The sequence below is a fragment of the Homalodisca vitripennis genome, chromosome 1, assembly GCF_021130785.1.
Source record: "Homalodisca vitripennis isolate AUS2020 chromosome 1, UT_GWSS_2.1, whole genome shotgun sequence".
NCBI classification, from domain to species: domain Eukaryota; kingdom Metazoa; phylum Arthropoda; class Insecta; order Hemiptera; family Cicadellidae; genus Homalodisca; species Homalodisca vitripennis.
Window position 1 is genome coordinate 170,630,190 of NC_060207.1, and position 72,089 is coordinate 170,702,278.

The following is a 72,089-nucleotide window of genomic DNA, read 5'->3' on the forward strand; positions in this document are numbered from 1 at the left end:
TTCGTCTTTAGATAGGAGAAAATAAAAGTGAAATTATTTAAATGTCGAAGATATCAATAAAATGTATAAATCATCGTCTAAACATATTATGATATTGTTTTATACCTGTTATTGCGCGGTCATCCAGTGATAGTAACAATGATACTAAAATAGTGAAATACTAAAATAGTGCAGTGATACTAAAATAGTAAAACAAGCACCCGATGGTACAGATATGCCAATACAAGTTCATTGTGTCTCACTAACGAAGTTGTGTCTCACTAAAATAGTAAACATATTGTATTAATGTTATAGAATATATCTTTTTTATATTCCCTTAACGGGTTTTAACGATTCTTGAACATCCACTGGCAATATTGAGTCAAAATAGGTTTCAAACTCCATTAATTACAAATATAGCAGTTACTATTAAACAATAATGAATTGCAAATAGTATTTATATTATGCATTAACAAATAGCCAAATCACATAATTAGCACCGTGTAATGTTATGACAATAATTTTTTCACTCCACTATTGCTTTATGGAAATTTGCTGCATAAGAATGATGTAAAATCCTATTAGCTGTGTGGGGTCCAGTTACTGGGTCAATTTACTTGAATTAGGGACGGCATTTCGTAACCTTAGGGTCCTGAGCTGTCGTCTACCTTTCCCAAGCTTGTTTTTCAACGTTCTTTTAATGTACTTAATTAATTTTTCTAATTATTAAATGATCCTCTACTAAGGCGGTTATTCAATTACATATCTTCGTCAGTAATTTGATACGAAATGTTTGTTATAAGAGTAGTACCATTAGTACCAAACAACAATACATAATGGAAGAATATTGTTGTTGCTCATTGGAATCCCTATCGCACAAGAAATATCAGTGTTCACTATATTAAAATAAATTGGATTCAAAATAATTCTGTATATTCTAATTTGGTTTATACAGATTTAAAAACAGAGTTAAAATTCCAAGTATAAAACTAGATCAAGTTTTGCTTCACTGCCGAGTTTCATATCCAATCAATGGAGTACTCTATAAGCTACAAAATGTATTTATTATACGTATACGCAATATTTATAAAATTAAGTTTAGAATCTTAGTAAAACAAAGTTGTCTCTTTCTCTTCTCTTTTAATACTCCTAGCTTAAATTTCCTTGTCAACCAAACCTCCCCTTTCCTTATTGAATCAGAATGAAAACAATTTGACCACTTACTTTTTCGAACGATTCTCCGACCTTACGAAGTACCAATGACTTAAAGTTGCCATATTAAACAGTTCTTCACCCTGTCTTTGAAATTGACTACTTACATTGTATAACTATAAGTTTATTCGGAACATACCTGGACCTTGACACTTAACATTTACTCAGTGTTGTCATAACCAGAGAATACTATAACGGTAAATTACCCGATCAAGGCAAAAACACTTTCCTCCCTCACCGTCCCCTAACGAGGAAATGTCGGTTTCGGTGAAGTCTCTGGCACACATTTTTTTGGATGGAATAATATTATATTAGAGTACTTTGATCCTAAATAAATCTTTTAAGAGTATTTTTGTCTAAATACATAAATATTATCTGCAGCAAAATGGATTTTAATTTTAAAATTATAGAGCATATTTTGAAATGAAATTGATAATTTTAAATCGAATATTGGCACTGTTAATGTCTGAAAATGAAATAAAAGCACAAATTACTGATACATATATAAAAGATGGGTGATCTCATTATATTCAAATTTTTAGGAAGCCGTCATTTAAAAAATAAAACTTCTTGAAAATTTAAAATTTGTCTATAATTAGCTATTTAGGTGATAAAGCTCTATACCAAATAAACTTAATTTCTGCAATAGGTAACAATATTATGACAGTTCAACGTATGTAGTGATATAATCAGCTCATTAAAGCAGCTAAAATTAAAACAGCTGATTGTTGTGGCTCACAAACAGTGCTGTCACATAATCAGAGTGGATATTGTTTAGTACTGGGTTTTAAAAGCGTATTATCTCCCTTATGGACCGATTTTATAAAACTTGGTTTCATTGCGTTGGTAATTAAATTGTCTAACTAAAATGAAATAAATGTGAATTTTTATATTTGCTATTTTTTAGATATTTGTGGACATTCGAGTATTCGGGAAGCTATCATTTTGAATATAAAGCTTCTAAAACATTGATACGTTTTATGTTATTAAACAATTATGTGATAAAGCTATTTTTCAAATTTCAACTCATTAAAACAAGCCGTTTTCAAATAAAAGATCGTTAAGTGAAAAAACAAAATGACGGCAATTTGGGTACTTATTGTGTTTTCAACCGTTTTAATATAAAATTTTGGTTTGTCTTTGGTCAGGAACAGTACATGAAAATATTGGTAGAGCGTTCTGGGTCCCTGTATATCAAATAAAACTAAATCCACACCTGGGAATTTTAAACCTTGTATAAATTACAGACACAGTCTTGCTACAGCAAGGAATGTCTTGTAAAATACTATTTGACATAACAATAATTATATAATAATACTTTTCCTATTTGTTGATAATTCGCCTTATTATTTTAGTAGTGTATGTTAGTTAAGTATTGATTTCTTCTGTTTAGTGTTGTTTTTACAGGCAAGTAGATGCATCTTGCAGGTTTATTTGCCATCCCCAATAAGTATGTGTAAAGATAGAGTACAATATTGGTAAAGTTAATTTAGTCACAGTTTGGATTTTGAACCCGCTTCGGAACCAAAGTCTTTCTTTAGAAACTAATTTAGATGCCCGAGATCATGTCGAGTCTACTTGCTCTATCAACATGGCATTATATGAAACTTAATGTAAAGAAATTATGAACTAGGCTTCTTGAGCTACGCTCTTCACAGCAGTACTCAGCGCCTGCTACACTACTATACGGCAAACAAACGTCAGCAAGGAGTCTCGTACAAGCATTTCATGTTTTGTAGGAACCCAATAAAACAGTATTTTTCTTCAGCTTGTATAATGGTACCTACCTGGTTTTCGGAAAAAACTTTGTTCTAAAATTCCCACCGTTTGATTTTAAGATATAATATTCATACTTAACTAGTATTTGAATATAGAACTTCAGGTTGAACTACCTAGTCTCAGAAACTAAGAGCTTTCCTCACTATTGAACAGGTTGAAAGAGTTCTCAAGTAATTCTTTTAATAAGTAATAAGTTTCTTTGGATATTGGATGATCATCGATATTTTATAACTAAATAATCTTATTCTAAGGGTTAAATCAAATACACATAATACCCTCAGTTATCAGTCTGTGCTCTGCTTTTTGGGTGGATTTCATTAAGTTGTACAACCTATACAGACCTCTTTTTGACAAACTATGCCATGTTTCTTACGTAAAAAGCAATATTAAAACCACATTTTTCCTCGCGCTGTTCATAACTATACTTTTGTAACATTTTAAAGTTATATTTCTCGTCGATTTTCTCTAATGTCGATTGGATAAACTAATGGGTAAACATCGGTCAATGTTTCGGTTGACTCTTTGGATAGATTTTTAACTTATCTACTGAAATCCATGGTTGAAATGTATGAATGTAAACAATTGTTTATCTATCTGCATCATAAATTCGGCCGTAATTCTTAACACCTGATACGACACGTCGAATATTACGGTCTACAAGTGAATGGCAAAGTCAAGTTCATTGTTGGGCCCAAATGGCCTAAAGGGGCTAGGCCCCATGATTAAAAACTTTTTCTTAAGTGTACAAAAGGACTAGGATATGTAACCTCAACTTACCTTATAAAAATAAAATGATATACTTATTTAATTCCTTCAAACGTTCCTCAGGTCGGTTCATTTACCATTTCCATATTTAATGCCCATATACAAGCACAATGTCAAATTGAGGCCACCTGCAAGAGTGTCACAGGATTTTGTGATTTTTCCGCTTCCGCATTCCTGAAGGAACCATGTCTCACTATATTATACAGAATCCGCTTGTTATATGTTTCTCTATATATCCGGCATCGTGTAGCACGCACAAGCCTGCGCACGCACATCTCGTGCGATTATTCAATTTAAATCGATTCATTCAATTAAATCAATCCGTTGGATAGGAAGGGTCAGAATGCTACTCGTACATTGTAAAGTTGACATGGACTGAATTATACTGCGTTTTTCGATCAACATATTTTATTACTACCACCAACGTTTGTAATATTCCGTAATATTCAAATATTCAAAAACACTTACGCTAATTTATATAAAAACAAAAACAGTGTACCTTAAACCATTTTGGTTGAAGTCCAAAGCCGGCCATTCGGAAAAAGAATAAAAACGTTTCAATAAGTGGTATTAGGCGCTGGGACAAAGGTTAAATACTAGAGCCTGTGTATAAAAATAAACAAATTTTATAATTAATGCATATTACAACATGTTTATTACTATCGCTACTCTCTCTTCTGCTTCTGCCGAAGCTGGTGTGGGTAGAGCCGACGGCTGATGAAATTTGCGACTCGCCGAGCGAGCCAGAACACCACAAACAGTACAGAGGCTAGGCCAGCCAGCAGCACTAGCGCGACATCTAGCAGCCAAAGCTGATACCACGGCATATCCACAGCTATTAAAACACCATTCACTGATTACTATCCTTTAACCTGTTTTCAATATTAGTAGGAACAAAATAGGAACACCGAATAAAGGAGAAGATATGCATATAATAAGGAAAGGAGAAAGGTGTTTATATCAAAGAAACGATTATCACTTTCAGATAAGAGACTTGATATATATATATATATATATATATATATATATATATATATATGTGTGTTTATATATATATATATATATATATATATATATATATATAAGAAGGACAAATTTTGAATTCGGAAAACAAATTATTGAGTTGATAAGATATGTATATACGTATAGTATATGATATATAACTATAGAGAATGAATCACATGCTTTATTATTAAAAATGTAATATTTCATGAAAAATCATATTCTTACCAAGTTATATACACCATAATAAAAAAATGTTTCTTATTTTGCGCGTGGTGTGTGTGTGTGTGTGTGTGTGTGTGTGTGTGCGCGCGCGCGCGTGCGTGCGTGCGTGCGTGCGTGCGTGCGTGCGCGTGCGTGCGTCGTGCGTGCGTGCGCGTGCGTGCGTGCGTGCGTGCGTGCGCGTGCGTGCGCGTGCGTGCGTGCGTGCGTGCGTGCGTGCGTGCGTGCGTGCGTGCGTGCGTGCGTGCGTGCGTGCGTGCGTGCGTGCGTGTGTGTGTGTGTGTGTGTGTGTGTGTGTGTGTGTGTGTGTGTGTGTGTGTGTGTGTATGTGTGTGATGTTCACGTATTCACTGCGTCCGGAACTACAGTCTACTTTTGTCTACTCTCGTGATATAGATTAATTCAAAATGCTTCTATCTCAGAATGCAAATATGCAGATACATACACTTTCCTAGTATCAATGTTGAATGTATTAGATAATTCTTTTTCAATTTCCACAGGAAATTTCCCTTACTATATAAATATGACATATTTATATAATATTTCACGGTAATTTTTTTATATCCAGGCAGAGTGGTTTGCAATATCAAGACATTGGCATCTAATAAGAGATGGATACATGTTACTCTAAGTTAAAGTTTTTAAAGTGAGAAGCTAGATTTTGTCAGAAAGATAGTGAATTTTGGCTGCAAGTGGAATTAATTCGTCTACTATTCCCGGACCTGATTATATTTTAGGACCAGAATAAGATTATATTACAAACAAACCTGCAGAGCGGAGATGGCGGGCACCATTGTGTCTCAGGACATACTCTGTCCAATATACCGCCGTGTCCAGTGGAGACATTGGCCTGTCCCTGAATCGCTCTGACAGAAGCTTTGCACTTTCTTTATACCTATATAAAAATAATTTGTTACATACAAATTTAAATTCCTTAATGCGATTGTTATTATGTTCTAAAATAAATCATTGTGTTGATACACTGGTCCTTCGGGCCAACTAATCGTCAAGATATCAGCACAATTCTCAGTAGAACGTAAAGTCATCACATTCTCACTCAAATCAGTATCCAATAATAAATAGGTATTTAAATGTTCTAAATTTTACTATAATTCAACAAGTACTAATTTAAAATCTGCTACTTTTTTTTCTTCTGAAATCAGGGCGCACCGAAAAGGGGGGGGGGGGCGAAAGGGCCACTGTCCTCTACCCAAGAGCACGTGAAGATTGCCTAAAAGTCTATTTCCGACGGATATGTGAGAACTTTGAAATATATCATAATTAAATATATAAATTCAATTATATATAATTATTGTAATTTACGGAATGGACGGCACTGCATATATAATAACTCAATGTTGTTCGAAACTCCAAATAATTGAATTTGACCGTCACAACAGCAATGAAATGGATGTTGGTAAAACATCCATATTAATTCCATATTATTTTATTAATTCTTGTGGCTTGTAGCTATAGCGGTTACTCGCAGTAACAGAGAACAAAATATAATCTTACTAATTTAGAATATTACGTTACAGTATACTCCTATAATGGTACAGGTACATGTTCTAGTTACTGTTACTGCTAAGCGAGTTCTAGTAACGGCGGTGACCGTGCCGTGTAAAATAACTGTATTGTAAAAGTACCTGTAATTGTAACCTGTACCGTGTACTTCGGTTTTAATACTTTGTTCAAAGTACCTGTTGTACAGACGTAGACAGTTGTATTAGTTTGTTGTTTGCCGTTGTCACCATAAGGCAACACAACCTTTTGCAATCTGGCGGACGGTTTGCGTGATAAAACGAGCAGGGCGCGCTTGTTGAAAATTACGTGTTTTAAGTAGTAGTTGACAAAATTACAGACTAATATAATGACTTTAAGAGCTCCATAAAGAGACCAATGCTGAACTTTTTATACCACCCGGTCAAAATTAAAAATTCGTAATAGTAGTTAAACAGCGACTGTTTCATATAGTTCTAAAGTTATATACTCAATTACAGTAGATGTTTACCTTTCTTATATACAAATTTGGTTTCTGTAAAAATTTTGATCCCAAGTTTCCGAGTTATAAATGTTAAAAGTTGCAGTTTTGTTGACAAGCGTCAAAAACTGATTCCCTTTTTCATTGAAATTTATTTATAAACTGGAAGTTATTGTTAATAAATGAATTGTATTAAATGAATAAACGCAGATAAAACAGCTATACAGTAATGTATCTGGTTGTGGCTCTATTAGTTAGTTTGTTGTCAAATTCAAACTCAGGTATCTAACTCTTCGATCTGAGTGTAGACACCAACATTCAGTCTTGATTTTGATTAATGGCTTAAACTTATATATTCCGTACTAAAAGTACTAAAAAATAACGATTTTATGATCTAATATTTCAAAAATTTCGGACATCCTGTCCTACTGAGCAGGAGGCATTGCATACCGTGCTCCCCCCCCCCTGGTTCCTGACATCCCAAGGGAATATTCCTTAGTGCGCCACTGGCTGAGATGTAATACAAAATATTTTTCATCAATTTGTATGGCAATCATGTATTTCCAATACAACTGAGATCTGCGAAAGACATCGTTTCCCTCGTAGCTAGATTGGCTGATTTTCCCAAACATTTCTTTCCCGGTGGAAACAATCAATGTGTATATAATTGAAATTCCCAGTTTGCCCAAAAAGGAGAATTAATGATTTTTGTTGTCATTGTATATACACATCAGTGTGATTCCGTTGTTTGTTATACAGTCCTATTTTTAAACTCCTGATCTTAATATCAAAATGAATTTTTGAAATAGTGGCACGTTTCCATATGGAAAAATAATTGCTGCATTAAGAAATGCCAGATAATATTTTAAAAGATAGCTAATGTATAATCTAAAATATACAAATTTTTTTATATTAACGTTATATTTGGTCAGGTTTTAGTGCTATATACACTATGTTTATTGCATTTAAATAAATCGTGTAATTACTTCAAGTCACTGAAAATCAACTTTATTCCATCAAAACTATATAAAATTGTTGTGTATTGTTGAAAAAGTATTGGTGATAAATTTCAGAATACACCAAATAAGTTTGAGACCATCGTTAGGTAATCTGGATTTGCAAGAGTCTGGATTTACGAGCATGCGGTTTCTCGTGAAGACAAAGTGAACAAGAACGTATGGAAAAGTAAGCAAACCTTGAGTCATACAAAACTGCACGCAGAGCCTTCAACACTGTTTCCTTCGTAATGTCGTTATATGCCAGCTTCACGGCTGCCCCAGAGGCGGCGAGGTGGGCCACATTGTTGGGCTGGTCACCGAACATGGGGATCAGCACCATGGGGATCCCGCAGTGTACCGCTTCACTGGTGGACAGCAGGCCGCCGTGTCCCATGAATGCAACGATTTTCGGGTGAGCTGCACCAAAAGTTTTTTTAATCAACTAATGTATGTGTAAACTTCACACGTTACAATAATACCAAAACGAGGAATCTATGTAAGATGCTTCGATGCTTCAAAGATTATACCAGAAATCACAAATTAAAGCTACCTTAACTTTTCAAATCACATTTAGTTATATGTAATAACATTGACTAAATACTCTGTAATAATATACTCTGAGAATTATTTTGGTCCAAGGTTATCCTCTATCTATCTTACACATACTTCGAAAAATAGACGTGATAACTAAAACTAAAGGTCTTTAAGAACCAAAAATAAAGAGAGTTAGTGCTAATCAGGTACTGTATCAACAAAAATAGAAAATTTAATTTCAATAGGACGTTATGCTGGATGGAATCAATGCAGAGAACTCTTATTTTCATCACTCCTCGTCTTTTATTATGACCTTCAAAATGACCTGTTGTAAATTAGGGTTTGTAAATAAAGTTACATATCCGAAAAACTTTGGATGTCAGGCTAACATAATTAAAGGGCTAGTATTATGCATTATGTTATTATGATTTATCAATAGTTTCTTACCTATTAATAACAATATTCTTACTTTTTCCATATTGTGTCCCTAATTACGTTTGTTTCAGTTAAATAGCTCCTGATTAAAAAGGAACTTTAAACAGACTTTATATTGTGTAACTGATGGATTTAGCTAAATAAATTAGGAAATATGTTTAAAACTCCAGTGTATATTGTGTTTAATATTTTATATCTATATCGATATTCTTTTTTAATTTATAAAATAAGCAGTAAAAACCAAGATAAAATGAGCATAAGTCAAACTGTGTATAGGAATGAAACTCAATGTAAATTTGTGTAATTTACTTTCGCTTTAAGTGGAAAGTAAATTTAGAATATCGTTCACTCGTATCTCACAAGTACTTCAATAAAACTGTCTACTCACTGCAGATTGCATTTTAAGTGCATGTCTCTCCCATTCCTAATCACAAGTTTTCTTTAGTTCTTTAAGTTGGTTTCTTCTAGTTTATATATCGTTTATAAATCACTTGATTTTTTCCATTGTCATTAACTTGTTAAACTGCCTATTACTAATAGTCAATGAGCTGATAACCAATGTGCGTTGTAGGAGTGTTGTAGTATACAACCCAGTTATTCGTGAAATCGTCAATGGAATTTTCCTTAAGACAGAAATCGATTGTCAGCTGCAATGGTTTTGGCGGTTAAAACGGTTAAATATATGAATCGTATTTTTACTCAGATTGTTTTACCTTATACACTAAAACGGGTCGTCAGAAACCTAAACTAAAGTTAAATCAGCGTCAGCCGACCGTATAAAGACTAACATATTCGTTGAAAGTAGTGACTTTTAGTCTACCTCGGTGACTGGCGCTGATGTAACTACTACTGACGAGATTAGTAATTGGTTTAGTGATTGATTTAAACCTGCCAAGCTAGGATAAATATAAAGTTAGAAAAACATTTGAAAATATAGATTTATATCTGACTTGTATTTGACGCTGCTAGGACCCTATAAATATTTAACTATTTTTCCGGATTTCTTAAATGTGCTGGTTTAAACAGAACTAATTAATTTTTAAGATTTACAAATAGTGTCAAACCTTTATAAGATTGTCAGTGTGGTAATTAAAACTGAATAGTTGTTAAGTTATAGTTTTCTAACCACTCAAAATTTATTTTAAAAGTTATCCTTACAGAACAAAAACAAATCTGTCACTCTTGTAAACCGTAAAACTATAAAAACCTAGATTTACAGCTGAGTCATCTGATGATGTTAAGTTACCATGGCCTAGTTTCATTATTTTACTCGTTTCATTAGATGTTCTATTTGTAATCATAACAAAAAATACCAACAATTTTAAATTTAAAGATTTGAAATATTGTCCTATATTTGTTTTAGAATTTACTTACTGTTTTCATGTAAAACACTATTAAATTATCTTATACAAGTTTACTGGTCATTTTTAATGTTATTCTACCCGCGCAGAAGTTATTTTAAGTGCAATCCTTAAAGCAAAAACAAATCTGTTGACGTTCTGCAAAGTTCAGTTGTTAAGTGGATTTCTCATCAGTCGCTCTTGTAAACCCTCTCGTACACTCGCTGTGGCAACACCGCCCATTGAAGTACTTACCGTAACAACTACCAATCCCGGTTTGCGGTTGCCTTACTTGAAATGAGTTGATCCTGAACCTGTAGTTTAGAGAGTTTAGTACGCGCTGCACAGAGGTACGAGGTAACTGTGCTACCCATGATCATTGGCTTATCACCAGTTTCCCGCTGATTTGTGTTGGATATGATATCCGCAGTAATTAATTACGATTTATCATTCAGCCGTATGGCAAAGTTATAATCGTAGTAAATTATAGCTCCGGTAATGCTGCAGAAGAGCGTTGTCCGCGTACAGGTGTGTGCAGTTTTGTGGAAATGTAAATATTGAATGTTTCCGTGTTGGATTGTGACATGATTCAAAATTCTGTTAGTTAAGGTAGCACTGATGGCAAAATTATAAAAACGTTTTTATATTGATATAAAAGTCAGATTTTACATCTGATTGTTACATATTAGTTATTATTAAACTCTGTATTTGCAATACTTTTAGATCCTGATTGTAATCTAAGTTCAAACTTAATATAGAAGCACGTTTCAGAATATTGTAATTCTAATAACAAATTAAATTGTAGAAAAATTACCACATTAATTTAATATTTCACTTTTAAATATTTTGTTTCAAATTTAATTTATGTATTTATATATTTGACAGCAAAACGTTCAGGTTTTAGGTATTTTGGTGAATGTTGAAAATTTAGCCAATGTTCTATGGTAGCAATAAATAACAATTGCTCACAGCCATTTTGCGAATAAACCAATTGATCAATTATTAATCAATTTTACTTTTGTTAATTAGAAAATAGGAGGCTTTTAAATAAAAAAGATGAATTGAAAGAAAAAATAAACATATTCAATTTGCGAGATTGAAACTTTTAATTTCTCTCTTACACCTATGATACACCTCTTACACCTATTATACCTGTAAAAGTATAAGCGATACTTTTAGTGTAAAACAGAGCCACAGTATAGTCTACATCACTGTATTACATTCAAAAATAATAATCTATATTTAAACGCAATTTTAAATTAGTATAGTCTTGATACTCCACGCCTAAGAAGCCTTATTAGTCATCATACGCCACGTTTGTAGTACATGCATCAAAAGGTTAAGAAAATTATATATTATGTATAAAACACGTACAGACATATGGATTTTGGGATGCGTGGTCACAGGAACCTTTTGTCACTTTGTCTATGATACAGTCGCAATCTAGAATCCCAACCTAGTACTTTTTCACCCTGTATGTTTATTATTTAGAAGTACTTCGTTATGTTTCGCCTTACCTAGGATGTCTCGTTGGGGCAACCATTTGCTGAGCCGTACATTGTCAGGTTTCCCCGGCAGGGTGTCGTCCTCCCACTTCATGACGACACGGACTGGCAACTCTGCGAAGGCGTCCATTATAGCCTGTCTCTTGGCGGGAGGAAAGGAGGAGGACTGGAGCACCGAACCCATGGAGAACAGGATAGCGCCCTCTGTGGACTCATTCAGGTACTTGTCCAGATCCTGGAACACGAGCAGCTCAATAATGTTGTTCCTTCATGTAAAGAAAGATGCTATGCAATAGATTTGGGTGGAGACTAAAATTATTTTTTATTTGGGTAAGTTACATTTTGTATTTAATTAATAAAAGTAAATAAAAGGACGATTCAGGACGTTACGAGAGCGAAAGTACACAAAATGTGGGCACTGTTTTAAATTATGGTAAATCGTAGACTTCAAGTAATGTATACAACTTCCTAAAAATATTTTATTACTAAAACTGTTAAAAGTGGAGGAATATTATTCTCCGTGTATAACATGTACTATCTTCTTACAATACAGTTTCAGAACAATTAAATACATAAATAAAATTTTTGAATTTGTAAATCTTATTGTGTTAAACCCGTCTAGCTGCAAGCATTTTAAAGCTCGACTTGCTCGTACGCCACACGCTATTACGGGTTCTAACAATTACCCCCGAAAAACACAGCTTCTAGAATAAACGGAAAAAACTAGGGGCATAGTATTAAAACCTATCAATTTATAAATATGGGAAAAAGGCATACCGGATGATTTTAATCTTGTAAAAGTAAAATTAGTACAGATCAATTTTGGGTGTTGAAGATCCAAACTGAAACATAACAATGTGTAAACGAATAAGGTTGGCAGTATGCTTAACTGAATATTGTTTTTATTTTGAAAGTTCTACATGTGAGTATTATTCAGTATTGAGTTGTTACTTTGACATTAATATAAGAAATAATATCAAAAGTGCTCTGTTATGACGTCATCACATGAGGGTATTTTATTGGCAAACGTAAAGGAGAAGTAGTGGATTTTACAGTTATTGGGTGCACTTACTTGTTATAAGATATTTATTTGAGATGATATTTTATCTCAAGAAACGTGTTATAGCAATGAACATTATATATGAATGTTGTTTGACTTATTAATAATAAACATTTACAACTTGTACCAGTAATGTTGAAATATCTTGCATTACATTACAAACTAGTTTAGTCACTTTCTTTATTACACATGCACTTCTGTTCTATACCAATTATTATAATTAAATATGACATATGCGCGTAATTTTACTATTGAGTAATTTGGTATTTAACGAGTGTGCAGCCTTTGACAAGACAACACTTTATAATGTTCTCCAAATAAACAATATTCTAATTGTTTTAGATTTATATTTGGAGTTTAAAAAGAAATTATATTAAAAATCATTGACACACTCAGAGGACTTATTACTGAGGGTTTAAGTTTTGGAGAACTTATAAACGTACCGTAAAAAATATTTTCAGGATGAATTACTGTTATAAAAAAGTATACCTCTTTTGGACTAATATTTTACATCATATGAGAGTCTAGTTAAATATTACTATAACATGCATAAGTTAGACATCATTTAGTTCTTAATAATGATTAAAATATATGAATTTAACTAAGTCATCCATGGTCAACTTTTAAAGATCACATTTCTTGGAGATTATCCTTTCATTTTTAGTAAAATGAAAAACAATTCTTATTTATGAGATGTGTCATCTCTTGATATTTTGATGTAAACCTGTAAATAACTTAAATTGAACAGTAACTCAACATTATTACATTATTTGGTAACGGAATGGTAAGTGTTTTACGTTAAAATTCCAACCGGAAGAAGCTTGTTAAATTCGGCAAGAAACGGTGTGTGAAACGGTTAATAGGAATCTCCCAAGAATTTTTCCCATGGCATCCACACAACGAAACAGACAGATACATGCCTTCGAATAGAAACGACGTTACATTCCAATAACTACTGACAACACTGCAAATGTATAACAAAATTCATAAATATGTGATAAATCTGCATTGATTATTCTTTCTAGTGTGAAATATGGAATGGATATTGCTTGGATATCAAAATAGTACTCAATACATTTCTATCCCAAAATACTCATCACAAAATTATTATTTAAGAGATTCGTATTGCTATGAACAAAAACTAATCTGTGCTGCAAATATTTATGGTAATAATGTTAGGTATTCGTATGTCATTTTTATGATTTTTTCGTGAAACAATAATTGGAAGAACATACCATGATCTTCTTTCACTGTAGACATAATCTATACATCAGTCATTGCACGCGTGACCTTCAAATTGTGATCAAAAGTTTTTTCTACAATAATTTTAAAACACATTCCTAATAATACAACAATGAAAATCACAAAAAACTGTTTTATTACAAATAGATTCAAAAATTGAATTAAATTTTATTTTACCCATACTTTTTCAAAATCTATGTTGTAGTTGAAGTATCCAAGCTTTCGATTAAATTATTGTAAAAAATAAATACATATTATGGAATCTTTTGTGTGAATGTGTGGCTTAAGACGTTTCTTAGTCTATATAATTATCTGTAAATCTTGAAACTTTAGTCATGATTTTAACTGTTATTCTTAGTAACAATAACGTTTACAAATAAATCTCATACGTCACATTAATTTAAAAAAATATTATTTTCTAAATAATCAGGTTACTGTAAATGGTCAAAATTGGAATCAATATAAAAATCAAACTCTCACACGTATAAGTTAAAATTAAACGAGTTTATATATGTGTGTGTGTTTTTTTTTTTTTTTTTTTTTTTTTTTTTTTTTTTTTTTTTTTTTTTTTTTTTTTTTTTTTTTTTTTGAGAGAGAGAGAGAGAGAGAGAGGAAAAAAATGCTCTTTACGCACGTAGTGCCGGGCTCGATCTTGGCCTATGGATTTTGGTCCATGTGGTTACCAAGACCCATACCGACTAAAACGTAAACCTCTCTTCACCCAGCCTTTGTCCCCCCGCGGGACTGCCGCTAGGTATTACTTCGCGGGGGAAGGCATTTAAGCGATTTCGCTCTTCCTCTACTTTTGTGTGGAGAGTTCACTATTCCATAGCCTGGCGTCTCGCCCTTCTGTCTCGCTCTTCCCTCCTTTTCTTTTCTTCCTTCCTTAGCTCTTCGATGACTTCCCTGGAGAAGTCCGTTGCTGCTTTCCATTTGGTTTCAGATGCGAGCATTTCTTTTACTAAGTTTTCTGGCGTAATCACCACATCACTTAATCTTTCAAGATTTCGTCGCTGCAAGTCAAATCTCGGACATGTGAAAAACACATGCCTCGCGTCCTCCTCTATCCCTCGACACTTTGGGCACTCTGGTGAGTCCTCGTGTTTATACTTGTGTAAGTATTTACGGAAGCACCCATGTCCCGTGAGTACCTGCGTCAGGTAGTAGCTGGGATCTCCATGTTGGCGATTTATCCAATCTGCTAGACTCGGTATGAGCTGATGTGTCCATCTACCCTTTTCGGAGTTGTCCCAATGGGCTTGCCAGTGCTCCAGACTCTTCTGTCTTTCTCTTTTTCTGCAGTCATCTACATTTTCTTGCTTATGGTTTCTACACTGGTATAAGCTCCTGTATTCCTCTGCTAGAATCTCAATTGGCAGTATTCCCGAGATTACGTGTGCTGCATCCCTGGAGACGGTTCTGAACGCACTCGTAACTCTCAGTGCCATTTGTCGGCCTACAGGATATATCATCCTCTGGCACTCCTGCAGTTTTAGTGCACTTGCCCAGATGGCAATTCCATAGGTCAGTATCGATGTAACTACTGACGCTAGCAGGGCTCGTCGTCTCGGTTTTGGCCCACCTACGTTTGGCATGAGACGGGATAATGCCCCTCCGACAGCTGCTGCTTTAGTGCTTGCATGCTCAACTTGGTATTTGAAGTTGAGGCGTGCATCGATCATCACCCCGAGGTAACGGATGGATGGTTTTGACTCGATCTCGTGCTCACCAACTTGCAGCGTGATCGTTTCGAGCTCTTTCCTGCTTGTTATGAGCACTATCTCTGTCTTGTGCTTGGCCATCTTGAGTCCTTGTTCATTCATCCAGACGGCGTACTTACCAAATACCACTTTGAATAGGTTTTTGATATCCTCCAGATATTTTCCCACAATTACGAGGGCGACATCATCTGCAAAAGCGACGGACGTTACCATCCTTGGTATCCTCAATCTAAGTAGGCCGTTGTACATAATGATCCACAGAAGCGGTCCCAATACCGAGCCTTGTGGGACACCTCCAGTGATCCTGTATCTCTTGATTCCATCATCTGTCTCATACTGCAGAATTCTGTTTGTAAAGTAGCTTGCCACTAACTTTTGCAGGTACTTTGGGATGCCGAACTGGTCGAGTGTTTCCATGATTCGGTCCCACCTCGCAGAGTTAAACGCGTTCTCCATGTCCAGCGTCACTACTGCGCAGTATTTTTTCTTGCCGTTTTTCCATCTATCTCCTGAAATGGCTTCCTTCGCTGTGTTGACTACCAGGTTAATAGCATCAACAGTTGATCTTCCTTTGCGGAATCCAAACTGTCTGTCCGATAGGTGCCCCTCAGCCATCACCTCTATTCTCGCATACATGATCCGTTCGAGGACCTTGCCTGCCGAGTCAAGCATGCAGAGAGGACGGTATGCCGATGGTTCATAGGGTGGCTTTTTTCCTTTTAAGAGAAGAACCAGCCTCTGCAGCTTCCATTTGTCTGGGAAGTAGCCTTCTTCCAAGCATCTGTTGTACATGTGGAGAAACATGTTCGGTGCCAGCTTTATCGCACTTTTTAGGGCAACATTTGGGATGCCGTCAGGTCCGGGAGCCTTCTTGTTTCCCAGTCTTGCACTCGCGATGTTTAGCTCCTCTAATGATATCAGCGGTATCGGATGCTCTGAGCTGAGGTCACCGATCTCAAGCTCCGGGTGTTGTGGGAAAAGATTTGTGACAATCCTATCCAGCAAGTCCGGGCAAGTGGGTGAGGACTGTGGCTGAGTTTTCACCTTTTTCAATACCACCTTATATGGTCTACCCCATGGGTCGCAGTCTACCTCTTCAAGCAGTTCATTCCAGCAATGTGCCTTGCTGCTTTTGATCGCTTTCGTTAGTTTTAGTCGCGCTGCTCTATGAGACTCCTTCAGGTCTCTATAGTTCGGCTTTTTCCTAGCTCGCGTGGCTTTTCTTCTTGCCTGAATGGTTTCTTGGCGACTTTTGGCAGTATCACTATTCCACCAGTACATCGGCGGGTGTTCGTTTTTTGGCCGTTTCCGCGTCATCGTGGCGTCGCAGGCAAGGGCAACTCTGCGCATTACTTTTTCTGTTTCCTCATGTGCGCTGTTAGCGACAATGGGTTCACTATTGAATGCTTCTTGGAATAGTTCTGCGTCAAATTTATTGGCATTCCATCCTCGGAGGTTCGTCGTTTTGTGCAGAGATCTGTTTTTTGCTGGTTCTCTTGTTACCGTCCAGCTGATGAGCCGATGGTCGCTCTCGTTGAAAAGGTCGTGGACTGTCCAGTCATTCCCTCTTCTGACGATGTTAGAGCTGGCTATGGTCAGATCAATGATGGAGCTTCCATTGTCCGTCTCAAAAGTCGGCGTGGTCCCTCTGTTGAGGAAAACCATGTCCAAGCAGGACACCGTCCGTAGCAGCTCAGTTCCTCTGGTATTGGTTTTCTTACTGCCCCAGTCCACTGCCCAGGCATTTAAGTCCCCGGCTATCACGCAGGGGGAGTGCTCTTTAACATCCTCGACCAGTCTATCAGGTAAATCCGTGAACTCGTTGATATCTAAACTGGGAGGAGCATATACGCTGTAAAAGTGTACATTTCCAAGCTTGGCCCTGATAAACCACCTTTGCGTGCTGTCGACTTGGTCCTCAAAGGTCCGATTTCTGCATGACCAGATGGCAGCCTTACCTGTGGCGTCTGTCACCCATGCCTGCGTCTTGAGTCTAGTGTAGGGATCAGCGACAATGGCCAGGTCTATCTTCATCTCTATGACCGTTTGGGTGAGCAGATCATGCGCCAGCTCACAATGATTTAAATTGTGCTGTAATACTTTCATTCTCTTCTGGCAGTGTTGCTCTTGTTCTTCTCGTGGAAGACAACACATTTGTAACTACCCACTATGTGCTGGTGGTCTTTGTCTCTTTCGGCGCACAGTATACAGCGCGGATTTTTCGTGCAGTTGGCTATTTTGTGACCTGCCTGACCGCACTTTAGGCAGTTGTTTGACCTGTCAATTTGACTACGGCAAATACTGGCAATGTGCCCTGGGTTCCAACACTTGAAACATTTTGTCGGTCTGATGACTTCCTTAATTGGACAATTCACCAGACCGACACGTATTCTGCCCCGTTCGCCCATGACCTTTTGAGCGACTTCGTCTGGTAGTTTGACCGAGGCTACTTGGGTCCCCTTGTATGCAGTTCGTAACGATCTTATGCAATTGTCCGTTATTATGGACTCACTGCCTGCTGCTTTCTGTAGGGCCGCTTTTACTTCCTGCACCGTGGTTGTTTCCTCGAGATCTCTTATCGTGAGTTCCACCTCATGCGACTTGCCAATTACTACTGCTTCGTTGCCCAGTAAGTCCGTCACTTTCCTTTGGAGCGATTCCAATTTGTCCCCATTCTTTCTGTCAAGAACTATCAACAATTTGTCATTTTTGGTTGTCCTCCTGATCTTGTCGATGTTGTCCTCCATCCCGGCATCGTGTAGGCCAGCTTTGACTTTTCTTAGAATCTCAGCGTAAGTTGTGCTTCCCTGGGCACTAACGAGGAGTGCTTTTGGTAACGCCCTTTTCTTGCGCTGTTCGTAGGCCTTCTTTCTTCTTTCTTCATTTGTTTGCATCTTCCTCTTTTTCTTTTTCCCCGTAGTCTGGCTCCAATCCATTTCTTGTACAGGTTCCTGTTGAATGGGCTCCTTCTCTTGGTGTTGCGCATTTCTGGTGCTTTGTGTTGCACTCTGCGAGGCCTGAGCTTCGGGTTGTGTGGCTATTTCCCTTAGAGTCACCTTCTTGGTAGCTCTTTCGGGGGGTGTGCGCTCTTTCCTTTTTACTGGCATGCTTTGGAGGGGGCTCTGCCAGCATGTCATTCCTGGCGTCTGGAACAGGTCTTTTCGGACGCAATTTAGTGGTTGAGCCCTCTGCTTTGGCGGTGAAGACTCTTTATATGTATGCATTTCTTTTAACTCGCTTTTGATGCTGGCAAATGCATTTCGTACCTTGTACGCAAGTGCCCGAGTACCACCATTTACGGTCCTTTTGTTCCTATCATCCAATACTTAGATTAGATGCTCTATGGCCTCCTCCATACGTCCTATCTTTGTCAACATCCCCTTCAAAGGAGTACTTGCAGTATCCTTCGTGGCCAAGTGCACCACTACGTTGTTGTCTTCGTTGGTGTTTTCGTGATCTTGGCTCCCCCCAAAATCCATGGAGCCGGCGACGGCCACCGGGGCTTGCACCCGATCGGAACCATCGGTGGGATTCCCGGGATGTCCGGTACCCACTTGGGGTAGTGTTGTTTTAGACGCACTACTCATAATTGGTTTATTATTCGGGGTTCCTTCCCCTATCCTGTGTCCTAGGCAGGAGCCCTTTAACAAGGTGCTAGCATCCGGGCCAGATGCTCCTTGGTTTTTTAACGAGGTTGATACTCCTTCCCCTCCTCCTCCCCTGCCTCTTGAGTGACAGGGTCCCGGGCTTGGGACCGGCGTAGCGGAGTTTGTGTGTGTGTGTGTGTGTGTGTGTGTGTGTGTGTGTGTGTGTGTGTGTGTGTGTGTGTGTGTGTGTGTGTGTGTGTGTGTGTGTGTGTGTGTGTGTGTGTGTGTGTGTGTGTGTGTGTGTGTGTGTGTGTGTGTGTGTGTGTGTGTGTGTGTGTGTGTGTGTGTGTGTGTGTGTGTGTGTGTGTGTGTGGTGTGTGTGTGTGTGTGTGTGTGTGTGTGTGTGTGTGTGTGTGTGTGTGTGTGTGTGTGTGTGTGTGTGTGTGTGTGTGTGTGTGTGTGTGTGTGGTGTGTGTGTGTGTGTGTGTGTGTGTGTGTGTGTGTGTGTGTGTGTGTGTGTGTGTGTGTGTGTGTGTGTGTGTGTGTGTGTGTGTGGTGTGTGTGTGTGTGTGTGTGTGTGTGTGTGTGTGTGTGTGTGTGTGTGTGTGTGTGTGTGTGTGTGTGTGTGTGTGTGTGTGTGTGTGTGTGTGTGTGTGTGTGTGTGTGTGTGTGTGTGTGTGTGTGTGTGTGTGTGTGTGTGTGTGTGTGTGTGTGTGTGTGTGTGTGTGTGTGTGTGTGTGTGTGTGTGTGTGTGTGGTGTGTGTGTGTGTGTGTGTGTGTGTGTGTGTGTGTGTGTGTGTGTGTGTGTGTGTGTGTGTGTGTGTGTGTGTGTGTGTGTGTGTGTGTGTGTGTGTGTGTGTGTGTGTGTGTGTGTGTGTGTGTGTGTGTGTGTGTGTGTGTGTGTGTGTGTGTGTGTGTGTGTGGTGTGTGTGTGTGTGTGTGTGTGTGTGTGTGTGTGTGTGTGTGGTGTGTGTGTGTGTGTGTGTGTGTGTGTGTGTGTGTGTGTGTGTGTGTGTGTGTGTGTGTGTGTGTGTGTGTGTGTGTGTGTGTGTGTGTGTGTGTGTGTGTGTGTGTGTGTGTGTGTGTGTGTGTGTGTGTGTGTGTGTGTGTGTGTGTGTGTGTGTGTGTGTGTGTGTGTGTGTGTGTGTGTGTGTGTGTGTGTGTGTGTGTGTGTGTGTGTGTGTGTGTGTGTGTTGTGTGTGTGTGTGTGTGTGTGTGTGTGTGTGTGTGTGTGTGTGTGTGTGTGTGTGTGTGTGTGTGTGTGTGTGTGTGTGTGTGTGTGTGTGTGTGTGTGTGTGTGTGTGTGTGTGTGTGTGTGTGTGTGTGTGTGTGTGTGTGTGTGTGTGTGTGTGTGTGTGTGTTAATTTCATGAGATTCAAAACATTATTATTTAAGAACCAAACTAGCCCAATAACAACAAAAAATATATTTAAGAATTCCAGGTGCTACTTTGCTCAACATATCAAAACATAACTGAAGTTTACGATAATGCTATTTTGTGTAAAGGAGTCTGTCACAATAATACAATAATTTTAATTCACAACTGTATATTGAAATGTCAAGAACAATCTAGACACCTTGTAGATATTTTGCCATCCGATCAAGTAAAACCAAAATTTTACATAACAGTAGCAAGAAAATTATAATAAATTGTCACTCTTAGTCACGATTAACGGCTCCATGATTGTTTTAAATTGTTTAAATCGGTACTTGTTCTTATCGAACAATGCAATGTTACATTATTTTGTGCTTTAGTGTCATACAACGGTAGTTTTCATCTCAGCAGTAGTTATTGGTCTAAAGATGAAAGAATAAAACAGGAAAAACATTCGAAACAGGTCACCACAGTACAACATAATCAAAACTGATTGTTGACGAAGACAAGCACCTAATTAAGCCATTGTCCTTTTGTTTGGCTTTGTTATTTACGTTACACGTTTACCAGACGTGAGTAGCATAGCTCCTGAACGACGCGCCATGAAATTTTAAAAATGCATAATTCGTCAACAACTTACTTTACCATTTTGTAATAGATTATGCCCTCATCATTAATTTCAAATTTTGTAGATTATTAAATGGAAAAGTATTTTCTCTTGTTTTAAGATCAGGTTTATTTCCATGATTTTACGTTAAGAATGAACGAAACTTTGCATGCCCTCAAAAGATACAAAGGGTACCGTGCCCCTAAAAGGCAAAACATTTGATAAAACAATTGATTGAAAAGCTATACCAAGAAAACAGATTATTAATTCCAAGTATTATGTAGCTGAATGCATAATATATTATTTCTGACCTTACAAAATAATATGTTTTCTCAGTTTGCTCTCCACTATTGGTAAATAATGAGGTACCGAATGCGTTAACCTTACTGTGTGCTTTGTTTTACATATGTTGAAATTTTGAAGACCACACAATAGTTGTGTCATTCTATATCCTAAGATATGTTCCAATGTGGTGCATTAAAATAAATTACAAGTTTATAATTTGAACATTTTTCGAAAATATTGTCAATTATGAAATTAAAACATTATACAAAAACAATATCATACAGTGAAGACACCGCTTATCTAACTTCCATGTCACTATATCCACACTGGTTTTTAATATTTGCCTTATTCCACAATCATTATTACAAAAAAACCAAAACGAATAATGTAAATATAAATAATCAACAATGTACAGCATAGTTCATTTTGCAGTAAATTTAATTTAATAATTATAACAATTATCCTTTAAAAATAAATAACTTTCCTAAATCACATACAGCTAGATAGCGTAAGTTTATGTAAACAGAATCGTTTAAGTTCATTCTAAAATACCCATAGTGATAAAATTGTTATGTAAAACTTATAAAATCTTCTCTATACATTTTTTTTATGTCACATATTCCTTCAAAGTCTCCATGTAATTTATTACTTAAGTAAAACTTAAATTTCTCGATAATTACAGAAACAAATAAAAAATTAATGTATAAATTTGAATGTAAATATTTGTTGGTATAAATTATTTACAAGAAAAGGGTTAAAACAATATAATCTCTCCGTCACCACTAACATCTTCAGCGATAACAACAATTAATTAAATCTTCTATGTGATATTTATTTAACTACATAACATTCATTTGTTTTGAGGTGTAATATTCACGTTTTTCTAAACAAGTCAGCAAGTTATAATCTTTATGTTCCATTTCACACCTTTCGGCAATTTTGTTATTATTACTGACTTCACTCAACTACTACTTCACTGTAGCTAGTAGCTGTAGCTCTAAAACATGCCAATTACAAAAACAATTGCCAAGAAAAAAATCGTTTTAAATTTTATTTTATTTTTCAACTTGTGCAAGACAGAGCACTCCATTATTAAAACTCAAACATATGGAAATACGGCGACAAAATTTTGGAATTTTTGAGACACCAACGTAGTGGCACAGTATTGATAGACAATATACGTAATATAAACATAGAAAAAAAACCATCAAAAGACATTTCTTTTTTTTTGCTTGATTCTTAGAACGCAAGTATTCAGATCTATTATATTTAAATATTAATATATATATATATATATATATATATATATATAAAACAAATCTAGTTTAAAATGATTAAAATAATCGATAGAAACAAAATATTACCTTGGCGATGGGTTTGAGAGGGAGAATGTGTAGCCCACCAACTTCTATGTACCCGGGGACCAGGGGGCGTGCGCCCTGCAGACTGTAGTGAGTATTAATCATCACAAGGCTTACATTGTTGGCAATCTTCTCGAGATCCACCTCATGGCCAAACACCTGGCGTATGGGCTTCTGCTCTCGTACAGAATAGTAGTGCGTCCTGCCCAAGCGCATGCCGAGTGTGTAAGCCACGTTCTGCAATCTTTGAAGGAAGCTTAAGGGTGGTATTATAGGGTAGAAAATGTTATTCGAGAAGGAAAAAACTATCTGGGTTTCCTACTCTAGGGTTGTGGTGAGGTAGATCCCTGGAGGAAGAAAGACCGATGTGGGGAACACCATAGAAGTCCACCAGACTAAGAAAGCAATCACTGTTGAACAATTCGACGATCACAAGATCGAACTTTTTGCCGGAACTTATGAGAGACTTCACTTGTGAAGAGGATAATACCGACTCGCAAACACTCAGCCCGATGCCACTGACAAAAGTAAATTCAAATATTGGGGTTGAACCTTTCAGATAATCGAACTGCAGAGCATTAACGAACATGGGCAGCGTCCCAACGAGGCTTATGTCGGTGTAGTTAGTCACAGGGGTCTCCTGGGGGTAGAAGCTGAGGACGGTGACTTGATGACCTCTTGCAGCAAGAGCGAGGACCAGTGGCTCGAACACGTCAAAGTGACTCTTGCCGGTGTGCGGGAACACTGCCAGGATGTCAGCAGAGAGGACATGGCCGAGTAGACACGAGAACACTAACAACTTAAACATCTCTGAGGGTTGACACAGACAACGACTTCTGACAGGATGTTGAAAGAACGGATGTGATATTTAGGAGCGTGACCTACAGCGATGTTGGCACTACAACACACAGCTGACTCATGAGCAAGACTTACAGTACAGCACGGACGCTTGGCTAAACGACTTCTGTATCGCATACTTGAGACTGACGATTAGATAACCATTGTTTCCTACCTAACTCAATATTATTCACAAAGAACTGTTAGTTTTTATTAGTATTCAATTACGGTAAGTATAGGACAAGTAACTGTTTCTTGTCATGAACTCCCTCGATCAAATTAATTGATGGATATTTTTTCACTAACAAATAATTGTTATTAGGTTTGGTGTTAATACCACTTATCTGCTATATCGTTAATACCGTATAGTAACTAAGTTTTCAGCCATTCCTTTTTTTATAATAGTAATTGGAAAAATCTTCAGATTTGCTATATTTCTTTAAGAAATAAACAATAAATATGAAATGTTCTTATAAAATCAAATATATTTTTTATTTTATATCGCTTTGTATTATATGAATGTAGTATACTTATAATACAAGTTCACTTAATTGCGTGTATATAAAGTGTAAAAATATTGTCCTAATTAATATCATTAATCTTTTAGTATTTATTCATCACCAACAATAATTTGAGTCACTAGACAATAAGCTAATGATCTTAAAACTATGAGGTAATAAATAGTCCCTAATAAAACGGTCGACCATATTATATTTCAAGCACTAAACTTTATGTTTAGAATTGTGGATTAACACTGGCTGGAACCAAAAGTACTGAACCATTATAATCAATCTGTAATATTATACGGCTTACGGACCACTATTGGCAGTGTTTACTTCTTGAGCTGATACTAAAGTGAGTTACATTATCGACATGTTTTATCAGGATAAATTTTTAAAATATTACACCCTAAAACATTACTACTGAAATGCACTATAAGGTATCAGTGAAAACAGATTAACTTTAAAATCACACATTTCTAAGAAAGACTGTTGCAAAAGAAGCCTTGCCTTAATTAGTTCATGAGTTTATTTATAAAAACCAAAACAAAAGTTTAATTATTTTAATCAATTTTTTTAAATATGTGATACAGGAAGTCGAGGAATTTTTTAACAAGATATTTTTTTTTTCAAAATATAAACAATCTGAACAAAACAATAAACCAATGCAATGCAAATACTGAAGAACCCGACAGAATGTAAGAAAAGTCGTTACCGACATGATTAACATTTTTTCCTGGATCAATATAAATTTACTAACCTTTGACCTTTAGATTACAAAATCAATACAATCTTCCTTGAACCAAGAATGAACCAACGTTACATACCAAGCTTCTAGTTTGTAGGACTTTCTACCGGGATATCGCACAGACGCGTAAAGACTACGACGCGACCTGTCGGGTCAGTAATACAATCCTGTCAAAAAGGCACCCCAACTGACGAATTTAATTATATGTGACGTAATCAATGGTTCAAACTCCTTAAATTCTTCGCAGCAATCCACGCACACTTTACAACGAAAAAAAAATCTATATTTGAATTTTCGCACTGATTTGAGCCAAATTCCCAGCTAACACATAATTTGAGTTGCTATTTTTACGGAATGTGACTAACGATGTTTGTCAATCAGTAAGTCAGCGGTCCTGTTAACACCTAAAGAATTTGAACCATATGGACATTATTTTACCAACAGCCAACTAAAAATTTATGAATGTCTGAATATTTATTACAAAAGTTTAAAATCTGTCTACAAATGGGAAACGGAAGGGCTTTGATCATACCGTAACAAAATCATAACTCGTATCATATAATAACACTACCATAACATAACTCGTATCATATTATAGCCCGTAGCATATCATGACTCGTATTAGATCAAAGTACTATCATATCTTGACTCGTATCATAGCATATGACTCGTATCATATCGTATGACCCGTATCATATCATAACGCGTACCATATCAAAACTCGTATATCATGACTCGTATTATGTTATGACTCTTATCATATCCTAACTCGTGTCTTATCATTACTCGTATAATATTATTACTCGTACATCATTACTCGTATCATATCTTAACACGTTTCATATCATAACTCGTATAATATCACAAATTGTTTCATATCATGACTCGTATAATATCATAAATGGTATCATATGACTCGTATAATATGATAACGCGTACCATATCATAACTGGTATCCTATCATGACTCGTATCATATCATGGCTCGTATTATGTGATGACTCGTATCATATCATAACTGGTATCATATCGTAAGTTACAAAATGTTTCTATTATTTATATATAATATATATATATATATATATATAAAACCATAAATAAGCAAGTACTTTTTGCGATTCAATGTTTATTGAAATAAATTAAATTCGGCTATTGCCATTTATACAAATTTAATGAATGTAAATAGAAATCATTTGACAGGTATTTGGTCTTCCAATCATATGTTAGTTTGGTTATTTAAACACATATGTGAAAGAAACGGCCAAATACAAAATAATTGAATCGTAAAAACTGAGGGCTCTGTGGTGTAATGGTAGCACATTCACCCGGCAAGTGAGATATCCGTGTTCGAGTCCCGGCGGAGCAAGTACTTTTTGCGATTCAATGTTTATTTATATATATATCATAATATTTATATGAGAAACTTTAAAATCTTAGTAAAACAATTATTTTGTTCTCTCGTAGTATTTAATCTAGAGTTGCCTTGTTTTATTTTATAACAAGAACCTGAAAAATTTGCCCTCTTATGTATTGGAACGACTCCCCGTGCTTATTTCACAAAGCACCGATAGCATAAAGTTTCGATTTAAAAAGTATTAACGTTAAATGCTGACATTCTAATACTTATTTTTAGTGTTAGAAATTCAAATACATTCACTTATCTTTGAATTGGTTACTTACAGTACATAACTAAAAGGCTACTTTGACCTTACCCGATGGCAAGCACAAACAGAACGCCGAAACCTGACACATCAGCTCGGTGTTGTCTCATGTAGGGAAAACTATCACGGTAAATTACCCTATCAGAGCAAAAACATTTCCCTTACCGTTCCCTAACGACAAAATTTCGATTTCATTTAGTTTTCGATTTCACCGTTTACATTTGGTTTTGGTGAAATACTTCATACATTTGTTTGTGGAAGGTATATTAAGAATTTTTCTAAATAAAGTAGTATTATCTTCAGCTAAATATGTTTTTTTTTTTTTTTAATTACAGACTCTATTTTGAAATAAATTTGATATTTTTAATCAGAATGTCAGCACTTTCAATGTCTGATAATTATATAAACGCACAAATTTAATTATTAATATTAAATACTATAATTTATATTTTGAAACGAAATTCACAATTCGGATTTTTCACACCTTGTAATAAGGTACAGACACGGTCTTGTTAAAGCAACGAATGAATCTCGTAAAATAGTTTTTGACATATCAAGTATATAATAAGAATTCTCCTATTTGTTGATAATTTGTCTTGTTGTTTTAGTGGTGATTAAGTATCATTTCATTCTGTTTAGTGTTATTTTTACGGACACGCAGGTGTAGCTTATGGTTTTATTTTGCCAGTCCCCACTAGCCTCTCATTACTGGTGTTTGAAGGCTATTTTTGACGATGGGAGGATTGTGAAGGAAACAGGATTTTTCCGGACATTTGCCATCGTTCAGTGAAACAAGAAAACAGTAACACTACGTTTCGAGATCTGCAATCTGATCTCTTCTTCAGGTAAAGAACTAACCTAATACATAATTACAAACTAGGTTAAATTTAATTGATTGTACTGAATTGTATTGAATTGTACTCTTTTGTCCAACTCTCACAAAATAAAAGTTTAAGTACAAAGTAAAGTTTATATAATCAGGCGTAAAAATGTATCTAATGTGTGAGTCTAAAGCCAGCTATTCATAAAAATGGAACAAAAAAAACTTTCGGTAAGAGGTATTAGGCACTTGGATAAAAGGTTAAATACTAGAGCCTGTGTATAAAAACAAACAAATTTTATAGTTAATGCATATTACAACATGTTTATTACTATCGCTACTCTCTCTTCGGCTTCTGCCGAGGCTGGTGTGGGTAGAGCCGACGGCTGATGAAATTTGCGACTCGCCGAGCGAGCCAGAACACCAAAAACAGTACAGCGGCTAGGCCAGCCAACAGCACTAGCGCGACATCTAGTAGCCAAAGCTGGTACCACGGCATGTCCACAGCTAGTAAAACACCATTCACTGATTACTATACTTGGAAATATTTTCAATATTACTAGAAACAAAATAGGAAAATGGAATAATGGAGGAGATATACAGATAATAATGGATGGAGACAGGTATATAAAGCAAAGGAAACATAATCACTATCAGATAAGAGGCTCAATATTTAATGAAGACTAAGATTTGTATTTCAAAAACGAATCTTTTAAAAAAATATGTATATACATATGGTATATGAAATATAAGTGAAGATCATGACGTGTATTATTAATAAAGTTATAATTTTTAATTAAATATCATGTTCTTTGTTAGGTTATATATCATACTAAAATTGATATGAATTCAAGATTCCCATATCCTAGAATGTAAATATGCAGATACATCAAAATTCCAAGTATCTATGTTGAAATTAAATGAAATTTTAAAATAAACCTTTGTAATGTTCACAGGGGCTTTCACTTACTACATAAATACAACACATTAACAACACAAATTCAACTATTTTTCATATCCAGGCAGGGTATTTAACAACATCAAGACATTGGCATCCAATTAGAACTGGATACATATTTACTCCAAGTGAACGTGTTTAAAGTCAGAAGCTAGATTTTGTCAGAAAATTTTAGCTGCAAGTGGAAATAATGCGTCTATCTTCGGGTGTGTGGTTATTCACGGACCTGGTTATATTTTACCACTATAATAATATTATATTACAAACAAACCTGCAGAGCGGAGATGGCGGGCACCCTTGTGTCTCAGGACGTACTCTGTCCAATAAACCGCCGTGTCCAGTGGAGACATTGGCCTGTCCCTGAACCGCTCTGACAGAAGCTTTGCATTTTCTCTATACCTATATATAAAAATAATTTGTTACATACAAATTTAAATTCCTTAATGTGATTTTTATTATATTCTAAAATAAATCTTACCTAAAGTTGTACCCGTGTTGAGACACTGGTCCCTTGGGCCCCGTGATTTTCAAGATATTAGCATAATTCTAAGTACATCGTAAACTCATATCAGTCTTACGCAAATCAGTATCTAATAATAAATAAGTATGTAAACGTTCTAAATATTTTAATAACGTAAGCAAAAGATCGTATAACGCAAATAGTGACTAATACGAGTGTATGCTATTTTGTTTCGGCTGTAATGTGTTTTTAATCACTTAGTACGGTACATAGCTACTATCCAATACATCTGAGATCTGTGACAGTCATCGTTTCCCTCATAGCTAAGTCTCATTCTCACTCAAACATGCATCAGCATCCATTAATAAAAAAAGTTTGTAAATGTCAAATCATGCCAAAGATAGCCACATTCCTAATTTTGATACAAAGTAGTAACTAATATCTGGTACCTTGTTTTCTCCTGTGATGCATTTTTCACCACTCTGTACGATGGTAGAGTCATCCCTCGTAGCTTAGTCAAATAGTGAAACAAAAGCACACTGCCTTTTCACTGCCTTTCACACTTGATGTCTTTTCACTGCCTTTTACTCAACTCGTCTGAATTTTTACTGAGACTGTTTTATTACTACTCATAACTTTATTTAGCTTCTGTATGCATTCTTTAGTTAAAATTGTATTTTATTCTAACATTAGTTCAGAAAGCTAAAGATAATAGAAGAGTTTATAGTCACACCTGGTAAGTTTTATTTTATTATGGAAATTTACCATACATTAGAATATAATTCCTCATCGTCTCAAATTCCCGTGAGTTTTATAACAGCTAATTAATTACCTGTCGTCCTAATGAAGAACGTTTAATATATAGATTTGAATTTTTATAATTATTTCAAATAATTAAAATTTAACACTACTCTATCAAAATGGACATGTCTCTTTTTGGAAATTGCTACATTTGCAGTTCTCTATGTCGTATAAACGTGCAGTGATTCCACGTCTTTAGGCCTTTTAATGTAAGTAACACGATATTTAAAATGTATCATGTTTATCTGAGGACTAAAATGTACAGATAATGTTAAGGTTATTAAATTTATTATATATCTGTTTCGTATTTATTTATTTACCGTTATATATGATATTCTTTTTATCCTCTAATTAAAATAGACCGTCTACTACAAAGTGAAAAGTATACGGGACTGCGGCATTTGGAAAGTGTCAAATCAGAAAGTACAAATGAATTTGCGTGCATTTCAGAATGTACTAAATAAGATTAACCAATATCTTTAGATAATATAGATTTTCTAGAATCCAAGCACGTTACTGTGGTTTATCAATAGTACAAAGTAAAATCTATAACATGTCGAAAACCAAGCTAACCTTGAGTCATACAAAACTGCACGCAGAGCCTTCAACACGGTTTCCTTCGTAATATCATTGTATGACAGCTTTACAGCTGCCCCAGAGGCGGCGAGGTGGGCCACGTTGTTGGGCTGGTCACCGAACATGGGGATCAACACCATGGGGATCCCGCAGTACACCGCCTCACTGGTGGACAGCAGGCCGCCGTGTCCCATGAATGCGACGATTTTCGGGTGAGCTGCGCAAAGAGTGTTTATAATAAACAGATGTATATTTACACTCATTCGTTACAATAATAACCTTCGTTATAATTAAGCCAATGAAGGTGCCTCGTTGCTTTATCTGTGTCGCATAATAAAACATGATACCAGAGACCCCAAAAGTAACCGTTGACACTAACCCCCCTTCCCACCCCCCCACCCACCACCACCGACATAAAATTAACCCGGTTGGGACTTTTCAAATCACACTTAGTTATGTGTAATAATATACCCTGAGCATTATTTTTTTTTAACTTTTATCAAAATTACACCTGCCCCTCAACACATAATTTCACAAAATGACCGTTATACCTCAATAATTATAAATATTAATGTACTCTTCTTTTATCAAGACCTTAAAAATTGTGTCTATATTACAACGTGGTTTTTGTTTTTAAAAAGTTACCAACATCAAAAACTTTTAATTTTAGATCCTCACACCACTCATAAATTTGTTTGGTTTCCTTTGTATTTCGGTGACCAAAATTGACGTGTAACATCTAAAACTTCATATATTCCTTATATACAACGATAAATAGTGTAGATTATATTTTTATTTAATCCAAAAGAAATAGTTGAAGGATATCATTGCGCATTATCTGGCAACGATTTATCAACAATTTCTTATATATTATTAACAATTTTCTTCCATACTGAGTCCTTAATTAGATTTAGTCGAGTTAAATAGATCCTGATAAAGAAGTAAGTTTAAACAGACTGTGGTAATGCACGAAAACGAAGATAGATGTGTAAAACTGCAGTGCATTGTGTTTATAATGTTTTGCATCTATATCAATATTAATTTTCTAATTTATGAAATAAACAGTAAATCAAAGCTAAAATGTGTATAAGTCAAACTTTGTAAAGGAATGAAACTCGATGTAAATTCGTGCAATTTACTTTCATTTTAAATGAAAAGTCAACTCGGATTATCGTACACTCATACTTCACGAGTACTTCATTAAAACTGTCCACTTACTGCAGATTACACTCCGTTAAAGTACATGTCTCTGCCATTCACAGACACAAGTTGGTTTCATTTACAGTAGTATGTTTACAAATCACGAGGCATTTTTCCATCATCATTAACTTGTTAAACTGCTTGCCTCTAATAGCCCAGGAGCTGAAAGCTTTTTTCGTGAAATCGGAACAGGAATGTTTTTCCCATAAGAAAGAAATCGATTGTGAGCCGCAATAGTTTGGTGGTAATCTAAATGGAAGGGTATCAAACGCGCTAAAATATGAATCGATAATTCTTTTCCTCATATTATATTTGTTAGCTTGATGCCCTTAATCGGCATTAGTCATATAACCATATAAAGACCTACTTTTAGGTTGAGCGTGGCGACTTCAAGTATCTTCACCTCGTTGTATGAAGCTGACGTAACTAGGTTCTGTATTATTTACGTCTGTAATAATTGGGTTTGGGTCTGTTGAGCTAAAAAATATATAATCTGAGAAACCATTAATCTACTTTTTAATATTTTGCAAATTATTGTGTTAGTTATAATGTGTATTCCTCTTTTGAGTTCTCGAAAAAAATAAGTATTTGTTTATACTATGTAAATTAGCTCCCGAATCCTAAGCAATAATTTTCCAATCAGAATAGTCTTGGATCGCAGTTTTGAGATTACAATCTTAGTCATTTTAGTTCAGTTTGGTTTATTCACAAATTTCTTAGTAAACATATTTTATACAGAATGTATCATGTTTTATAGTAATGTAATGTTTATTTTTAATTATATTACATTTATATTGTACATGTACAAACTATGTATAAATTATATATATTTATATGTGTGTGTAAAATTAGTTCAACATTAAAACCTGGCATTGCTATGTTTAGATTTACAGCTATTCCATGTGATGATGTTAGATCACAATAGACTAGTTTCAATAGATGTTCTTTAAAAGAGAACAATTTTAATGCCAACTATTTCAATTTTAAAGATTTGGAAATACTGACAAATATTTTTAAGAATTTAATTATTATTTTTGAGTTAAAACACTATAAAAATATGTTATACAAGTTTGACGGTTATTTTTAATATTATGATAATATTACTAACCATGCATAATTTATTTTAAAAGCAATCCTTACAGAACAAAAACAAATCTGTTGACGTTCTGCAAAGTTCAGCGGCTCGAATTGGATTTCTCATCAGTCGCTCTTGTAAACCCTCTCGTACACTCGCTGTGGCAACACCGCCCACTGAAGTGCTTACCGTAACAACTACCAATCCTGGTTTGCAGTTACGTTACTTGAAATGAGTTGATCCTGAACCTGCAGTCGAGTGAGTTGTTCGCACTGTACGGAATTGCGTGGTAAACGTACAACTAGTGAGCATTGGCTTATCACCGGTTTCCCGCTGATTGATGTCGGATTTGATATGCGCAGTAATTAATTATAGTGAAACAATCGGTCGTATGGCACAGTGATAATCATACTAAGTTATAGCTCCGGTAATGCTGCGGAATGGCGTCGCCGTGTACAGGTGTGTAGGAAATGTAAACATTGGATGTTCCCGAGTTGGATTATTACATGTTTGAAAATTGTATTCGTTGATGTAGCACTCATTATAAAATCAATAAAATGTGTTCGTGTCAAGTTAGAAGTTATATTTTATATTTTGTTTAACTGTAGTTATTATAAAACTGTATATTTATAACATATGAAATTAGAGCTTGATTGCAATCTGTACGGACTCAACATAGAAAAAAGTTTCAGAATATTGTGATCGTAATAAATGACAGAATAAATAGTAGAATAATTAACACATTAATTTAATATTTGAAGAGTAATATTTAATATTTAAGTCTGTTTTAGTTTATTTTTTACTTTAAGTACTTAGATTTCGTAAAGAAAAACATTCCGTTTTAAAAGTATTTTGGTAAAAACGTTTATAAAATTTCCAATTTGCTCTTGCAATTATATTTTTCGGATACTATAAATGTTTCACAATCGATAAGGAATCCAACTAATCCATTATTATTACTCTGATTGTATTTTTAATCTGGTACAATATCGATATAATCTTTTATATAATAGAATTGTACATATATATATTGTACACATTTTATAATCTACAGTTTTGAAAATACTAAGCTTTGAAATGTAAAAGGTCACCATTTTAAATAAGTAAGTATAATGTATACTTTTGATATTCCAAACTAAGTACATCCTATTAGTCATTATACATATACCAGGTTTATAGTTGAAACATCAGGAGTTTATAAGATAAATTATGTATAATACACATACAGACATATGGGTTTTGGGACACGTTGTCAAAGGAACGTTTTGCATTTTTGTCCATGATACAATCACAGGCCAAAAATTCTGGAAACCTTTTGTCCCAACTCCCTATATGTTTATGTCTAGGGCGTGCATCTGTTATGTTATGTTATCTCGCCTTACCTAGGATGTCTCGTTGGGGCAACCATTTGCTGAGCCGTACATTGTCAGGTTTCCCCGGCAGGGTGTCGTCCTCCCACTTCATGACGACACGGACTGGCAACTCTGCGAAGGCGTCCATGATAGCCTGTCTCTTGGCGGGAGGAAATGAGGAGGACTGGAGCACCGAACCCATCGAGAACAGGATAGCGCCCTCTGTGGACTCATTCAGGTACTTGTCCAGATCCTAGAACACCAGCAGCTCAATAATGTCTGTTCAATATTTAATTTAATATAGATAAGCATAATCTAGCCCAGACGCATTTAGGTATAAAGAGAGAGAGGGAGCGTGGTCCCAAATCAGTCGTCCGCTGTTCCAATCAGCGCCACACCCACACCCCCTGATATCTTAAAGGGTCCTGTCCTTGAAGTATTCTGGGCGCTCTTCCGCTTTGCGACTGCTGCCCGTTCGGCGAATAGCAGATACCCCTCTAACCAACCAGGGCGATAGCGTCCCCTGGAGCGAGCCGCTTCCCGGCATTCTGAGTGGAATCATCGGCCGGAGACCAATGTAGCTCTACAGTTCGTGGGTCACTCTTTGTGCTCGACCCTTTTCGTATTGACTTTGTTTTCAAGTGTTTTTCTTTAATGTGCATTACCATCCTCCTCCCACACTCCTTTGGAGGTAATTTCAGGGTATTAGTGGAGAAAGACAGTGTCCAGTGCGGATTATTCGTCGTTCTAAACTACCGCGGCCGCCAGCGGTGACGCCCGTTCGCTACGCGCCAATTACGTCGCGCCTAAGCACTCCTGTCGTTGCTTGCTTCCCCCTGTGGATCTCTACACACAGCGAGTTTTCCAAGGTACTGTTAAACCTCCATCACTTGTGTTGTATTCTCCTCTCACCCTCTTGTTACCTGCCCACTTTCCTTCCCGCCATTCTGCACATTGTTTTATTTTTATTCTCATAATTGGTCCTCCGATTATTAATTTTTAACTTCTGCCCCGTACATTTTTGGTCCTCCGGGCCGGATTATTGTGAATCAGTCCTGTAGATTACAGTAATTTGTGTTGTAATTAATTAATTGTAACAGGCGTCGTTACGCCATTTTGAATCTGCCGTACCGACGCTACCGGCTTGTATGGTGGCGCTGCGAACGTGTTGTACTGGTAACATTGTTTCTTCTCTCGCGCAACTGGATCGTTGACGTCAACAACTATTACGTAATTGTCCGTAGGCAGTCCTAATTTTACGACCGCCCCTCAACAGCTGATGGCCCGATCGATACTTGAATGCACGGCTCCGCTGCAGTCAGCTGTACCGGTTTTTTGATTACTGCATTTCTCTCGCCGTAAAACGGAACTCTGTTTATATCTCTGAATAGAGACTCGGACACGAGTCCACCCATACTCTCTCTCACATTAGTAATATACTAGTAATGTATTTAGTTAACAACAGGGCAATATCTGGTTTAGTTAATTGACCACTCTTTCTTTGATAGTATTAATTAACTCACAATAATTCTCCATTCCATTAATGTAACTTTGTGCTAGTGGAAATTTAATTGTTCCTTGTAATTGTTTCTAAAGCAATATATTGCTCACTATTCAATTTGCTATTGAATAACATTTCGCTTTGTTCCATTGTAATTTACTTGTTAAATAAGCAACCAATTAATTGCCATTCTAAGTTTCTCATGTCAATTGTAAGATTTAACTTGAAACTGATTTGCTCTCCTTTTCATTTCAATTATATCATTGTTGTTTCATGTTCTAGCGTAAATTATGTTAAGAAGTGTTAGATTAACTCTCTGATCGATAGTATTGGTGATTGTAGGTCAATTCTATGGTGTACTCTTGCCAAATTATTGAAAGCAACATTTCTTATCTCTAACCTACATATTAGCTACTTATTTCTCTACACTCCATTGTATTTTGTCAATTTTATTTTAAAAAGGTTCATTCACCGTTCTCTACATTGTGTCTCTTTATCAACCTGATTAACTTAGGATATCTCTCACGGGTTACTTAATTGTTTAATAACAATTATCACTGTCTCTCTTATATTATTTTTACTAATAATTGCTCCATTTAAAATATTTTCTCGCCTTAGGGTTACATAACATTGGTACTTAGATTAGCTATTTAAGGTAGCTTAGGTGGACATACCGGCACTTAATGTAATCTAATTTTGTCTTATCTCAACTTAACTTGTTCCCCCCCCTTTCGCTTACATTGATTTGTTTACATTACGGTATCCCTCCATTGTTTTTTAAATTATCTTTTGTTAATTGTCTCATTTTATTGTTTTGTGGCACTATCGGGAAACCTTTGGTAATTCTCATTTGTAAAACTGCTTTGCCCCTTTCGATATCACAATGGCTCCCAAGGAATTCAAATACGAAAACTTATCGTAAATCAACAGATCTTATCAAATCTCGTTTTGCTTCTCTTAACGAAACCGTCACGAAAATCACTACCAGCGCTCCACCTTTGACACCAGTTCAAATCAGACAATTAAACACAGTGTTCGCGGAACTAAAGAAGAAACGCGCGGACTTTGAACTTAACCTTCAACGTGTCATCGAAGGTGACAGTGAAGCAGCGGATCAAGATACTCTTTCCAAAGATCAGGATGAGGTTAACGACCTATATGTCGCTATTTCTAGCTTGATCGAGGTTCATCTTGTCACTGAACCCACAACTCCCGCGTCCTCATCACATTCTGATCATCCCGCGTTGTTCCCCACGACGGTAACTGGAGGTCAAGTTGCCTAAAATTAAACTTACAGACGTTTTTGATGGTTCTCCTATGAAATGGATTTCATTTATCAACCTGTTTGACACTACAGTACACCGCAGTGCTTCACTCTCTAACGTCGCTAAGTTCCAGTATTTACTGAGCATATTGGAAGGCGAACCTCTGAACTTAGTGAAGTCGCTCAATCTCACCCCCGCCAATTACCTCATTGCTTATCAGTTGTTGCGGGACAGATATCATAACATACGCCGCCTCACTACTCTCCATCTAAATTATATACTTGACATACCCGCAGTCGCTAGCAACAATGCTAAACAACTTAGAGCGTTCATAACAACATTTTATGAACATTCAGAGTCCTTGAAAGCCCTGGACTGTGATATCGCCTCTGATAATCCTCTATTGTCAGCTCACTTGTTGCGCAAAACTTTGACAGCAAAAACTGTCCAGAAATTGGAACAGTATCGTGAGTCCCAAAGAGAGCCTGGCGCCGCTCCGCATTCCCTCCCCAAGGTCACGGAGATTATAACATTTTTAAATCTGGAATGCTCCCAGATTTGAAGACGCTAGCCTTCACACCCACTCTGAGACGAAAATACTGTCTAACCTCTTTCCAGACCGAGGGTTGAAAAGCGTGTTCAGTTCGCCTCCCCCAAGCAAATGAATTTGTTAGCTACTGACGCTAAAATTAATTCAAACTAACGAAGCTCTTTGTTTTTTGTTGCCGGAAATCTGGGCACAAAATTTACCAATGTCCTCTGTTTAAGGACAAGTCTCCTAATGAGCGGTACAAACCTCGTTAAAGGTAACCAGCGGTGCATTTCATGCTTGGGAAATCATCCGATTAAAGAGTGCAGATCCAAGAACACATGTTCGACTTGCCACAGGAAACACCATTCGCTTCTGCACTTTAATAACAGCGCCGATAGGCCTAGCTCTTCCGCCACTGCGCCTCTACCCCCCCCCCCCCCCGCTAGCTGTCAACACAACACTGACTTGTGCCGCGCGCTCCACCTCTCTCACTGAAACAAGCACCGTGCTGCTCTGTACAGCACTGGTCAAACTCACTGCCCACAATGGCCAGTCATATATTTTCCGCGCCTTATTGGATTCTGGCAGTATGTCCGACTTTGTTTCTGAGCGTGCTGCTCAGCTGTTAGGCTCACGTCGCCAGCCTTCTAACCTCACTGTCATTGGGTTAGCCCAAAACATGACTAACACCAGAGGGTCACTAGATCTCAATCTTGAAACATTATCGGGACACTTAATTGCCCAAAACCATTCCTTCCATGTACTGGAAAAAATCTCTCTCGAACTTCCGCGGGTAGAACTTAACCCGGAAGTACTCATGCGAACAAAATCTTTTGTTCTCGCGGACCCCGACCTTTGGCAAGCCTGGTCCAATCGATGTCCTCATCGGCAACTCTCTCTTCCCTCAACTGCTTACCAATGAGCGACACTCTCTCGGGGCGAATATGCCTTCTGCTCTTGGCACTATTTTTGGATATGTGATTGTTGGAAGTGCGCCGTGTCTCTCTCTACCGCGCAAAGAACCTCTAATCTCGCCATCTCTCTCCTCTCGACCACAGATACTGACCTCCACTCCTCCCTTCAACGATTTTGGACACAGGAAGAACTTCCGATCTGTAGTAAAAAATCGGAAGAAGAAATCGCGTTGTGATAAACTGTTTTGAGACATCGCATACACGTGACTCGGAAGGTCGCTATGTAGTCAAGCTTCCCTTTGTTGACAACCTCTCGCCCACACTAAATTGGGAACGTCAAGGTCAAACCGCCGCTCATCGCCTGGAGTCTAATGGAGAGGCGGATCCACGCCAGAAATAACTCCCCCCTGAAGGCGCTCTATATCGAGTTTCATGACCGAGTACGAGGCGCTCGGACACATGAAATGTCTTCCCCATCCTGATTTTATCTGCTCCGCATTATTTTCTCCCACATCATGGGGTAGTGAAAGAGTATAGTAGCACTACCAAGCTTCGTGTTGTTTTTGACGCCAGTGCCAAGACCGCTCAGGCCTATCCCTCAACGACGTACTTCTCAACCGGTCCAAAGTTTACAAAATAATATTTGTGATATCCTTCTCCACTTCCGGCTGAAAAATTTTGTTTTTTCGTGCGACAATCCGGCAGATGTACCGCCAAATTAAGATTCATCCAGACGACCAAAGGTTTCAGCTCATCCTTTGGCGTGAAAACCCCTCCCCTTCCGCTCTCTACTTACCAGCTGACCACGGTGACGTATGGTATGAACTGTTCACCCTACCTCGCCATAAAAAACTCTCCGACAATTGACACAAGATGAAGGTTCCAGTTTTTCCCTCAGGCAGCTCACATTCTGAAACACCATAGCTATGTGGACGATTTGATAGCCGGAGCGTCCACTGAAGACGAAGCTCTCCAACTTCAACATCAGCTGATCGAGCTTCTCCGCTTAGGCGGCTTTGAACTGAGGAAATGGGTTTCAAATTGCCCAAAAATTACTTCAACCCATTGCCTGCCTCTCATCAAGAATCCCCTGTGTTTTCTTCAACCTTCGTCGGACCCTCTGTTCTCCATCTTAGGTATCCATTGGTCACCTGTGACAGACTGTTTTAAATATAACCTCAACTTCACATGTGATGCCCCGACTAAGCGGAAAGTGCTAAGTCTGATCGCTCGGATTTTACGACCCGTGCGGTTTTTTGTCCCCTTGCATAATGATAGCAAAGCGCTTCATGCAAGTGTGTGGACTTCCGGTGTATCTTGGGATGAACCCTTGTCTCCGGACCTCGCGCTAAAATGGCGAGACTTTGTGATCGACTTAAAAAACATTGTTGAAGTGTCGATCCCTCGGCCGATAATGGCCACCCCCTCTAGCTCATGTGAACTACATGGTTTCTCGGACGCATCCGAGACCGGTTACGCCGCTGTTGTGTATATAAGGTGCATAAACACTGATAGTGAAGTGAGTGTGACCCAAATAATTTCAAAAACTCGTGCTGCCCCGCTAAAACGAGTAAACTTTGCCGCGATTAGAGTTGTGCGCGGCTCACCTCCTGGCTAATTTAGTTCATTATGTACAGTCTCAGTATTCCAGTGTATTAAGTATTGACTCTACAACTTTGTGGTGTGATTCGACTGTGACTCTGTCCTGGATACATACTCTCCCTTACCGCCTCAAAACGTATGTAGCGAATCGTGTAGCTCAAATCCAAGAGCTCATTCCTCCCTCTTCTTGGCGTCATGTGTCTAGTGCTGACAACCCTGCAGACTGTGCTTCTCGTGGGATCCTCCCTTCGGAACTTGTTCATCACACTCTTTGGTGGCACGGACCCTTGTGGCTGCAACTACCTCCTCCAGATTGGCCCACTTCCAGTTTTTCTCTCCGCTCGATGATTCTTCCTTGGACGAGTTGAAGCCCGTTCCGCTGTCCGTCTTCGTTGCAGCCTCCCAGCCTCCTTGGGATCTACTCACTCGTTTCTCCTCCTGGACCAAGCTGCTCCATGTGTTGGCGTATCTCCTCCGGTTCGTCTCTCATAGCCGCCGGCAAGAACATCATGTGGGTCCTCTTTCTGTCGTCGAGGTGCGAGCTGCTCAACTTCGCCTCTTCCAATTAGTTCAACGAGAATCTTTTCCTGATGACCTGGCAGCCCTTCGAGACAACAAGAACTGCTCCATCAAGCTACAGCGCCTTGCTCCCTTCATTGATGCTGAAGGACTCCCTCCGTGTTGGTGGTCGACTAAAGCTTGCTGACTTGACGGAAGAAGTGCGCCACCCCCCTGTATTTTGCCTAAATCTCACCATGTTGTTAACTTTACTAATAGACCACACTCACCTACAAAACTTACATTCAGGGGTTCAATTAACCATGTCCCTTTTAGCCCAGCATGTCTGGATTCTCTCTGCTCGTAGCGTGGTGCGCTCGCGCATTTTTCAATGCCTCCCTTGCTTTAAACAAAGACCCAAGCCTTTGTTTCCCTCTCATGGGGTGATCTACCCAAAGCCCGCATAATTCCGCTCGACCTTTCTTGTCGACAGGCATTGACTATGGTGGTCCCTTCAACGTCAAGATTCACAACCTCCGCTCTATCCGACACACTAAAGCTTACATCTGTCTCTTTGTGTGCCTAGTGGACTAAGTCTGTACATATAGAAGTCGCCACTGATCTGTCCACGGACGCATTTATAGCCGCACTCACACGTTTTGTTTCACGTAGAGGCCTATGTACCGACATCTATAGTGGACTGTGGTACATAACTTTGTTGGTGCGAGAAACTCTTTACAGCAACTAATCACTTCCTCTGGCAAGCTCCAAATTCACCAATTTTTTCCCTCGGCCAGAAAATTAACTTTCATTTTAAACCCCCCTGCAGCTCCCCCACCATGGCGGCCTCTGGGAAAGCGCCATTAAGAGCGCCAAATTTTCACTTGAAAAGAGTTCTGGGCACCTATGTTCCCACTCTTGCCCAATTTACCACCCTCACTTGCCAGGTGGAAGCAATGTTGAATTCCCGCCCGCTTACTGCGCTCTCCAGTGACCCCAACGATTTACAACCTCTCACTCCGGGGCACTTCCTGATTGGGAGCGCCGCTAGTGGCTGTGCCCGAACGCAACCTTGCAGATTTGCCGGATAACAGGCTGGCTCATTGGCAGCTAGTGCAGGCTTGCTCCCAGCGAGTGTTGGAAACGCTGGAGCAGGGAGTACCTCCATTCCCTCCAGCAAAGACTTAAGTGGGAGCGGCCCTCCCGAAATTTACAAGTTGGCGATCTAGTATTGGTCCAACAAGACTCTCCCTCGCTGTGTTGGCCCCCTCGCTAGAATAACTAAGCTTTTCCCTGGACGTGACAGTGTAGTGCGTGTGGTAGAACTCAAGACCCCCCAAGGGTACCTTCACACGCCCGGCAGTCAAAGTGTTCCTGCTGCCGTTCTTGTCACCAATAGCTTAAGTCTATCTCAACACTTTAGGATAGATAGTTAAGACCTAGTTTAAGATGTTAGTCTTTAGCTTTATTTCTCATGTTCTTTCTCGATCATGCCACTTTGATTTGTTGAATCCTGATGATTCAAAGCCGCCGGTATGTTCAATATTTAATTTAATATAGATAAGCATAATCTAGCCCAGACGCATTTAGGTATAAGAGAGAGAGGGAGCGTGGTCCCAAATCAGTCGTCCGCTGTTCCAATCAGCGCCACACCCCCTGATATCTTAAAGGGTCCTGTCCTTGAAGTATTCTGGGCGCTCTTCCGCTTTGCGACTGCTGCCCGTTCGGCGAATAGCAGATACCCCTCTAACCAAACCAGGGGCGATAGCGTCCCCTGGAGCGAGCCGCTTCCCGGCATTCTGAGTGGAATCATCGGCCGGAGACCATGTAGCTCTACAGTTCGTGGGTCACTCTTTGTGCTCGACCCTTTCGTATTGACTTTGTTTTCAAGTGTTTTTCTTTAATGTGCATTACCATCCTCCTCCCACACTCCTTTGGAGGTAATTTCAGGGTATTAGTGGAGAAGACAGTGTCCAGTGCGGATTATTCGTCGTTCTAAAGCTACCGCGGCCGCCAGCGGTGACGCCCGTTCGCTACGCGCCAATTTACGTCGCGCCTAAGCACTCCTGTCGTTGCTGCTGCTTCCCCCTGTGGATCTCTACACACAGCGAGTTTTCCAAGGTACTGTTAAACCTCCATCACTTGTGTTGTATTCTCCTCTCACCTCTTGTTACCTGCCCACTTTCCCGCCATTCTGCACATTGTTTTATTTTTATTCTCATAATTGGTCCTCCGATTATTAATTTTTAACTTCTGCCCCGTACAATGTCGTTCCTTTTTTGTTAAGAAAGATTTTATGCAATATATTTGGGAGGGGACTGAAATTGTTTTTATTTGGGTAGGTAACATTATGTATTTAATTAATAAAAGTAAATAAAAGAACGATTCAATACTTTGCGAGAGAGAAAGTACACTAAAGTGTAAGCACTGTTTTAATTGATGGTTTTAACCCAAAATATCAAAAGCTTTGAAAGTTTTGACTTTGACGTGTGTGTCCTTGTACAGTGCATACGTTCTGAAGGGAACCAAAATTATTGAATAAACCAAAGTTTAAAATTGTAAATCCATTACATCCACTATTTTGTATATTTCAGCTAACTACAATACTTCTAATCCATTCACAAATTTGTCAATGTGTTCATTTATAATATATCTTTAAAAAAATTAAGAATTTCATTTCAACATTTTGCGTTGCTTTACTCACCCTAGTTTGGGAATAGATACTAAAAATAAAATACACACTGTAGAATTCAAGGATTGTACACAACGTTCGTAAAATAATTAAATTTTATTTTTATTATTATAACAATTAAAATAATTAGAAAGTTTATTTTCCCTCCGTGCATAACATGTAGTGTTTTTAAAGTTTAGTTTAAGAATTCTTAGGTTGAAAAGTTAAGCGTGTTAAAACAATCTAGCGACAAGAATTTCAAAGTTCGACCCGCATTCATATTTTCTTATACCCGCACTCTATTAAGAGTTCTAACAATAAATAAATAAAAAACAAAGCTTCTAGAATAAACGGATTTTTCAAATTAGCACAAATAAAAAACTGGAGGCTATATTTTTAAAACATTACATCAACATAGGGAAAAGGCAATAACGGGTGGTTTTAATCTTGAAAAGTAAAATTAATATAGATCAATTTTGCGTATTGAGGATCCAAACTCAAACCTAAAAATGTGTATACGAGTTAGCTTGTCAATGAGCTCAACTGAACATTGCTTTTAATTGGAAGGCCTTACAGGTGATTACTTTTGATTATTGAGATCTCACTTTGTCCGTAACATACGAAATAATATAAAGTGCTCAGTTATGACGTTATCGCTTGAGGGTATTTTATTGGCAAACGTAAAGAGAAATTTGTGTACTTACTTGCTATGAAACATTTATTTCCAATGGTAGTTTGTACCAAGAAACGTGTTGTATTGATGCACATGAATGTTGTTCGACCTATTGATAGTAAATATTTACAGCTTATTCCACAAATATGTAATACATTAATGAAGTAGTGTGACAAACGGTTTCCGGGTTAGTATCCTGAAGTTTAGAGGATAGAGAACAGTGGGTTAGAAAACTTCACGTCGTTAGGGAAAGTCCACTACAGGCTGGCCTCTTGTGTGCATAAATGCATTTTACAACAAACAAACTAGATTTAATCACTTTCTCTGTTATACATGAACATCTTTGCAATTCGGCTTAGTATTATTAATTATCTGCACCTGTATAATTGGGTATTTTTATATTTACCTAGTGTGCAGCCTTTGAAGAAGACACAACAATTTTATATCGCTCTGCCTTCGATTATTTTAAATTTCTATTTGGGTCAAAAAAATGAAAATATTTTGTAAAAGTATTGACACACTCGCGAATCTCAGTGGAATTATTACTGAGGGTTTAGGATTTAGAGAACTGTTTGACGTAGGCCTACTGTAATAAACATTTTCATGATAAATTACTTTTATAATAAAAAATGTTACCTATTTAAATCCGTACTTTATCAGTCGTCTTAAATCACATGCGTGTTTAGTTAGTCATATACTACAACACGCATAAGATAGACATAATTTAATTCTTAATAATATTTGTGTAATTCACGCGGTAAAATAAAACTACTTTACTTTATTTTTACTTTTAATTCAACAGAAAATTATCTGTGTGAGAAGGTGAAAAGTAAAACCTTGTGTAAAGGATTAGGAGAGGACTTGTCCAGTAAAGTAGTAATTTTGCTCATGGCACTAACTCAACAAAATCTATATCTGCAATCTAATAGAAACAAGAACACAAAATATATCGCATGCCAATAACTACTGTGTAACACTGTATAATGTACATTTGTAAAACCATTAATGAATAAGTGAAAAATCTGTATTGCTTATTCCATCTGGTGTTAAATTACTCTTTTTATAACAAATTTAATCTCTTATTTATTAAAATTAATATCTATCTTTTTTTATTTCCCGACATTATTAACTTTGCAATTTATAACTATGTTGCTTGCAATAATCCCTGTTGCCTGTAGTTCCCGTGTTCCTGGACCTATTGAAAATATTTGCTAAGTATTTTAAGGGTAAAAGTGAGATGTTTAATTTATACAAAATGGTTTCACAAACTCTTTTCAAAGTATATCTCGACAAAGTAATGTTTACCAGTTCATGACTTCTTAGACAACCAGAAGGTTTACCATGTGTGAAGTCAAATTGTACCCTTATGCAATATTTGCCATTTTTCCTAGCCGTATTATTTTGATATCCGTAAGGAGATACAATTACTATAATGTTCTAGCTCCGACGGAAGGTTTTAGTCAGGGTAACAAAAATTGTATTGTTATTGCAAAAAGTAAACTTTCTGGAGGTACTAGCTCCTTGAAAATCTATTTGTGGACACGGGTCTATTACAATACTAACCTTAATTTCATTGGAAGGTCCTCAATTGGTGTTTACCGACTCAAAATCCCCTGAATTAAAATTTTAAAGCGTGTTGTTTTAAGATTTATATTTAAATATAAACATGATAAGACAATTGGTGAATAGAAAGGATTTTAATTGATTCCGTATATTTTTATTAATATTATAAATGCGAATGTTTGTGAAGAATGATGTTTGTATGTTTGGATATTTTGTATGTGCGGGTGTTTGGATCTTGATTCCAGTGGAGAGATTTAGACGAACGTTGGAATGTATATTACTTAGATATGAAAATAATACATAAAGTTGTATCCCGAAATAATGTTTGTAAAATACTTGTTTGATAACTTTGTACTTCAATGAAAAAAACGCCATCTGTCTTAGTGTATTGGAAATAGTTAACAGTAGTATTATCCGACTTTTACTTTAGATGGCATCAGTGACGTATTAAAATAATTGAGTTTATTATAGATACTAGTAAGTAGTTTCCATTGGTCATTGCGGGACGGCATACTTGTATTTGCGGTAATTGAAAGAACAAAAAAGGGGGAAAGGGATTTAAATGACTCAAAGAACCGTTCGCTCTGTGACTACAATTTTAGGAAACAAATGAGCGAAGTGAGTTGATGGATATCTTAGGCTTATCAAGCATCTTGTACACAGTAAAGAAATGTAGACACAAAGAAATAGGGGGATTAGTGTCCACTTTCCACACTTACTTAAATATGTTTAAAATTTCACATGTAAAGGATTAAAGCCGTCTTTTAGTTTTCTGTTTAAAATATCACATAAATTCAATACTTTATTTGCACATACAACATTTTTAGACATTAAATTTTCAGCATAAGCATTTAATTTGCTTATAATGTTTTTTTTTTCATCTATAAAATTTTTATTTTTAAAGAACTGACCTCTACCCCCTTACGTGTGAAATCTTTAGTTGCCTACTACATAAATGCATAACCTTTATTGCATAAAACAATAATTCGAAAAACACATGATTGGTCTTCTTCCCCTATTTTACACCTTGTTCGTAATATTTATAGTTGTTTACGATATCCACTCATAAAGCAAGCACATAAGATTGATTGTTTTGAATCATCTTTGCAAATTACAGTAATTTTAATATTGATCACAACTTTATACAGAAAGGTCATGAATAATCCGGTCACGTTGTAGGTAATTTTGCGTTCAGGATCAAGTAAAACATAAAATTTTACATAACAGTCCGTGACTATTGTCATTCATAGTAAAGGGTTATTGCTCCATGATTAGTTGTAATTATTTAAATCGGTAGTCCTACTTGCCTTCATAGAACAATGCGATGTTACATTATGTTGTACTATAGTGACGTACAGTTCGCTTACAACACGTTTTCATGTCAACAGTAGTTATCGGTCTAAAGATGAAGGACTAAAAAAGGAAAAAATATTCGAAACATGACACCTGAGTACAACATAATTAGGAACTCGATTGTTTGACGAAGACAAGCACCTAATTAAGCCGTTGTCCTTATGTTTGGCGGCTTTGTTGTTTACTTTTACCAGACGTGACAGTGGCAGCTACCGCGAGTACCAGAGCTACTGAACGTCGCGCCTCGAAGTGTTAAAAAAATACATCATTCTTTAACAAGTTACGTTACAGTTGTGTGATTTTTATTTCCATTACTTCTAGAATCAAACTTAATGGATTATTAAATAGAAAGGTGTGTTCTCTTGTATAATATCGGGTTTGTTTCAAAAGAATGAACAAAACCTTGCACGCCATTAAGAGTCATAAAAGGTATCGAGTCTCAAATAGGCAAAACGTTTGTTATGATATAACTGATTAAAAAACAATCATAAAAACAAATTATTAATTAAAACTTATGGGTTGCAGTATTTAGCTGAATTCATAATATATATTGTTTTCTAACCATACAAAATATATACTTTTTAGATTGCTTTAAATTTTTCGTAACAAGTGACACAACATTTTTTTTTTACCTTAGTGTGTTATTTATTTTGGATATATTGAAATTTTACTTTTATAATGACTTAATTCTTCAGAAAAACAAAGATAATATGTTAATATGGTACATTAAAAAAAGCAAATAATTTCTACTTTGAACATTTTACAAACATACTGTCACTTTCAAAGTACAAAAAACACATATTAACACATATTAGCTTGTCTAAGGTATAATTATGAGATATGTTTTGTTGGTTTAAACTCAAATAATAAATCTCAAAAGGTATTAACTATCTTTACCATTAAATTCAAGAATATCTTAATATAGTTTATGTGAATGCGTAACATAAAATATTAAAATATTATAACATTTGTCGTAATAGTTTATTTGAAACAAGTAACGGCTTATCTTTTAATTTGTTTTTTTTTAGTTTTAAATTAATTTCACTATACAAACGACAACCAGTTGCTATAACTGTAAACGACATGCTGTTATTCATTTCTCGATTTGCATATTTTGTTTTATAAATACCACTATCAATGCAATGTTATTACATATTACTAAATATCAGAAATGAATGCTACGAGGGTGTATTCATGACAACTTTCTGCAATGTCATAAAACAAAGACAGCGCTTAGCTAACCTTCGTGTCGATACCCACACTTGTTTTATATATGTTTACCTTATTCCACAATATTATATAACACCATTAGTACAAAAACTAATGATGGTTATAAATACAAATAATCAGCAATACGCAGCATTACTAATATTGCAGTAAACTTAATGAAATCAGTATGACAGTTATCCTTGAAAAATACATAACTTGACAGGTACAGCTAGATAGCACAAAGTAATGTAAAACGAATCGTTTAAATCGAGTCAAAAAACCCATCGTGAAAAACTTTTAATGTAATACTAATAAAATCCACTCTTGTCTTCGTTTGATTATTTCATATCCATTCAAATTATGCATGCTGTTTACTTAAGTAAAACTTTAGTTTCAAATTGATTTCTCTTATAAATAAAACATTCGGGTGTAGTTTTAATTTGTTCAAACCAATCAGTTTAGTTATATGCCTAAGGTTACATCTCACACTTATTCAATTTATTAATTACTAGCAGTTACCCGCGGCTTCGCACGCATTTCGTAGGTTTTGCACATCTGGTTCGAGTGAATTATTTTCTGACGCCAATGTTGAGTTTGCCTTCTACCCACGATCAAGGTAGTATGTTAAAATGTTTAAATTTATGGTCATTTTAATTTACTTCGGTCTTATTATTGTTTTGTTTCAAAACTGGTTTTGCCGATCAAGAAAATATATATACATACACAGCTCAGAGAAGCCCATTTTTTCAGAAGACAACTTACATAGATTTCATAACAGTCTTTATGTGTATAGCAAAAATAAGACTGCATTGTCTTATATATGCACTGCTAGTAGTTACCCGCTGATTTACACGCATTTTAGTAGGCGTAGCACGTTTATGACTACTGCTTATTCGAGTGTATTATATTTCTGACGGCAATTTAGAATTTGCCTTTTTGCCACGATCATGAAAATATGCCAAATAGTTTACAATTATGGTCATTGTAATTTTCTTAGTTCTTATTATTTTCTATTCCATAGATGATGTTATTTTGTTTCCAAATTAAGAAAATATCACAGATCAGAGAAGCTTCTTCTGTCAAAAGAGAACTAAGAGGAATTTTATATCAGTTTTTTTATAATTTATATGTGAGTTTTAAAATATTTTAGAACTTTTAGAGCTGGGATTGGTACATTAGTTCAAACAGCTCAGCGAAATTCCATCTAGCATAGTTCTTGCCGACTGCTTTAAAGGGCGTCTTTGGAGTAAAATTATGAGCTTTTTAAGTTTTAGGACATTTTATAAGGTATATTAGTACTTAGTTAATCACTGAAATATAAAACTCTGTTAAAATGTATGGTTACTTATTAGAAAAGTTACACACTATAAATGTAACCAAATCGATAATAATAAACAATGTTTACACAGAACAGTTGATTACATTTGACAGGCTCATTCAATTAATATTACACAACTTTAGAAACCAAGATGGGATTTTTCGCTACTTTAAAGACCAGTGGGGTGTACCGAGAGGGATTTTCGAAATAAGAATCCTATATTTATCCCAGGAACCGCAAGATTGTCCATGTAAAATCTCAGAACAATTGGTTGAGTAGATTACGCATGAATACAAACAAACAAAGGCACTTTCGCATTTGTAACATTATTATTATTACTAATTTTGAGTACTCAGTCAATACTTCATATATATAGCTGTGAATTCATAATGAATCAGTAGCAAATGAATAAAATGTGTTTACATTTTATTTTCCAACTAGCATGAAACTTTAGAGTGATCTATAACAATAAGAATGAAAAAATATTGGAAAAGGGTTGACAATTTATCAATTATTGAGACACCAATGGCGGCATAGTTCAGATAGACATTATGTATCGTAATACTGATATAGATACAAACCATCAAATTACATTTACAATTATCTAAATAGTGATTATTTTTTAGATCGTAATGTATTATGAAACCTATATAGTTTAAAGAGATTACAATATTCTTTGGAGAATATTACCTTAACGATGGGTTTGAGAGGGAGAATGTGTAGCCCACCGACTTCTATGTACCCAGGAACTAGGGGGCGTGCGCCCTGTAGACTGTAGTGAGTGTTCGTCATTACTAGGCTTACGTTGTGAGCGACCCTCTCGAGATCCACCTCATGGCCAAATACCTGACGGATAGGCTTCTGCTCTAGTACAGAATAGTAGTGCGTCCTTCCCAAGCGCATGCCGAGTGTGTAGACCACGTTCTGTAACCTTTGAAGGAAGCTGAAGGGTGGTTTTATCGGAAGTAAAATGTTATTCGAGAAGGAAAAACTATCTGGGTTTCCTACCCTAGGAATGTGGTGAGGTAGATTCATGGAGGAAGAAAGGCCGATGTGGGGGGCACTAAAAAAGTCCACCAAACTGAGGAAGCAATCACTGTTGAACAATTCGACAAGCAGAAGATCAAACTTTTTGCCGGAACTTATCAGAGATTTCACTTGAGGAGAGGTTAATACCGACTCGCAAACACTGAGCCCAATACCATTGACGAAAGTAAATTCGAAGATGAGTGTTGAACCTTTCAGATAGTCGAACTGCAGAGCATTCACGAATACAGGCAGAGTCCCAACGAGGCTTATGTCAGTGTAGTTAGCCACAGGGGTCTTCTGGGGGTAGAAGCTGAGGACGGTGACTTGATGACCTCTCCCAGCAAGAGCCAGGACCAGTGGCTCGAACACATCAAAGTGACTCTTGCCGGTGTGCGGGAACACTGCTAGGATGTTAGCAGAGAGAACATGTCCGAACAGACACGAGAACACTAGCAGCTTAAACATCTCTGAGGGTTGACACAGACAACGACTTCTGAGAGGAGGTTGAAAGGACGGATGTGATATTTAGGAGCGTGACAGTCAGCGATGTTGGCACTACAGCTACACACAACTGACTCACGAGCAGACACCGCACGGACGCTTGGCTAAACGACCTCTGTCTGTATCGCTTACTTGGGACTGCTGATTAGCATTAAAACCATTATTTTCTACCTAATTCAATTTCATTCACTACGAGTTGTTGTTTTTTATTGGTACTCAATTACGGTAACTATAGAACAGGTAACTATTTCTTATCATGAACGCCCTCAATTAAATTATTTGAATACATTTTTTTCATTATCAAATGTCTTTTAAACTTTCAAAAATGTCCTGTTCTGGCATTAATTGTAAACAAATCTTTGTTTCCTAATAAATAAAACCATTATTTCCTAATATTCAGGTTGTAATAGGATATTGTAAAGAGGGATTTATATGATTGCTATTATATTTTTAATTAAACGTGTATTTCTTTCAGATGTAAACAATAATTATGAAATTGTCTCATAAAATCAACTGATTATGTATTTTATTTTTATTTAAGATTGTTTTTATTATGTAGATGAAGTATATGTATGATACACATTGACTTAATAATGATGATTAATAATTTTTCGTAATTAAAATCTTTAATTACTTGAGTATTTATTTTCATAAACAATAACGAGTTGCATTATTTTTGCTCAGTAGGTAATAAGCTAACGATCTTGTAACTATGAAGTATTAATCCCTAATAACACGCTTGATCAAACAAAATGACAAACACATAGAATTTAACATTATTTATTTAACATTATAACTATGTGTTACTAGTTGAAGGTGATTACAAGTATGAAAATTATGAAACGAAACTGAGGTGTGATTTGGAACCTTTAGCCCTGACATTGAATTGGAGCCCGGCAGAGAACCTCGGAGGTATTGAAAAGGAATTTATCTAAATATTTTAAGAAATAGTATGATCTGGTAGATTTCAAGTTGTATGTTTAGGATTGTGGACTAAAACTTTCTGAGACCAAAATTAATGCATAATTATAATCAATTAGTAATATTATACGACTTACGGACCGCTATGCCGACGATCTGCAAATATACGTTCACTGTTTACCAAACGAACTAGCTACTTTTGGGTCACTACTCAACTTGGATATTGAGGCCATTAACTTTTGGACAATACAACAAGGACTGAAACTAAATGAAAACAAAACGCAAGCAATGATAGTTGGTAACTCTAAAATGATAAACCTAACTAATCTTGATACCGCACTGAAACTTAAACCTAACAGTTGTGGACTAAATTACCAAAACAAACTGACAAATCTCGGACTCACTATGAACAGAAATCTCAAATGGACTGACCAAGTTACGATAACGTGCAGAAGAGTCTTTGCTGTTATCCACGGTTTGAAACGGTTTGCCTTGAATCTGCCATTCAATGTCAAAGTGATGCTCATTAAGACTCTTATACTACCACACTTTGACTACTGTGATGAGTGACATGACCGTTGAGCAATCGAACAGACTCCAGCGTGCTCAGAACTACTGTATAAGATTTATTTTTAATCTCAGGCGTCATGAGCACGTTACGCAATATTTTCAGCAATTGTCACTGATGAAACTGCATTAACTACGTAAATTCCACATTCTTTCTATTCTACATTTAATTATCAAAACCAAATATCCTGGTTATCTGTCCGATCATTTCCACTTCATCTCTGATATTAGTGAACGATCTAAAAGAAGGGGAGCCATATTACTATCAATTCCAATTCATCATTCAACAATTTTTAATTAGTCCTTTATTGTTCAGGCTTGTCGCCTTTGGAACGCTCTCCCCGATGACATCAGATGTATTGAGGACCGCGCACGGTTCGGGGCGAGGACTTGCTGCTGGAGAGCCTGTGGGGATGACGGGTGGTGCTGGTGGTCATGTGGTCAATCGGTGTGATAGAGTGATTGAATGTTTCTTGCTTCTTGCTCTTAATTTATCACAAAATGTATAAAGTTTTTCTTTTGTATAAAAGAAAAACTTTACAAAAAAATAGTAAAGTGTGTTATAGTCATTTAAATATATAGATTTTTAAATTAAGATAATTTAATTTTGTATAGGTTACAATTTTTTTGTTTTTTCTTTTTAAAGAATAAGTTAATTATTTACCACAATTGAATTAAAATATTGTAAATTTTCTGTATAGATTAATTGAGTGGTATAGAGTAAAGAGGGCTTAATAGCCCTAACCCCGCCTCTTTCATAAAGGCATTTTTCATTCATTCATTCTATTTCCAGTGTGTATTTCTTCAGGTGATATTGAAGCGGCTAATGTTATCGACTTTTCTTATCAGGATTTAATTTTAAAATATTACACCAAAAAACATTACTATTGAAACGCACTATTAATAAAGAGATAAATATAAACAGACTCACGATAAATGACACTTTCCTAAGAATCGCTACTCGAGAAGAACCCTTGGCTTTAATTAGTTCATAGGTATATTTATTAAAAACTAAACAAAATGTTATAACTTTTTAAAATGATAAAACTATGTACATTATAAATTTTTATGAACTATTTAACCACGAATTTTATCGTTTTCCAATCACGATGATGAATTTGGACAAAATAATAAGCCGATACAAAGGCATGTTTAAGACCCCTGCAGAACATAATAAAATTCGTTACCGATATGACGTAGGCTACGCTACAACACTACTTTTTCCCGGATAATTGCAAATTTACTACGCTTTGATCTTTAGATTCCAAAATCAATATGGATATTTCTTGGACCGAGAGTACCCCATGTACTAAGTTTCAAGTTTTAAGAACCTTTCATTGAGAGGTATCACATAGACAAAGACGCGACATCAAGAGAAACATCTGGAGTCCCCAATAAAAAATCGTTAAATAGAAACGGCAAGTGACGAATTTTTGGCGCCTTACTAGTATTCGACGCAATTGGCAACGCGTAGGCAGGCGATGCCATTCGTACATGCCATTCGTACACCTTCAATTCTTCATTGCAATCAAGGCACACTTAACATTGAAACCAAAATTGGCCGATATTTGACTACACGCTGATTTGCCTAAGACCCGACTAAGATAAAAATTCAAGTGGTTAGTTGTCGGAATGTTACTAAAGATTTTTGTTAGTCAGCGTATCATGTAACTCTTTAATGAAATAAGATTACTAATAATCAGTCACGTATTAGGTAAGAAGGCAGATTTTAGCTTAGAAATTGGTACATTATATTATAAAACAACACCCACTAAAAAAGTTATCAATTTCTCGGTATTTACTTGCAAAAGTTTAAAGTCTCTTTCCAAACATGAAACGATGGGCGTTGACACTGTATCATAATTTTATACAACGCAACAGTGAGAAAGTTGGCTGTGCGCCCTTCGTCGATGTTGCTGCTCCAGACGTATGCCCACTTCTCTCTTCATACCTTACTTGTCTTGAGAACAGTCACACACCGTGGATAACTGTGTAGATTCACAACTTATTATCGATTTATCTTACTCTATATTTTAATATTTTGATAACGTTAGGTACAGTAATTTCTTATAGATCGCATTTGAAATTCTTTTGAAAATACCAAATTTCCACGAAGGGTTCCTATTTTATCAAGAATATATCACACATAGATAACACAAAACTAGGAGTTTTACTGAAACAACTTTCCATTGCGATATCCGACGGCTAAGCCTAGTACTGCCATTTATAGGGCCTAGTGCAAAAATAGCGAATTCCGTTACTCATCCTAGAAAATAGCATCAGTAAGCTGTCTAGGTTTGGATTCCATTTGTTATCTTTATTCTAATAACCGTTAAAAATTAGTTATATTCCAGTTTAAATTTCTTATGTTTATTTGTGTTAATTTAGCATGTTTTTTTTATCAACACAGTATTCTTTATTGAAAGTATCGGTATTATTTCCCATACAAAGATGGTTCATTCCTTACATAGGAGAAGAAAAAAGTTAGTTACGTAAATGCCGAAGATATCAATACAATTTCAAACTCAATATCAATTCACTTGAGATTTAACATCAGAACTTTGAACTTCGTTATTACTTTTCTACTCAAAATCTGTGCAAAACTCCTAATCAACTTGTTATGGTTTTATGTTGTGTTATACTTGCTATTGCACAGCCATTTGTTGTTATAGAACACGTAACCAATGATACAGATATGTATATTGGAGGTAAATACAAGTTTATCGAGCCTCACTAGAGGAGGTATCTTTAAGAAAATAATTAATTGTACTAAAAGAGTAAAGATACTGTACACATTTTTGTCTCAAATAAATCTTGTTGATATTTACTTAGGTTTCAAACTCCATAACACTGTATACAAATATTAGCCGTTAAACAATTAAGAATTACAATTAGTGTTTATTATTAGGCATGTCATTACCAAACTACCAAATCACATAGTTAGCACAGTGGTGTTGTTACAACTATAATGTTTGTCGCTCCACTAATGCTTTATGGAAATGCACTGCATAAGAATTATGTAAAAACCTATTAGCTGCGTGGTGTTCAGTTACTGGGTCAATTTGCTTCAATTAAGGACGACATTTGGCAACGCTTAGGGTCCTGAACAGTCGTCTACCTTTCCCAAGGTTCTTCTTCAGTGTTCATCGAAATTAATTAATTAGTTTTCCTAATCACTTAATGAGCCTCTACTAAGGCGACTATTCAATAACAAATCTTCGTCACCCCCCCCCCCCCCCACCCCCCCCCCCCCCCACCCCCCCCCCCCCCCACCCCCCCCCCCCCCCACCCCCCCCCCCCCCCACCCCCCCCCCCCCCCACCAGTTAACAGAGAACTTGAAATGTTCACATGATTCTCTTGGGAGTGTTTAGTTTAAAAATCACAAATGTCATGATTATATATGTCTCTTCCTTAGGGGGTTTTCACTTAGGACAAGAAGGTAAAAAAAAGCCTCTCATAAGTCCTAAAAGGACCTTTGCGCTTGCTTGCGGAGTGACAGGATATTCAGGATGAGTAAAGTTGGGGGTAGGAGCCACCTAGTGTTGAGGTCCCACAAAGAAGGATAGCGGGCTCGTCTCAATCATGTACTTAGCAGAAGGGAAGGCCAGCTCTGTACCAGCCTCTCAAATCAAAGCGATATGGGAACAGCGTTCTCATGTCCAAGAAGAGTTATTATTTTGAGGTGTTTTAAGATAGTTAAGAATATTTTTGAGATGATGCACTTATTTATAATTTCTGATACAAACTTTTATAACTGATATGTTAAAATAAAGTCAGAATCAACCACATTCTTAAGAACTTTAAGAATTTAAAAACCTTTAAAAATTATACCTATAGTATAACAATCGGACTCATGAAAGGTTTCATATCTTTAGGTTTTATGATTTGAGTATAAAATTATCACAGCTGAAAAAGAGTTTACAGAGAGCACAGTTTTAAATACATTATCTTAATATGAGAATTAGAAGGCAGAAACAATCTCAATCCAAATTCAATAAGGAACAAAATTGGTCCTAAGAGGCAGGGGCCTGGAGGTTGTAGTTTGCCATAAATTCATGTCCTCATCAGGTGTAGTATATTATGGAAGTCTGCACTTGAATACATTTAAGCTCTTACAATAACCCCGTATATTCGTTATTAAGGAGCTATAAAATCAATGGTAGGGAGTAAAAATTCAAATAAGATAAACAGATTTTTTTCTCTTTTAGAGACGAATTATATACACAGAATGTATACGATAATACACAATTTATATACCATTTTTATCCAGTTCGGACATTATTGAACACCTGTCATAAAACCGTTTTTAATAAAAATAAAAATAAAACGTGGTGTTATAATCAGATATGAATCTTGTTAACAAGGTTCAATGAACACGCAAAGTTATTTTTTAGCTGTTCCTATTTCATAATTTTACAATACACATTATTAAAAATTATAGAAATCGGGTTTCAACATTTGGTAATATTAAGTAAAAACAAACAGAACTATGTTATCAAACAAAAGTATATTTATCGAAAAAACAATAAAAAATATATGTCGCCTTAGAAATTAACGACGGAAAAATGTAATAATACTTTATTAAGGTGAAACCATCGGTTTTATTAGATTTAAAGCAAAATTAACAAATTAAAATCCACCATCGTAAATTTTCAAATCAATTTATAGAATAAAATCTGCACTATGAAGATTTATGTTAATTAAAATATTTAATTTTGGCATGTGAAAACCTACCGGTGACAATTTTAACAACGATTAGGTTTTTTTGTAAGTATCATAATGCTACCATGTTAGAGGCATTAAACACAGATTCCTCGTTGTCACTGAATTACAAATTTTCCTCGTATGTATTGTTCGAATCCGTGGCTCTGGGATTAATATTGGATATGTTAATATATGGCACTGTATTATCTTATTCACACACACATTTGTTGCTTCAGGCAAAATCTAAATGTGGGCATCCCCATTAATTCCACAAAGACAACCAAAGCAGCTTTATAGGAAAAACCAAAGAAGTCCTATTGACTGAAAAATATGCTTGTGTACATGTTTAGTATCTGACGGAAATGTAAAAAGCTGAGATAAAGCTACTATATAGCTTTAAAATTATTTGTTTTACTTATACTGTTTTATATTATTTAAAATTTGAACAATCATAAATTTTACTAAACTTCGTTTCAGCCTATTTAAAGCAAACGTGATACGTGAGTTTTGTGGCGTATTACAGGGAATTTTTCGGAACACGGTGTACTCACAGAGACAAACTTTAAAAAACTAGGAACCACTCCCCATCCCACGACAAGGACTATGCTCTATATATTGGCCAACTGTTTTACCAAACGGATAGTCAGTAAAATTACATAGATTATTTAAAGTTACTTTAATACAAACTAATAAAATAAATTATCTTGGATTTAGCAGTAGTGGACATGGATATTGAATTATTTTACTATGTTAATACGTCAATATGGTATTTTCATTTGACATTCTAGTTTATCATGTAGGCGCACATTAGCATTAAAAAAGGCGATCATAGAAGCCACGTAGCAGGGTCAGTTCCATGTGGTACATTCTTTTTTACTAATTATGTTGTGTAAATTTCAAAGAAATAATGATTTTCTTAGATTTTCATTCTGTGTGAATTGAATAAAACAATGAAAAAACTCCCGTGTAATGTAAATCGCCCCCTTACCTTTTAACTTTTGAAGGTATAATATTTATAAGGAAACAAATATGATAGGCAGTTTTTTTTCTATTATAGAATGTTTTTTAATGAGTTTTGAAACGCAACATTTTCTTTACATATCTGCCTTACTTTAAAAGATAGTGAGACAGAATTGTATAAATCTACGAAAAACGCCACTTGTATAATTTAATTTCGTTTATTTATTAGGGTTTTGCGTGTACTGTTGACTTTTGTTTATGTAAGCTTCTAAAAATGTTGTCTAGTATATTTTCTTTGAAACATATTATACTTTGCTTACTAACTAAATTAAACTTGTTACAAGACGCTTTATTTTGAGAAATTGCTACTGTGACACAACATGTGAAGGTAGTAAACTTGAAAGACGTGACTAACCTAACCTAACAGTGGTGGTTAACATTACGGATTGAGAAGGCTGTCTCGCTCACAGTGCATCGTTACGAGATGCTGCGAAACACTGACGAGACACATTTTAATGACCCCAGTGACACGTCACGTCGTCTCAGAATAATGTAGTGCCTTCAATTCAGAGGACCACAATAAACTTCCTTATCTCTCCCGCGATCAACGTCACTACGTATTGTGGGCGTCGTGGGAAGATACCGTTTAATTTAATTGAACTTTGCAAACTTGTTTTTACGCTTAAATTGCAAATGATTTAATTTGTTGTCACTGCTGTCTAGAATTACATTTTAGTTTATATTCAACCATAATTGGGTTTGGACCTTTTAGTATGTATAATTTTAAACTACTTCAACAAACAAACAGATCGTTTCCCTTTTTGTGATTTTTTAAAAAAAACGTTTTAATTTACTGTTTTGTGCAAACTAACCTGCTTTTAAACCTTTTTAATTACTACAAAGTAAATTAATATTTCTTGGTAATGTGTTTCTATTTTTACAAAACGCAATTAAGGATGAGTATATAATAGAAGACAGATCTTTGGCAATTGACTCTTCTTTTTTATTAGGATCTGAGGCCAAAACGTAGGGAACCTCAAGTCTAATTATTAGTCTCATTACTATTTTGTGATTTATGTAAATGACATCCCTATAACCCATCTGAAGTTTATATACCTATTTTTATTTCTTGGGATTGAGGAGTTTCGCTCTCGATCCGGTTGATTTCATAAAACCCATGTTTTAAAAATGTAATGAAAAAAAAATAATCTTCTAATTGTTGGAAACAGGTAATTGAAACACTAATCAGAAAATTAATTATCTTTAAATAAACTAAGAGCCAAGTGGTATTGTTACAAACAATTCAAAATATTTTATTCGTACAGTTTAGAATGTATACGATTTTTTAGAATTACTATATAAGTTACACGTGTGTGTTGTGTTTCTGATAATTGTTAATTTATTCTTTTTAGGTTAATATCCATTACTACGATTTTTGTTTATGCTACGGGCTTTTTAAAATTGTTCTATTCATTGTTTATTCGTATTAATTCGTTCTTATTAAAAAACGAGTTTTAATTTAAAATTAAGGACTGACTGCTACCCAGGTGTGAGGAATGCGTTTTTTTCATAGATATTTCTCGTAAATAAATAAAATTTATTTTCGATGTAAAATCTACTATGAATTAATACTTTCACACTAAAATCCCAGGTTTTCTGGGATAATGAAAACAGAGTGAGGATCTAATTTTATATAGTCTGACGTATGTTACATCGTCGACCGAGAATCCTAATGTATTAATAACCCTCCTAAACATAAACCATCCTATTCGAAGAATATCACATTATACATTTAAAAGATTAAAACCAATTTGATGGAATATTGTATTTAAGCAAAAGTCATTAGAAACGGGAAGGCATACTGGGTCATCTCTACTAATGAAACTGATTGTCTCCGCCAATGACTGATTCCTCCTCTTCACATCTATTTGGTATTCCACTCAGAGGCCGAGATACTTCATCATCATCAGTCTTTGTTGGTGTTTCTTCAAGGTTGTTTCTTGCTTGCCCCAATTAATCAGATGAAACAAATAATCAAAAGACTTAAACTTTCTCAAATATAAGAGTCCTATTATTATTCCTGTTGGAGCTTAACTTTCCAACACCAATATCAGATATAGTTTAAGGGATTAGAATTTCTTCCAAATACCATCACTGGTGTTAAGAGTATATGTGTTCTTGTTTAGGATACAATCTGCTTACGAATTTGATTACAGTGAAGCCACATAGGCTCGGTCGGAGGAATGTACACGGATTACCATCACTCTAACTCAAGAGTAGTTAGGAATTATGCATTTTCAGAATCCAAGTGTAGCACGCTTTCTCTGGTACAATTAAATCGATATGAGGGTCGTAGAATTTTGAATTCCATTACTAATTTGTAGGTCATTGTAGGTAATCAATCAAATATGAATGGATTAAAATTAATTAATAAACACATGTTTTAAAACTTAGCCTAAAAGAACACGTCTGAATTGTTTTATTAAAGTTGTTTTATCAGTGTAAGGATTATGATAAACACGGTTAGAGGGACCGTTAATATAAAGTACTTTGACCACAAACTTATCTTTAATAGTATGTTAATCATAACACCGATATGAGATTTTAAAAAGACTTAATTGCGTTTCTATTATATTATATAGAAATTTTAAATACCAGGACAATGTTTATACAGCTTAAATACAGAATACAAGTGGGACATTATCGAAGATGGGCAAGATCGACATGCATTTTTCAAGGAATATACCCGTACTTACTGCAAAACATTAAAAGAACTACATAAGCTAAATATTGTGTCTTATAACAGTGCTCATCAAAAATATTTTCTCTCGACGGGGCCTTCTTTCAGATTTTATTATTCCATAAATATCTGCTTATAAATGATGAGTAAACTGAATACAAAAATATTATTCAACTATCACCCCCCCCCCCCCCCACCCCCCCCCCCCCCCACCCCCCCCCCCCCCCACCCCCCCCCCCCCCCACCCCCCCCCCCCCCCACCCCCCCCCCCCCCCACCATTTGTATATTATATACATATACACAAATAAGTCCTAATAATATTATAAATGCCTAATTTATAAGTGCCTTATTTATTTGTTTATTTTCACACCTTAACTACTCAACCAATTGTACTGAAATGTACATGGTTATATTTACGGTTCTTGGGATGAATAGGCCTATTATTATTTCTAAAATCTCTCTGGACTACGCCCCACTGGTTTTTTAAAACACTAAAAATCCCATCTTGGTCCCTAAAACTTGTGTAATATTAATTTAATGAGCCTGACAAATTAAATGTTCTGTGTAAACATTGTTTATTATTTTCAATTCGTTTACATTTACAGTGTGTAAATTGTCAAAAGAGTAACAATAATCTTCAAGCCGATTTATATTTCAGAGATTGGTAAGAACTACTGTACTTTAGAAAATATTCTAAAACCTAAGATCAAAATTTGATTCCGGAGACTCCCTTTGAAGCAGTCCACAAGAACTGTGCTATATAAAATTTCAATAGACTGTTGTTATGAACTCATGTACCATCTCCAGCTCTAAATCATCTAAAATTAAAAAAAAAATACTATAAATTTAATCCATCTTATTTGTATTATGAAAGAATAACATCATATATAAACTAAACATTGGCGTCGGAAATACAACTCACTCGAACTAGAAGTTCTCATGCAGGAAGAAAACCTACTAAATTGCGAAGCCACGGGTAACTGCTATGAACTGACTGAATCTATATTAAGGGTAGTGAGCCTCCAAGAATGTTTAGCATTCATACGATAAAAAATTTGCAGTCCATACTTACTTAAGTTGATATTATTACATGCTTTAAACACAATCTGATAAACGCAATCCAACAATGCGAAATACATATATTTCCTTTGTTGTAAATACCCGTCTGTAAGCTCATGTAATTAAGTATCAAAACACAATCGAGTTGAAACATAATGATTCCATGTATTTGATTTTATATATCTCAAAGATCTTCATGAAAAATTAGATATTAGATTTTAGATAATGTAACACACAGCACATAAAGCTTGGTAACCTATTTAAAAAAATCCACAAAGGAAGTAAATGTTGTATCATTATGAAACGTAATTACCCTCCCAAGTTACGTCCTGGTTCTGACTCGTTTTGCCTCATCAAACTTTACTATTATTATACTAGCAGCTCTTCTGTGTCTTGCCCTTGATAATTAAAATACTTTATTGTAGAAGAAAATTATACATTTGTCCCAAAACGTGGTGAGAACAGCTTTCCAAATTAAACAGAATAAAAATAAAACCCTGAATAGAGCAAACTAATAATTGTGATATTAATACAGCTTCTATTATATAAACTTATGTAAGGAATGATTTTATAATCCTAATTGTTTGTTTACTCAGTATAATAAAGGAAGGTGAGGGCAGTAAGCAGTGTTTGTCCCTCAGCTATTGTAAAGTGGAATGATATATGTCTACATATATCGTGAGAAATATATGTAATGTTTACAGTATAAGCTGGGTAACAAAGTAAGCGCTTCTTGAAGCAAGGAAAATTGTAACAATTACTGATTTCCGTTGGGAAACATAACTTTTCCAGAGCTCGTGTGGGTTACTTATATAACATTATTCGTGGCAGTTGGAAAATTTTACAATGCTGAACTTTTAATATGTAAAACAATACTTAAAAATAACACCATTATTAATCAATACTATTTAAAGTAGATTTCTATGATAGTAAAAAAAGTTACTGAAGGCACTTGTGTTATATAAAAATATATTTGAAAACAAAACTGAAAATACAATTAATACAATGATTTTATTCCATGTTTAGTAAAAAAAAACCACTTTAATATTCGTAATATAATTTTTTAAGGCCCTAAAGGAAGGATGTACTTATTTTAAATACTTATATTTAAAATCAAACTAACTTTTGGGAGTGTCATGTGACAAATAAATAAAATTTTAATTCAGCTTAATATAAAAATTTTTATACAACTCAATATTTTGTGTAAGCTTATGATTGTGTGCAATTTTAAACTGATTCTAATTATATTAAAATATATACCTACTTATTAATATCATATTATATTTCAATATAATACTTATTGAAATAGTGATAACATACTGATTTAAGTTTACGGAAGAAAATGCTTCAGAGCCGTTTAAATTCTTTTGTAAGAATTGAAGAATTATATTGAGAATGGTACAAAAGCAGCGATTGACATTTTTTATTCGTTCGTGAACTTCCAGTTTCTTTTCTAGATTGTACACATAGTGGTAAATTCTTAAAAGTCCCGTAACAATAATGCCATAAATATTAAAACAACAACGACTGACATATACTGTTATTATTGTTAGTAAAGTTAAAAGTTAGTAATATGTGAAGTAATAAACCATACATAAATCTTTTTGCGTAGACCCGTTTTATTGAAATGCATTACTTTTATTTTTTAATTTTTCTGTTAAGGTATGTATAAACCGACCATTGTCTCGAAACCAGTCCAGAAACTATGGGTATTGCCATTTACTTTTCTCCAGATTTCCTTGTTCTATTTTTGAGTTTTAACAATTCATAACTTATATGATACAATGAACAATACACATACTTCCCCTAATGTGGTAATTGGGACATCTTTAGCATAATCCGTTTATTAAGTGAGGTATGGGCCACTAACCTTAACCACAATCCATGGCCTTGACTACCTGGTTTAACCTGAAGCTGAAACACTTATTTTAAACCGGTCTCAAATTATATGACGGTGGATTGCATGCTCAATAAAACGTAGAGAACCCTCTGCAGAAGAGTGAAACCTGTTTTCCGCGAAATGGTTTGAGGAAATTTATTTATTATTGAAAGAGTGTACGTACTTCTTCATTACATTCTAAACACTGATTGCATTCAAAAGTGGAGTAAAGTAATGTAATAAATATATAACGCATAATTTATATAATTGCGATGAAACTGTTTTGAGTTTAAAAATGGTGTTAATTATAAAAATTGAATTCATTTCCTGTCTACTTTGAAACGGTAAGTTTTTAGACAATCTTTTAGACAGCATTTAGATAATTAAGTAAATTATACAGGATATAGGATTCGATACTTTCATATAAGTGTATAACGGCCCTAATGAGACTAATAACCATTTTTAAAGTTTCCGTATTTTAATTTTCTAAATAATATAAAAATATGTCTGGTTTTAAATATTTAGTTTTTTTGATATGCTGACAACTATTAATAGCCAGTCCTAATCTACCCACACCAGATTAAAATAATTCTACTGGAAGCTAGATCTTTTGTGGGTTCATATTATTTTTTCTTGTATGAAAATACATTTCCAATTGTACCATCTCCTGCAAATACCATTCGGCCTGCAACACCACTAATTAAATTTTAGGGTTCCAAGAACTAGGCACTGTTCATAAGACAATGTAGTTTGAGTTCTGTTTGTTCGATTTCAATGCTTTTCCGAAAGAAGAGTACTGGAAACCAGAAATTAAAGTATCTACATACACTGGAATTTTCTGCTCTTATTTATTATTTAACCAGTTTATTGCGACTTCGCATTCCCCCCTAATAGCAGACTGGTATAACATAAGAGATAACATATTTCATGATATACTAATACTAATAATAATATAAATGGCGAAAGTTGTCTTTGTTTGTTTTGTTTTGCTTTCAATATAAGCCTCTTAATTTATTTCAAATAATCCCTTAGGGATACCGCCACCATCTGTTCTTTTGAGTAACGAAAAATGCACCCATCTTGGTCTTTAAAGTTGCGAAATATTGTTTTGAAGTGCCTGTTAAAACGTAATCCAACTGTCCTGTGTAAACAGTTGTTTATTATTTTCAGTTTCCACTTATGAGAATGAGTACAGTATACTCTTAAGTTCATTTCTAATACATGGTAGGATTAACCATTATTTTTAAAGCCGTTTCAGATTTCAGCGACTATGTAAGTACCCATCTACATTTCCTAAAATATAAGCTAGTCAGAGTTTAACTCCGAAGACTCAATTCCAAGCAGCCGGCAAGAACTAAGCTAGATGAAAGTTCGTTGGACTGTGCTTTTGACCTAATATACCATTTCCAGCTCTAAATGTGCAAAAATATTAACAATATTGATTCAGTTTATAAAGGAAAAAGGTGTTATTTTTAATGTATTTATAACTGTATATGTTTTATCAAATACTAAAGTATTAGATCTAAAAGACAAGGTTACTCATGAATTCCTTTTACATACAAATGTCAAGACTGATATGAAAACTTATCTTAGTTAACTTTTGGGACTGAAGTAGGCTACTCTGATCTGTGATATGTATATTCTTGATCGGAAAAACCAAGACAAAATCCAACTATGGAATAAATTAGGACTAAGAACAAAATTAATATAAATTTAAATGGCCATAAATATACACTTTTTGTGTTGTATACTTTCAGTGCTGGCAATCAAAAAGGCAAACTCACCATTGGTGACGGAAATATAATTCACTCGAACTAGCAATGGTCATGCACGAGCAACGCTTACTAAATTGAGTGCAAAGCATCAGATATCTGTTAGCAGTGTAGATAAAAAATACAATGAAGTCTAACTTTTACTATACATTTAAAGACTGTTATGGAACCTATCTTGATTGTCTTTTGACAGCAGTAGGCTTCTCATAGCTCTGTGTGTACATATATTTTATTGATCAGAAATAAACTCAAATCAATTATGGAACAACGTATACTAAGATAGAAGTAAATTAAAATAGCCATAAACACTTATCAACAGATTTTCTTCATTGTGGGAAGAATGCAAACTCAATACTGGCGTCAAAAATCAAATTTACTCGAACCAGAAGTGCTCAAATAGGTGCAAAACCTGTGAAACCGGTGCGAAACCGCGGGTAACTGCTAGTATTTTAAAAAAGAGCCGATTTTACAGAACAGCTGCTGAAGCCTGGATGAACCCCCCGTGTAGTTATAGTACAAACACACACAGTGAATTACCTTTATATCATTCACAGTTCTAGAACGTGTTACAGCGCTATAACAAAACTATTACTATTTGATGTATCTAAAATCTCGTTACAAAAACTGTTCAAATAATACAGAGAATAACCCCCCCCCCCCCACCCCCCCCCCCCCCCACCCCCCCCCCCCCCCACCCCCCCCCCCCCCCACCCCCCCCCCCCCCCACCCCCCCCCCCCCCCACCCCCCATACCGATCACGAGAAACTCCGTGTATTTGTAAAAAAATATTTTTATTACAAAACTGGTGTTTTTAATACCATTGATTTTGATATTATATACAAAAGATTTATTTTTAGTGTGTGAGTCTGGAGTTCCTTCTAAATCAGCATTGGAAACAATTTGGATTAGTTTGTTTTTTTTTACTCTACGCTTTACTTTCCTTAGCTTCTATTTAGTGTTTTGTAAGTACACGTCTTGTTCATTTTTAGTACTCAAGAGAATAAAAACATTCCCAAACCTGACTTTTTATTTCAGCATCAATAAAAGAAATATCACTTTCGTGGGGCATTTGCAAATAAGTTCTACAGGTAATAGATTTGTCTGGTACAACGTTACCTTTGTAATTTGTGTAACAATCGCCTTTTTGTTCTTGCTTTCCGTATAACATTACGTTTATACTTGTCTTCATTGACAACACTCACGTTTCCTTTTAACCACAGGTTCATCATCAGAACTTTCACTTTGCATTTTTAAAGTCCCACTATTTAATTAAGACCTATTGTATTAATAGCCTACAAAACACAGTACGAAATAAAACTCACAAAATCTTTTAAAAACTAATTAAAACAAAACATTAAACTCTCTAACAAAACATCAAGTTTGAACAACCACTGAAGACTGAATGCCACTGTTTGTAGAAGTAAACAATAACAGAGGGTGAGAGGAGTGACGTGTCCCAGTGCTGCCACACCATGAAAAATGAAAATTTACTGCAGAAACCTGTCAAGTGACCACGCTTGACGGGTTTCTGCACTAAACGCAATATTAATTTTGAAATCAAACACAGTAAGGGGCATATCGCTTGACGTGTTTCTGCACTAAAATGTGTGTTTACAGAATGGAAAATGAGAATCCTTGTAATAAAAATGGCTTTTGTTAAAAATGTCTGTTGACGGGTTTCTGAAATAAAACGGTTTCAATTATAACATAAGCTTCGGGAATGTCAATACTATTAGTAGCAAATACATTTTCTGGTTGAAGGGTTAAATTCATAACAATTTAGTAGCTTTAACGAGTCTAATTTATTTAAATTTACATAAATGCTAATTAATAATTATCAACATAAATTGTTAATAAAGGCACACAACTGTCAGAACGAATACTATAAGAATAAATGACAATACTTTCTCAGTCTCCAATACGAATTTAAAGTAAACCAGTTACTTGGTCTACTAAAGGGAATATTAGAGGCACATGGTTTCATAATTACAATATCTTACATTAGAGAATGACAATATTTTCAAAACAAAAGTATAAGTACGTTACAATTAAAAATGTGATAATCTAAATCTGTACAAACTGAAAGAAGTGCAGACGCACCACAATAAAAAATGGGATGAATAAGAAATCCATTATAATTCAAAGATCTAGATTAGCGTATGTACAGTAATTTTTACATAGTTCTATAGTTTTTACACAAGTGAAAATGTCATAAAATCTATTTTTTTTCAAAAAATATTAAACTAGATAAATGTACATGAATTATACATTCTGTAAAATAAATATAAATACTTATCATAGAAATGCTTAACAAGTCAATGAGTAAAATATTGTACAGTACTTTCAAGGAATGTTAGTTAATCGTGTAAATATTTTATTCAAACTGATCTATCCGGACAATATTTCGCAAACCATAATAATTTAATTAAAAATCACAAATAGCCTAAAATGGCTGCTTAAATTAAATTCAGTATTTTTATTTAAATTGATTACTATTTACTAACAAAACATAGGAATGAGTTTTATAATTAGTTTTTTATATAATATTTTGAAGAACATTTGTAACAAACATCTTATATATTACACTTTTATTACCATTAAGAGTACTTCTAAATTTGATTTTCTGTAGATATGTAACCGAGTATTCCTCCAAAGAAGCGCCTCAAGCTTTTTTTTAGTAAGTTTACAACCCAGTATTCGTTGAAAACATAATTCATTCTTCTTGTTTTTGACTTGTACTATAGTGCAAGACATATCAATGCAAGCCTGGGTTGTGGGGCGGTGTTGAATCTGTAACGGAAGAAAATCCGTGATGGGATACTTGATTAAAATCGTTACTGCTCATCTTTATTTCTCATCTATCTTCTTGGATCCTCTACCTTCACAATCTAAATCAAACATGACATGTGTTTACACTACACTACAGACCTTGAACAATAAATAGTAATAAAAACATGCAGAATAATCAAACGCCGAAGAACAATATGGATGTAAACAACACAGAAACAAAGCAAGACATTGTCATGTTACTGAGAATCAGCTGATATGGCAATGTGGCTAAATCTCAAGGTGTAGAGGGGAATTGAGTACAGTAACTGTCCATATGGCTAGTTTGCAATGATGTGTCCCTTACTATAGTAAGGCAATCTATGATAAAAGTACTAACTAACCTGCATTAAACTAGAATGAGAATTAGAACTATGTAAGTGCAATAATGTACTATAACAATGATAAATAATATACTTATTGTGGTTCATTTTATACTTAAACAATTCAGCAATCTCTTCAATTCGATCTTTTTTTTAAATAAATTTATATGGTCAGATATTGTTAAAGAATAATCCATTTTTAATGCATTTTTAGATTATTTTTGTATTGCTCTCCCCTTCTATTTATGTCATCTGATATTTCATTAGCAGTAAATCTGTTAAATATATCAAATTTGGTTAGCATTGCAATTATTACAATAATATACTCTAGAAGTAAAATAATTTATTATCTAATTATAGTAAATGTATTTTGTAACATATAATTAACTAACAGAATAATGGTGCTAAAACAACTTTAACATGCAAGAGGTCACACCCGCGGGCGGTTTGTTGCAATTTTTGAAATTGTTAAAAAATAGCAACCTGGAAACTATCTTATCTCTTCTCGTATATTTCTTCATAAGATCCTGACATCTGTTAGTCTTTTACTTACTTTGTTTTCAAAATAAATAAAATTTTGTTGCCTCCTGCACCGAATTCAGCAATATTCTCTGATACAAACATTTCAATTTGTAAGTACAATGACTCATATATAATAAATTCAAGTTACATTTTTCATGTTGTTCTTTTATTAGATAAATTTTCTTTTGAAGTAGAAAAAAATTTTGTAATTACATGGTTAAAAAAAGTACATTCAGCAGAGGTGTTTACAAACAACCTCCTGCATAATATACTTTAACAGCAAATTGTACAGTACTTTTGTAATGTGTTTTTTATCAACACACCTTTATTTGCAGCTAATTTAAATTAGTATATTCTGAAACACAGTTAGCCAAACTAGTCACATGTCTTTTTAGATGATTTCTTATTGAAGAAAAATAATAAAAAAGTAAGTTTAGCAAAAGTTCCTTCTTGTTACCTCTTGAATCCAGGAAGAATGTGTGATCTCTCACATGTTAAGAAGCGAATTGATAGTATAAGATTTAAAGATTTTAAAAAAAGGTCATAATCATCATAATGGTCATTCGTACATATCCCTCATCAAAATGTTGACTCTTAAATAGTGAACTTATGAATATACTATTATCATCCCATGAATTAAGTTCTGGGTTCATCCCTGAAAAAATTCAAGTTAAGTTTCAAAATTTTTAAACTTCTTAGATATTGAGATTCATTATTGAATAAGTAAGAAACTTATTAAAGTTAAATAAGTGCATATTCATGTACAGGGTGTAAATTTAGTCCTGATACGCCTGTTTATATTCCAAACAAATTGAGATATCATTGTACAACCTTTCAACATACCTATTACAATACTTTATTGTTTTTGTAGGGGACTATTAAATTCCTTCCCTCCCCCCCCCCATTCAATAGGGGGTAGAATTTAACTTTACATTTTCAAAATGCAACCCCTATCTTGTGACATGTCATTTTGAAGGTATATTTAATAGAAACACGACACTAAGGAAAACACCTCTACTACGTTTCTAGCAAAAGTTATTGGCAAATAACGCAAAAGAATAATAATCTGTAGAGACAATGCCAATGTCTTGCGAATATCAACACAATGCGTGCGTGATATTTTTCAGTAAGACTTTGAGGTGCCCAGCTTATTCCTTTACGTAGTATCTAATGTTTGTGGTGTGCATAGTTTTGGTAAGAGGTGTCTTTTTAGGTAGCATTACAATGTAAGGGGTTATTTGCCCATAACTTTTGCTAGGAACTGTTGTAGAGAAGTGTTATATTTTGTCATTGTGTTTCTATTGAATAGACCTTTAGAATGACATCACAAGATAGGGTTTACAATTTGAAAATTTAAAGTTACCTCCCTCCTCCCCTTTCATCCAAAAATGTGTTTTAATAGGTATGGTCAAGATATCACATTGATATCTCAATCCGTTTGGAATATATCCAGGTGTATCAGGACTTAACTTATACTCTGCATAGAAAAGTCTCATTCATAATATGTCATATAAAAATGTGATAATAGTATTACCTCATGAATTTCATAGTAATATATAACTAAAGTTAGAAATATTTGGTTGCTTTCAATCAGTGGTATCAATAAGGAAGAAAGGGTTAATTCCTCCAGAACAAAAATAAATATTGAAATGTAAATATGTGTGTATAAATATATTAACTGTTTTTGTACAGCCCAATTAAAATACTTAAACAGTACCATGTATCCGCTCTGTCCCTGTAATGGATGTATTTCACTAATTTTCATTTCCACCAGATAAAGATTCTTTTTATGTCACTGACTTCAAGCAATACACATGATCTTTTTCACATTTCAGTTCCTGAACAGCTTCCCATGTAGAAAGAACATAATTATATTATATACTTAAAAAATAATTATCCCTGGTAACAATAACGTTTTTTGCAACATTTTTTTAATGGGGTTGTCCTATATTTTGTCAACTTGAGACGTTTCCATGAGGAAAGTTAGGACTTTTATCGTGGAATCTGTCAAATGTCAGGGAGATGGTCAAATGTGTGACCACGCAAGTGGTTAGACCGGCTGTAGTCGGGGCTCGGACCATTACTGGGTAGCTGGGGCAGCAGACTGGAGCCTCCAGCAATACTATAGCTGGAGTTCTGGAACATAATTGTGGTCATATTAGTTTTGATTTATTATTACATTTATGTAATAATTATGATTGATCATTTTGCTCATTTTATGTGAAAAGGCATAACCATAGTTTTGTTGAGGTTGATTATTTGTTCTCAGTTAATGTGGGATTAAATTTTGCTGTGTTTATAATTTCTTTATTAGGAGACCATAAAAAAGTTAAAAAGGAGGACTTATATCGTTATCCTGTATAAAAAATATTATTCTTAGATACACTAACATTAATTACCATCAGTTGCTTGGTTGAGGTAATAAAACAATCTCCAAGATGGTTTAGCGGTTTCAAATCTAATGAACTTTCTTCTGTTGAAGAATGTAATTAATAATTATTATAACTAATTTCTGTTATAAGAACCATTAGAATTTTATCTTGGATTACACAATTCTTCTGGTGTTTTACATTCAACTTAAGCACTGCTGTGTGCATAATATTGGATTTTTTTATTTAAGAAAACAAAAATCTCATAGTTTAGAAAGTAAACAGTCAAATTAAAAGGATACATCCCTGTCTTAGTATTCTAATTTTTAAATGGCTAACTTTAAATACCAAAAATTAAAGAAATTAATAAAATTTGTTATGTTTAATTGTTTGAACTATCGTATGTACACCAGGTAATTTTGATAATAATGTAATACTAACATTTGCTTTAATTAACCTCATTAAAATTTAATTTCATACTTATTTATATATATATATATATATATATATAAATATATTATATATATATATATATATAGTTAAATTGTTGTCTCCTTAATCAACTATTACACGTTTTAGAATAGCATTTGAATTTTAAAATGAAATTTCCTTATCTTAGAATAGCTCTGAACTGCAATGCATTAATAATAAGAGACACCAAATAGTTCAACAGTACTGATAAAGCTATTAATTTAGACTTTTTTTATGGATTTCAATTAACTGTCTGAAGTTCACATGTTTGAAGGTCGCATACCCAGCACACAAAACAGGAAATAAATAAATAACAAAAATCACAGTATTTGATAGAAATATCATATCAATACTGTTGAATTGAATGA

At 35.2% G+C, this 72,089-nt stretch overlaps 3 protein-coding genes across 4 annotated transcripts in view; all 3 read right to left on the minus strand.

Annotated features, from left to right (window-relative positions):
• Positions 1-4,343: 4,343 nt before the first annotated feature.
• On the minus strand, positions 4,344-52,388 carry LOC124352720 (UDP-glycosyltransferase UGT5-like). 2 transcript variants are annotated; one of them, XM_046802350.1, is made up of 5 exons: positions 49,767-52,388; positions 34,008-34,230; positions 30,348-30,567; positions 5,727-5,854; positions 4,344-4,570 (listed from the first exon to the last, which is right to left on the minus strand). In XM_046802350.1, exons 1-5 carry the CDS (start codon positions 50,568-50,570, stop codon positions 4,401-4,403), a joined length of 1,545 nt encoding a protein of 514 aa, XP_046658306.1. In that variant the 5' UTR covers positions 50,571-52,388; the 3' UTR covers positions 4,344-4,400. The 2 variants fall into 2 exon arrangements, with proteins under 2 accessions (XP_046658306.1, XP_046658305.1); XM_046802349.1 differs by lacking the exons at positions 4,344-4,570; positions 5,727-5,854 and adding exons at positions 27,836-28,062; positions 28,785-28,912 and having other exon boundaries at positions 49,767-51,522.
• On the minus strand, positions 23,126-26,099 carry LOC124352722 (UDP-glucosyltransferase 2-like). Its single transcript, XM_046802353.1, has one exon. The coding sequence runs from the start codon at positions 23,796-23,798 to the stop codon at positions 23,277-23,279; it is 522 nt and encodes a 173-aa protein (XP_046658309.1). The 5' UTR covers positions 23,799-26,099; the 3' UTR covers positions 23,126-23,276.
• Positions 52,389-70,473: 18,085 nt separating the features above from the next.
• The window catches only part of LOC124353987 (cyclin-dependent kinase-like 1), an 18,826-nt gene continuing 17,210 nt past the window's right edge, over positions 70,474-72,089 (minus strand). The window contains 1 exon segment of the mRNA XM_046804094.1: positions 70,474-71,017. Coding sequence (XP_046660050.1) covers positions 70,889-71,017 — 129 coding nt within the window. The 3' untranslated portion in view covers positions 70,474-70,888.

Coding starts and splice junctions, on each gene's coding strand:
- LOC124352722 (XM_046802353.1), bottom strand. CDS start 23,798: ATGTTTAAGTTGTTAGTGTTCTCGTGTCTACTCGGCCATGTCCTCTCT.
- LOC124352720 (XM_046802350.1), bottom strand. CDS start 50,570: ATGTTTAAGCTGCTAGTGTTCTCGTGTCTGTTCGGACATGTTCTCTCT. Junction 34,231..49,766: donor CTCTCAAACCCATCGTTAAG/GTAATATTCTCC, acceptor CTGGTGTTCTAG/GATCTGGACAAGTACCTGAA. Junction 5,855..30,347: donor GCAGTTTTGTATGACTCAAG/GTTAGCTTGGTT, acceptor ATTTTTATATAG/GTATAAAGAAAGTGCAAAGC.